General features: G+C 42.3%; 5 protein-coding genes across 10 annotated transcripts; 4 read left to right on the top strand and 1 right to left on the bottom strand.

Annotated features, from left to right (window-relative positions):
- The first annotated feature begins 30,652 nt into the window (after positions 1–30,652).
- On the top strand, positions 30,653–33,397 carry pop4 (POP4 homolog, ribonuclease P/MRP subunit). The gene is made up of 7 exons (XM_035786776.2): positions 30,653–30,946; positions 31,134–31,186; positions 31,903–32,126; positions 32,257–32,334; positions 32,426–32,487; positions 32,640–32,741; positions 32,864–33,397. Exons 1-7 carry the CDS (start codon positions 30,940–30,942, stop codon positions 32,998–33,000), a joined length of 663 nt encoding a protein of 220 aa, XP_035642669.1. The 5' UTR covers positions 30,653–30,939; the 3' UTR covers positions 33,001–33,397.
- A 1,589-nt stretch (positions 33,398–34,986) lies between these two features.
- LOC118393736 (pleckstrin homology domain-containing family F member 1-like) lies at positions 34,987–37,931 on the top strand. Its single transcript, XM_035786770.2, has 2 exons — positions 34,987–36,422; positions 36,568–37,931. The coding sequence occupies exon 2, from the start codon at positions 36,587–36,589 to the stop codon at positions 37,469–37,471; it is 885 nt and encodes a 294-aa protein (XP_035642663.1). The 5' UTR covers positions 34,987–36,422; positions 36,568–36,586; the 3' UTR covers positions 37,472–37,931.
- Positions 37,932–38,683: 752 nt separating this feature from the next.
- On the bottom strand, positions 38,684–55,971 carry LOC118393737 (protein C19orf12 homolog). Of its 4 annotated transcripts, XM_035786774.2 has the most exons (4): positions 55,822–55,971; positions 55,023–55,224; positions 54,689–54,818; positions 38,684–40,527 (listed from the first exon to the last, which is right to left on the bottom strand). In XM_035786774.2, the coding sequence occupies exon 4, from the start codon at positions 40,493–40,495 to the stop codon at positions 40,262–40,264; it is 234 nt and encodes a 77-aa protein (XP_035642667.1). In that variant the 5' UTR covers positions 40,496–40,527; positions 54,689–54,818; positions 55,023–55,224; positions 55,822–55,971; the 3' UTR covers positions 38,684–40,261. The 4 variants fall into 4 exon arrangements, with proteins under 4 accessions (XP_035642667.1, XP_035642665.1, XP_035642664.1 ...); XM_035786772.2 differs by lacking the exons at positions 54,689–54,818; positions 55,023–55,224; positions 55,822–55,971 and adding exons at positions 48,736–48,932; positions 49,567–49,831; XM_035786771.2 differs by lacking the exons at positions 54,689–54,818; positions 55,023–55,224; positions 55,822–55,971 and adding exons at positions 48,736–48,909; positions 49,567–49,831.
- Positions 49,956–53,338, top strand: si:ch211-260e23.9 (uncharacterized protein LOC555795 homolog). Its single transcript, XM_035786775.2, has 4 exons — positions 49,956–50,346; positions 51,660–51,826; positions 52,031–52,166; positions 52,263–53,338. The coding sequence occupies exons 2-4, from the start codon at positions 51,700–51,702 to the stop codon at positions 52,489–52,491; spliced, it is 492 nt and encodes a 163-aa protein (XP_035642668.1). The 5' UTR covers positions 49,956–50,346; positions 51,660–51,699; the 3' UTR covers positions 52,492–53,338.
- A 244-nt stretch (positions 55,972–56,215) lies between the features above and the next one.
- LOC118393735 (G1/S-specific cyclin-E1-like) lies at positions 56,216–61,001 on the top strand. 3 transcript variants are annotated; one of them, XM_035786769.2, is made up of 12 exons: positions 56,216–56,424; positions 56,931–56,978; positions 57,180–57,267; positions 57,361–57,420; positions 57,636–57,805; positions 58,233–58,368; positions 58,814–58,960; positions 59,053–59,148; positions 59,433–59,567; positions 59,791–59,902; positions 60,036–60,193; positions 60,337–61,001. In XM_035786769.2, the coding sequence occupies exons 2-12, from the start codon at positions 56,965–56,967 to the stop codon at positions 60,451–60,453; spliced, it is 1,233 nt and encodes a 410-aa protein (XP_035642662.1). In that variant the 5' UTR covers positions 56,216–56,424; positions 56,931–56,964; the 3' UTR covers positions 60,454–61,001. The 3 variants fall into 3 exon arrangements, with proteins under 3 accessions (XP_035642662.1, XP_035642661.1, XP_035642660.1); XM_035786768.2 differs by having other exon boundaries at positions 56,216–56,513; XM_035786767.2 differs by having other exon boundaries at positions 56,217–56,420.
- Positions 61,002–70,926: the final 9,925 nt, after the last annotated feature.

The following is a 70,926-nucleotide window of genomic DNA, read 5'->3' as shown; positions in this document are numbered from 1 at the left end:
TCAACATGTATTACTTTGCTGCTGCCTGTCGCAATAAAACTGGGTGTATTCATATTTACTCTGTTATTTAGTTTACTCTGAAAGAGAAGTTGCTTTTAGCTAAATTAGGTGCTGGTATATGGATTAACCTCAGAGGTAGTTATCTTCAGTGTGCCCTACCCTGTGGATAACCCGGCACTTTAACCCAGGCATGTGGAGGGGAACATGACGTCCCAAACATGAGGAGCTGTCAGTGCCAAGCACATAGAAATAAATACCCACCGTGGCACACCACATCTCTGTGACCTTAGGAGCTTCCATAACACACACTCTCTCGCCCTCTCTTGTTAAAACACGCCCCAAAAAACATGAGACAGATAGCTAGATACATTCTACTCAAGTGTTTGGGAATAGACACTTCTCAAGTGGCTCCTCATGTATCTCTGTTACATGAGCTGGTATCTGGTCACATTGCATATTACTCACAAGGTCCTACTGACCTTCATCACACAAGTGATCCACAAGTGTACTGACATACGAGCAGCATGTTTTCCTACAGTCAAATTTCCAAAACATTCCTTTTCATGGCTGCAGTGCCTGGGGCTCTCAGACTGCACTGTTGACATTAGTGAGTCAGTCTGGCCATAGGTCATAGACTGTGGTCAATGTCATTCTTTACTAAGTTCATAGTTACAGATAGCCTTTGTCAGGTTCTACAATACATAGTTGCATGGATTTCTGAAATCAAGTGGAAAGCTGCTTTCAATTGCTTTCAAAGTTAATGTGTGCTGGTGTAAGGTGTTGTTATCTTGAGTGTGGTGCTGTGTATAAGTGCGTGGCTCGTCAGGCTAATGTGTGTTGATATATTGGCTGTTTGTGTTTGCATGTGGGTTGGATATGCATGTGCTCTTTTAAAAGTAGGCGGAGGGCATATTCCTGTATGTGTTTACTGCCCTACTGAGTCTAAATTTGTTTCCACTAAGCAGAGGCTGTCGGGCTGTCGGCTACAAGCACAAGAGTCATTATCAGCCAGCCCCCTGTGTGTGTGTGTGTGTGTGTGTGTGTGTGTGTGTGTGTGTGTGTGTGTGTGTGTGTGTGTGTGTGTGTGTGTGTGTGTGTGTGTGTGTGTGTGTGTGTGTGTGTGTGTGTGTGTGTGTGTGTGTGTGTGTGTGTGTGTGTGTGTGTGTGTGTGTGCGTGCGTGCGTGCGTGTGTGTGTGTGTGTGTGTGTGTGTGTGTGTGTCATCTGGCTAAGGCTCAGAAGCAGTGTCAGAGACATAATGTAGAATAGGAGGTAAGTACATGAGGCTACATTTAAAAATGAAAGCAAAATAAAAACCAATGATTTGTTGCCAAAAAATCGCATGAAGTGTTTACAGTTACAAATTCATATAATCAAAAAGAATATTGCAAACAATGTGGGTTCTATCTATAAATCAATCACTACGATTTTGTGTGTAATCCTTTAACAATGAAGCGATAAAGATGTTGTTTATTTTCTGGCCTCTGTTTGCCTATCAAAATAAATCAGGCAGTACTATGCGTATTTCAGACATTATGGCATTCCTACAAGGCTAGACAGTCTATCAAATGTGATGTCAGACTGCCCCCTGGAGGACAATCAAGAATAAATACAAACTAGGTGGTTTCTTTCACACACAGAGAGAGAGAGAAAGAGAGAGCAACAAGCAAGAGGGAAGAAAAGGCAAGCATCTAAACATATTAGATTGTTATCTGGGGCATGTCAGAGCAGAGACTATAACCATGAAGTCCAAGGAACTGTCCGTAGATCTCCGAGATAGAATTGTGATGAGGTATACATCTGGGGACGGGTATAAAACAATTTCTAGAATGTTGAAAGTTTCCAAGAGCGCAGTGGTCTCCATCATTGGGAAATTGAAAAAATATGGAACTACTCAGCCTAGAGCTGTCCGTCTGACAAAACCGAGCAACTGGGTAAGAAGGACATTGGTCAGGGAGGGGACCAAGAACCCAATGACCACTCTGACAGAACTACACCGTTCCTTGGCTGAGATGGCAGAACTTGCCAGAAGGACAACAGTAATACGCTCCTGTCATTCAACGCTGTTTTTTTGCTAACTGGAAATTGAGACCCGATGTATCATTCCTTGCGAAGACTGAGTGAGTTTTGCAATGGAAGTCCCGCCCCTGTGTCTACATCACATCTTTTCTGGTATCCCTTCTGGGAAAAACACAGAAGAGATGGACATTCTGCTACTTCGCTTCTACTGCTTGCGCAATTATGTCTCTATCAAGTTTGGAGGAGTGTCTGTGCGAGCTGGTGAGACAATACAAGAACCTTTGCAACCCTTTGATGGAGTTGTATTCGGACAAGCAAGCAAAAGATAACAGCTGTAGGGAGAAATCACGGGAATTTGAAAACCAATACTGATATTAAAAGGAACATGGAGAAAGATTTGGGACCGGTTTGTTCACATTCTGAAAAGGGTGAAGGAGATTGTCAGACAACTGGATTGACTTTGTGTTCACGTGAAACATCGTCAGACAGACACCAATATGTGACTCGCTTCAGAAAACTAGGCATATGTCACACGTCACTACTTCACGGGAGCGGCATTGGAAAGTAAACAAAATGCGTTATTTGGCAGAAATGCCTTCCGCAACATGTGAACTTTCATGTGCCTTAATAACAAGCTTGTATTCCAGCCTAGCTGGTTTAGCTACAGAAAAAGACAGGAACCTTCCCGCTAGCAATGATTGGCTGAGATAATGGATGGGCTGGCCATGCCGGGTTTATGAGTTTGGATTGGTCTGCCATGTAGCATGCTTATGTCGATAACGTGAGCTGTACGTATTGATAGTCCTTTCTACCGTGCCGTTTTTGAAAGATATAAACTTAGCCATGGAGAACTACAAAAGTTTTGCTAATTTTCTCAACAACATTGATGCCCCGCTATCAACAGATCAGTTGGAAAAAGTGATGGGCTACTTTCTGCACATGCCAAGGTCAGTGTGAACTGGAGTGATATTACACAACGCTGGCCAAACAAGATGTAGCTACAAACAAAATTGAGTTAAATGGTTCCAGTCTTTGTGAAGCGTTGATCCATGTATACAGGTATGAGTCTAGCTAAATGGCATATATTATTATTATTATTATTATAACTTTGTAATTTTGTCAGAAGGTCGTTTTTTTTGCAAGTTTATTTTCTTTTTTAAAAATTCACCTTTATTTAACCAGGTAGGTTAGTTGAGAACAAGTTCTCATTTGCAACTGCGACCTGGCCAAGATAAAGCATAGAAATTTGACACATACAACAACACAGAGTTACACATGGAATAAACAAAACATACAGTCAATAATACAGTAGAACATAAGAAAACAAAAAGTGCAAATGAGGTAAGTTAAGGAAATATATAGGCCATGGTGGCGAAGTAATTACAATATAGCAATTAAACACTGGAATGGTAGATTGGCAGAAGATGAATGTGCAGGTAGAGATACTGGGGTGAAAAGGAGCCAAATAAATAAATAAATACCAGTATGGGGATGAGGTAGGTAGATAGATGGGCTGTTTACAGATAGGCTAAGTACAGGTGCAGTGATCTGTAAAATGCTCTGACAGCTGGTGCTTAAAGCTAGTGAGGGAGATGTGAGTCTCCAGCTTCAGAGATTTTTGCAATTCGTTCCAGTCATGGGCAGCAGAGAACTGGAAGGAAAGACGACCAAAGGAGGAATTGGCTTTGGGGGTGACCAGTGAGATATACCTGCTGGAGCGCGTGCTACGAGTGGGTGCTGCTATGGTGACCAGTGAGCTGAGATAAGGCGGGGCTTTACCTAGCAGACTTGTAGATAACCTGTAGCCAGTGGGTTTGGCGATGAGTATGAAGCGAGGGCCAACCAACGAGAGCGTACAGGTCGCAATGGTGGGTAGTGTATGGGGCTTTGGTGACAAAACGGATGGCGCTGTGATAGACTGCATCCAGTTTGTTGAGTAGAGTGTTGGAGGCTATTTTATAGATGACATCACCGAAGTCGAGGATCGGTAGGATGGTCCGTTTTACGAGGGTATGTTTGGCAGCATGAGTGAAGGATGCTTTGTTGCGATATAGGAAGCCGATTCTAGATTTCATTTTGGATTGGAGATGCTTAATGTGAGTCTGGAAGGAGAGTTTACAGTCTAACCAGACACCCAGGTATTTGTAGTTGTCCACGTATTCTAAGTCAGAGCCTTCCAGAGTAGTGATGCTGGACAAGCGAGCAGGTGTGGGCTGCGATCGATTAAAAAGCATGCATTTAGTTTTACTTGCATTTAAGAGCAGTTGGAGGCCATGGAAGGAGAGTTGTATGGCATTGAAGCTCGTCTGGAGGTTAGTTAACACCTCCAAGGAGGGGCCAGAAGTATACAGAATGGTGTCGTCTGCGTAGAGGTGGATCAGAGAATCACCAGCAGCAAGAGCAACATCATTGATGTACAGTGCCTTGCGAAAGTATTTCGGCCCCCTTGAACTTTGCGACCCTTTGCCACATTTCAGGCTTCAAACATAAAGATATAAAACTGTATTTTTTTGTGAAGAATTAACAACAAGTGGGACACAATCATGAAGTGGAACGACATTTATTGGATATTTCAAACTTTTTTAACAAATCAAAAACTGAAAAATTGGCCGTGCAAAATTATTCAGCCCCTTTACTTTCAGTGCAGCAATCTCTCTCCAGAAGTTCAGTGAGGATCTCTGAATGATCCAATGTTGACCTAAATGACTAATGATGATAAATACAATCCAGCTGTGTGTAATCAAGTCTCCGTATAAATGCACCTGCACTGTGATAGTCTCAGAGGTCCGTTAAAAGCGCAGAGAGCATCATGAAGAACAAGGAACACACCAGGCAGGTCCGAGATACTTTTGTGAAGAAGTTTAAAGCCGGATTTGGATACAAAAAGATTTCCCAAGCTTTAAACATCCCAAGGAGCACTGTGCAAGCGATAATATTGAAATGGAAGGAGTATCAGACCACTGCAAATCTACCAAGACCTGGCCGTCCCTCGAAACTTTCAGCTCATACAAGGAGAAGACTGATCAGAGATGCAGCCAAAAGGCCCATGATCACTCTGGATGAACTGCAGAGATCTACAGCTGAGGTGGGAGACTCTGTCCATAGGACAACAATCAGTCGTATATTGCACAAATCTGGCCTTTATGGAAGAGTGGCAAGACGAAAGCCATTTCTTAAAGATATCCATAAAAAGTGTTGTTTAAAGTTTGCCACAAGCCACCTGGGAGACACACACCAAACATGTGGAAGAAGGTGCTCTGGTCAGATGAAACCAAGATTGAACTTTTTGGCAACAATGCAAAACGTTATGTTTGGCGTAAAAGCAACACAGCTCATCACCCTGAACACACCATCTCCACTGTCAAACATGGTGGTGGCAGCATCTTTGTTTGGGCCTGCTTTTCTTCAGCAGGGACAGGGAAGATGGTTAAAATTGATGAGAAGATGGATGGAGCCAAATACAGGACCATTCTGGAAGAAAACCTGATGGAGTCTGCAAAAGACCTGAGACTGGGACAGAGATTTGTCTTCTAACAAGACAATGATCCAAAACATAAAGCAAAATCTACAATGGAATGGTTCAAAAATAAACATATCCAGGTGTTAGAATGGCCAAGTCAAAGTCCAGACCTGAATCCAATCGAGAATCTGTGGAAAGAACTGAAAACTGCTGTTCACAAATGCTCTCCATCCAACCTCACTGAGCTCGAGCTGTTTTGCAAGGAGGAATGGGGAAAAAATTTCAGTCTCTCGATGTGCAAAACTGATAGAGACATACCCCAAGCGACTTACAGCTGTAATCGCAGCAAAAGGTGGCGCTACAAAGTATTAACTTAAGGGGGCTAAATAATTTTGCACGCCCAATTTTTCAGTTTTTGATTTGTTAAAAAAGTTTGAAATATCCAATAAATGTCGTTCCACTTCATGATTGTGTCCCACTTGTTGTTGATTCTTCACAAAAAAATACAGTTTTATATCTTTGTTTGAAGCCTGAAATGTGGCAAAAGGTCGCAAAGTTCAAGGGGGCCGAATACTTTCGCAAGGCACTGTATACAGAAAAGAGAGTCGGCCCGAGAAGTGAACCCTGTGGCACACCCATGGAGACTGTCAGAGGTCCAGACAACAGGCCCTCCGATTTGACACACTGAAATCTATCAGAGACGTAGTTGGTAAACCAGGCGAGGCAATCATTTGAGAAACCAAGGCTGTCGAGTCTGCCAATAAGAATGTTGTTATTGACAGAGTCGAAAGCCTTGGCCAGGTCGATGAATACGGCTGCACAGTAATGTCTCTTATCGATGGCGGTTATGATGTCGTTTAGAACCTTGAGCATAGCTGAGGTGCACCCATGACCAGCTCTGAAACCAGATTGCATAGCGGAGAAGGTATGGTGGGATTCGAAATGGTCAGTAATGTGTTTGTTAACTTGGCTTTTGAAGACCTTAGAAAGACAAGGTAGGATAGATATAGGTCTGTAGCAGTTTGGGTCAAGAGTGCCCCCCCCCCTTTGAAGAGGGGGATGACCGCGGCAGCTTTCCAATCTTTGGGAATCTCAGACGATACGAAAGAGAGGTTGAACAGGCTGGTAATAGGGGTTGCAACAATTTCGGCAGATAATTTTAGAAAGAGAGGGTCCAGATTGTCTAGTCCGGCTGATTTGTAGGGGTCCAGATTTTGCAGCTCTTTCAGAACATCGGCTATCTGGATTTGGGTAAAAGAGAATTGGTGGGGGCATTGGCGGGTTGCTGTGGAGGGTGCCGGCAGTTGACCGGGGTAGCGATGTGGAAAGCATGGCCAGCCGTAGAGAAATGCTTATTGAAATTCTCAATTATAGCGGATTTATCGGTGGTGACAATGTTTCCTAGCCTCAGAGCAGTGGGCAGCTGGGAGGAGGTGCTCTTATTCTCCATGGACTTTACAGTGTCCCAGAACTTTTTTGAGTTAGTACTACAGGATGCAAATTTCTGTTTGAAAAAGCTTGCCTTAGCTTTTCTAACTGGCTGTGTATATTTGTTCCTAACTTCCCTGAAAAGTTGCATATCACGGGGGATATTCAATGCTAATGCAGAATGCCACAGGATGTTTTTGTGCTGGTCAAGGGTAGACAGGTCTGGCGTGAACCAAGGACTATATCTATTCCTAGATCTACATTTTTTGAGAGGGGTATGCTTCTTTAAGATGGTGAGGAAGGCACTTTTAAAGAATAGCCAGGCATCATCTACTGACGGGATGAGGTCAATGTCATTCCAGGATACCCCGGCCAGGTCGATTAGAAAGGCCTGCTCGCATAAGTGTTTCAGGGAGCGTTTGACAGTGATGAGGGGTGGTCGTTTGGTCGCAGACCCATTACAGATGCAGGCAATGAGGCAGTAATCGCTGAGATCTTGATTGAAAACAGCAGAGGTGTATTTGGAGGGTTAATTAGTTAGGATGACATACATGAGGGTGCCCGTGTTTACTGATTTGGGGTTGTACCTGGTAGGTTCATTGATAATTTGTGTGAGATTGAGGGTATCAAGCTTTGTTTGTAGGATGGCCGGGGTGTTAAGCATGTCCCAGTTTAGGTCACCTAGTAGCACGAGCTCAGAAGATAGATGGGGGGAAATCAGTTCACACATAGTATCGAGGGCACAGCTGGGGGCAGAGGGAGGTCTATAGCAAGCGGCAACAGTGAGAGACTTGTTTCTGGAAAGGTGAATTTTTAGAAGTAGAAGCTCAAATTGTTTGGGTACAGACTTAGAAAGTAATACAGCACTCTGGAGGCTATCTTTGCAGTAGATTGCAACACTGCCCCCTTTGGCAGTTCTATCTTGGCGGAAAATGTTATAGTTAGCAATGGAGATTTCAGGGTTTTTGGTGGTTTTCCTAAGCCAGGATTCAGAAACGGCAAAGACATCTGGGTTGGCAGAGTGTGCTAAAGCATTGAGTAAAACAAACTTGGGGAGTAGGCTTCTAATGTTAACATGCATGAAACCAAGGCTTTTACATTTACAGAAGTCAACAAATGAGAGCACCTGGGGGGTGGGAGTGGAGCTAGGCACTGCAGGACCTGGATTAACCTCCACATCACTAGAGGAACAGAGGAGAAGTAGGATAAGGGTGCGGCTAAAGACTATACGAACTGGCCGTCTAGCACGTTCAGAACAGAGAGTAAAAGGAGCAGGCTTCTGGGCACAATAGCATAGATTCAAGGCATAGTGTACAGACAAAGGTAAGGTAGGATGTGAGTACATTGGAGGTAAACCAAGGCATTGCGTAATGAAGAGAGAGATATAGTCTCTAGAGATGTTTAAACCGGGTGATTTCAACGCATATGTAGGAGGTGGAACAACATGGTTGGTTAAGGCATATTGAGCAGGGCTAGAGGCTCAACAGTGAAATAAGACTGTAATCACTAACCAGGACAGTAATGGACAAGGCATATTGATATTAGAGAGAGGCATGCGTAGCCAAGTGAACATATGGGTCCAGTGAGTGGTTGGACTGGCTGGGTACACGGCGATTCAGACAGTTAGCAGGCTAACAAGCTAACAGTTAGTAGGCTGGAGCTAAACAAGTTAGCACCTAGTAGACCAGGGCAAGCTAGCAGTTAGCAGGCCGGGTTAGCAAGCAAGCAGAGAGCATGGGCTAGCAGTTAGTAGACCAGGGCAAGCTAGCAGTTAGCAGGCCGGGTTAGCAAGCAAGCAGAGAGCATGGGCTAGCAGTTAGCAGACCAGGGCCCGGCAGTTTATCAGTTAGCAGACCGGGTTAGCAAGCAAGCAGATAGCAGGGACTAGAAAGTTAGCCTTTGGGGGGCGTCGCGATGGGGGTAAGTCTGTTTTTGCCTCTTCATGCGGTGACGTTGATAGACCAGTCATGGAATTAGTAGGGTTCCAAGTAGCTCTAGGTAGCTAACAGGCCGATATTGTAGCCCAGGAGTATGCTTCGGTGGTAGGACAGGAACCCTGGCCGGGCTAGCTTCAAGCTAAATTGGTGCTTGCTCTGGGATGGAAACGCTAGCCAGGAGTAGTCATCCGGGATTGCTTTTAGCTAGTTGGAAAGATCCAGATGAAAATGTTCAGTTTGCGGTAGGAATCCGGGGGTAAAAATAACAGGTCCGTTATGCTCTGGTTGGAGTCACGTTGTTCGAACTGACGAGAGCTTTCCGAACTGAAGGTTAGCTGATGACCGCTGGCAATGGTTTTCTGACTAATATCTGGTAGTTAAAAGTTAAAACATACTGTTAGCTAGCTAGCAAGTGTTATCTTGCTGGCCCGTTAGCTAACGTTCAGTGGTGTAAAGTAATTAAGTAAAAATACTTTAAAGTTCTACTTAAGTATTTTAGGGGTATCTGTACTTTAATTTACTATTTACATTTTTGACAGGGAAATGGTCTAATTCATCCACTCAAAGAGAAAATCCTCTGTCATCCTGTAACGTCGTTCTTCGTTTGTGGAAAGAGAGTCGGACCGAAATGCAGCATAGTGGTTACTCATGACTTTAATAGTGACACATGAAATAACGATACAAAATAACAAAACAACAAACGGAATGTGAAACCTATTACAGCCTATCTGGTGAAACGACACAGAGACAGGAACAATCACCCACGAAATACAAAGCGAAACCAGGCTACCTAAATACGGTTCCCAATCAGAGACAACGAGAATCACCTGACTCTGATTGAGAGCCGCCTCAGGCAGCCAAGCCTATACAACACCCCTAATCAGCCGCAATCCCAATAATACAAAAACCCCAATACGAAATACAACAACATAAACCCATGTCACACCCTGGCTTGACCAAATAATAAAGAAAACACAAAATACTAAGACCAAGGCGTGACAGAACCCCCCCTAAGGTGCAGACTCCCGGACGCACCTCAACACCATAGGGAGGGTCTGGGTGGGCGTCTGTCCATGGTGGCGGTTCCGGCTCGGGACGTGGACCCCACTCCATTAATGTCCTAGTTCCTCCCCTTCGTGTCCTGGGATAATCCACCCTCGCCGCCGACCTTGGCCTAATAGTCCTCACCCAGAACCCCACTGAACTGAGGAGCAGCTCGTGACTGAGGGGCATCTCGGGACTGAGGGCAGCTCGGGACTGAGGGGCAGCTCGGGATTGAGGGCAGCTCGGGACTGAGGGGCAGCCGGGACTGAGGGGCAGCCCGGAACTGAGGGGCAGCCCGGAACTGAGGGGCAGCCCAGAACAGTACTGAGAGAAAGCCCAGTACTGAGAGGAAGCCCAGTACTGAGAGGAAGCCCAGTACTGAGATGAAGCTCAGGCAGGTCCAGTAGGCTCCGGTAGATCCTGGCTGGCTGGCGGATCTGGAAGATTTTGGTTGACTAGCAGATCTGGAAGAGACTGGTTGACTGGCAGATCTGGAAGAGACTGGTTGACTGGCAGATCTGGAAGATACTGGTTGACTGGCAGATCTGGAAGATCATGGCTGACTGGCGGATCTACTGGTGACAGCTCCTTGCAGACTGAGCTCCTTGCAGACTGACAGCTCCTTGCAGACTGACCCTTCTGGCTGCTTCATGCAGGACAGCTCTGGCTGCGAACAGACTGACAGCTTTGACTGCTCCATGCAGGCTGACAGCTCTGGCTGCTTTATGCAGACTGACAGCTCTGACTGCTCCATGCAGGCTGGCAGCACCTTGCAGACTGGCAGCTCCTTGTGTAACGGATGTGAAACGGCTAGCTTAGTTAGCGGTGCGCGCTAAATAGCGTTTCAAACGGTTACGTCACTTGCTCTGAGACCTTGGAGTAGTAGTTCCCCTTGCTCTGCAAGAGCCGCGGCTTTGTGGAGCGATGGGTAACGATGCTTCGAGGGTGACTGTTGTCGATGTGTGCAGAGGGTCCCTGGTTCGCGCCGGGTATGGGCAGACAGCTCTTGCAGACTGGCGTAAAGTTATTCTGTTACACTTGCAGACTGGCAGCTCTTGCAGACTGGCAGCTCCTTGAAGACTGGCAGCTCCTTGCAGACTAGCAGCTCCTTGCAGACTGGCAGCTCTGGCTGTTTCATGCAGACTGACAGCTCAGGCTGCTCTGAACAGGCAGGAGGCTCCGGCAGCGCTGTAGAGGAGGAAGGCTCTGATAGCGCTGAACAGGCGGGGAGACTCCGACAGCGCCGGAGGAAGGAAGGCTCTGATAGCGCTGAACAGACAGGAAACTCCAGAAGCGCAGGAGGGAATGAAGGCTCTGGCTGTGCTGAACAGGCTAGGCGCACAGAAGGCCTGGTGCGTGGTGCTGGAACTGGTGCTACAGGATCGAGGACACGCACAGGAAGCCTGGTGCGGGGAGCTGCTACCGGAGGACTGGTATGTGAAGGTGGCACAGGATGGACTGGACAGTGAAGGTGTACTGGAGAGCCTGAGAGCAGGACTGGCACAGGACGTGCAAGGCTTGGTAGGTACACAGGAGGCTTAGTGCGTGAGGCTGGCACATTTTTCACCAGCCGACTTACACGCACCTCAGGACGAGTATGGAGCGCTGACCCAGGTGCCATCAAATCCCGACACGCTCCGTCGGACGAATCTTGTACCTAAAGCACCAAGCTAGCAACTCCCTCATTACTCTCCACTCCACCTTCCCCATTAACTCCTTCACAGTCTCTGCTTCGCTCACCTCTAACACCGGCTCTGGTTCAGGTCTCCTCCTTGGCTCCTCACGATAAACAAGGAGAGTTGGCTCTGGATAGAACGGACCGTGCAGGCGCACTGGAGCTCTTGAGCACCGAGCCTGCCAACCTTACCTGGCTCGATGCCCACTCTAGCCCGGCCAATACGAAGGGCTGGTATGTGCCGCACCGGGCTATGCACCCGCACTGGAAACACCGTGCACTCCATAGCATAACATGGTGCCTGCCCGGTCTCTCTAGCCCCCCTGTAAGCACAGGGAGTTTGCGCAGGTCTCCTACCTGGCATAGCCATACTCTCTTTAAGCCCCCCCCCCCAATAATTTTTTTGGGCTGCTTTTCGGGCTTCCTTGCCAACCGTGTTCCCTCGTATCGTCAGCTCCTATCTCCGGCTGCCTCTGCTCTCCTTAGTGCCTCCACCTGTTCCCATGGGAGGCGATCTCTTCCGGCCAGTATCTCCTACCAAGTGTAACAACCTTTACCATCCAACACGTCTTCCCATGTCCATTCTCCGAATAATTCATCTTCCTTTTGCTGCTCCAGCTGTCGCTGCCTGTTTCCACGCCACTCGGTCCGTGTGTGGTGGGTGATTCTGTAACGTCGTTCTTCGTTTGTGGAAAGAGAGTCGGACCGAAATGCAGCGTAATGGTTACTCATGACTTTAATAGAAAAAAGTGACACAGAAATAACGATACAAAATAACAAAACAACAAACGGAACGTGAAACCTAATTACAGCCTATCTGGTAAAACTACACAGAGACAGGAACAATCACCCACGAAATACAAAGCAAAACCAGGCTACCTAAATAGGGTTCCCAATCAGAGACAACGAGAATCACCTGACTCTGATTGAGAGCCGCCACAGGCAGCCAAGCCTATACAACACCCCTAATCAGCCGCAATCCCAATAATACAAAAACCCCAATACGAAATACAACAACATAAACCCATGTCACACCCTGGCTTGACCAAATAATAAAGAAAACACAAAATACTAAGACCAAGGCGTGACACATCCGTGCTGTATCTAATCTGGCGGACACACAAAACACAAATACTTTGTTTGTAAATTTTGTCTGAGTGTGGGAGTGTACCTCTGGCTATCTGTAAATTTAAAAAACAAGAAAATTATGCCACCTGGTTTGCTTAATATAAAGAGTTTGAAATTATTTATACTTTTGCTTTTACTTTTAATGCTTAAGTATATTTTAGCAATTACATTTACTTTTGATACTGAACTATATTTAAAACCAAATACCTTTTTACTTTTACTCAAGTAGATTTTTACTGGGGCACTTTCACTTTTACTAGAGTCATTTTCTATTAAGGTATCTTTACTTTTACTCAAGTATGACAGTTGGGAACTTTTTCCACCACTGCTAACGTTACATGTACGATCTGTGTAGTAATATTATTTGTATCAGAAATCCATTGCCTTCAATGTTAGCTAGCTAACATTGAACCTAGTTTTAGCTTTAGCTACCTGCAGATTCATACTACAGCTATGACATTGTTTGTACTGGTAGTAGTATGAGTTGGGATTATGCCGGTTCATTGTTTAGCTAGCTAGCTACCTAGCTAACTAGGGGGAGAAAGGTGACACTGCACCGGGATAGGTTAGCCCCATAAAGAGGGGCCTCTTCTCCCCAAACCCCAGGAACCCCCACAATTCCCCTCTCTGGCAATGATATTCTCCAGGCACCCACCCCCAGGTGCCGCAGACAAGTCTCCAGACAGCCCACTCCCCCTGTCTCCCCCCCTGTGTCACCACGTGGTTCCCCAGAGCCAGGGACTGTATTACCCGTTCCCGCTTCCTTGTCCTCCATATCCCTGCCTTCATCCCCTGGTTCCCAGAGGGGCACCATCACGACCATCACGGCCACGCAGGCAAAGGAGACCTCCGGGTCGCTTCAAAGACTTTGTTTGTTCCCGCGGAGACGAGGGACTTTGTGGTGGGGGGGCTGTGTAAGCGACCCGCACAGACAGCTGTGTGTTATGTGTTAGGCTAGTAGGTGGTTGTGTTGTACTTACCAGTACCCAGTGTTCGCGGGGTCCGACATGCCAATCAACCTGCTATCTGCTAATCACGGGAATGCCTGGAATGTTCTGATGCCGGGCATCCTGGCGGTTGGCGGAGTGGCGTGGAGGGGGGTTGGGCAGGGGGAAGAAGCATTGGAAGTTAAGACCAGGTTTAGCCTTTGTTCTCTCTCTTACGTCTGGGCTTCACAAGAGAAGGTCATGATTGGCTTGTGGGTTATCTTGTGTTTATTTGGCGTAGGCTACGGCCAAACAGTAGCCTGTGTAAAGTTGGTTTAATAAACCGTCAATTCGTAAACTCAATCCTCTGTCTGGACCATTGTTCCTTTATGATCTAGTCAGGTCATTACAGTATGCATTTTGAAGGGGTGTGTCATCTACCATCGTTCACATCCCCCCATTCATTTCCTGAAGTTCATTTCCTGAATTTGTGAACCCTTACTCACCTCATTTTGTTATAGCATCTTTGGTCCGACAGACGATTACGTGAAACCCACAATTCATTGTATGTCAACAAACATGGCTCCACACACATAGCTGGAATAAGCTTAGCTCATCAGAATCAGTACAACCCTCAAAAAAGTATTTTACACACATAACATGTGCCCATTACAATCTATGCAAGAATCGGAATGCATGATTTATCACCGTTACTTGAAAACATGTGAATAAACAGTAAATATATCAATAATTACCACACAAAACATTTTCTGAAAGTGATTTATTGATACAAATGGCGCGTGCCGGCAGTCAATCACATTTCCTCTCACTCCCACTCTGAGCCATTCAGTGTTATTGTTTATGTATGTAGCTATTGAGATAAGCTGTAGCATTAGCGATATCTTTCAAAAGGAGACAACTCACAAACACGACAATTCTGGATATTTTTAAAAACATTGAGTATGAAAGTACGGAAGTCAGAAAGTCAGGAATTAGATTCTGACAGTGACAGTGACGAGCTGCCCCCCAGCCATTGAGAACCCTGAATCTAAGGACCCCTTGTACACTGACAAAGTCCCAGAAGACGCTGGTGGTGATGGAGGCAGACCGACAGTGGACGAAGTACAAGTGTTCTGTGGTAGCTGGAAGGCCGTCAGACATAGTAGAGACCAATCGCTATGCCTTGGAGCTACAGGAGAAGAGAGAGCCAGGAGTGGGGGGACATGTAGCTAGCAACATAAGCAGGATTGAATATAACACCATAAAGGTTATGAAATGAGTAACGTTACCTCGTGTGTCCGCGGTTAGAAGGAATATACACAAAAATATTATGTTACAGTAGAAACCACATAACACGACATGCAGAAACTAATACAACGTAATAAGGCACAACTTTGATAGAAACGCACACATTTCCAAAGTTATTATTGGTAACGAAAACAGCTATGACTGCGATGCAGGCAACAGACGGAGAATGTGAACACGTGTGTGCGGGACGGGAGATGAGCAAATGACTGCAGACTTGAACTACACAGACAATTGGGAAGTGTTTGGGTAAATTTGTCTGGGTTAGAAATGTCAAAGAAATGTATTGGTCCGCAAAAGTAAAAATTAATACTTTTATGTGAATGAATGAGGCGGAACACACCTCAATTCAAACTGTTCTTAGAAATGAATTTGAAAGTGACAAGTTGAAAACAGCCTATAAATAAAAACAGGCTGCGTGCCTTGGTTTGAGGGCAGCGCAGATTAAATGTACTGTTGCGTAACAATCACATTCTGGAATGGAGAGAACGTTCTAACATCACATGCATAAAAAAACTCACACTTGGGTGACCGTTAGAGATATTTGGCTTTTTCCACATTTTGTTACGTTACATCTTTATTCTAAAATTGATTCAATATTTTTTTTATCATCAATCTACACACAATACCCCTTAATGACAAAGCAAAAACAGTTTCTTATTAAAAAAGTTTTATGCAGAATAAAAACAGAAATACCTTAATTACGTAAATATTCAGACCATTTTTTATGAGACTCGAAATTGAGCTCAGGCGCATCCTGTTTCCATTGATCATCCTTGAGAGGTTTCTACAACTTGAATGGAGTGCACCTGTGGTAAAATAAAATGATTGGACATTATTTGGAAAGGCACACACCTGTCTATATAAGGTCCCACAGTTAACGGTGCATGTCAGAGCAAAAATCAATCCACAAGGTCGAAGGAATTAGCCGTAGAGCTCCGAGACAGGATTGTGTTGAGGCACAGATCTGGAGAAGGGTACCAACACATTTCTGCAGCATTGAAGATCCCCAAGAACAGTGGCCACCATCATTCTTAAATTGAAGAAGTTTGGAACCACCAAACTGAGCAATTGGGCAAGAAGGGTCTTGGTCAGGGAGGCGACCAAGAACCCAATTGCCACTCTGAAAGAGCTCCAGAGCTCCTTTGTGGAGGTAGGAAAACCTTCCAGAAGAACAATCATCTCTGCACTAATCAGGCTTTTATGGTAGAGTGGCTAGACTGAATCCACTCCTCAGTAAAAGGTACATAACAGCACACTAGGAGTTTGCCAAAAGGCTCTCAGACCATGAGAAACAAGATTCTCTGGTCTGTTGAAACCAAGATTGAACTCTTTTGCCTGAATGGCAAGTGTCACGTCTGGACGAAACCTGGCACCATCCCTACGGCGAAAGATGGTGGTGGTAGCATCATGCTGTGGAGATGTTTTTCAGCAGCAGGGACTGAGCGACTAGTCAGGGATTGAGGGAAAGATGAACAGAGCAAAGTACAGAGAGATCCTTGATGAAAACCTGCTCCAGAGCACTGAGGACCTCAGACTGGGATGAAGGTTCATCTTGCAACAGGACAACGACCCTAAGTACACAGCCAAGACAACACAAGAGTGGCTTCTGGACAAGTCTCTGAATGTCCTTGAGTAGCCCAGCCAGAGCCCGGACTTGAACCCAGTCAAACATCTCTGGAGAGACCTGAAAATACCTGTGCAGAGACGCTGCCCATCCAACCTGACAGAGCTTGAGAGGATCTGCAGAGAAGAATGGGAGAAACTCCCCAATTACAGGTGTGCCAAGCTTGTAGCATCATACCCAAGAAAACTCAAGGCTGATATCGCTGCCAAATGTGCTTCAACAAAGTACTGAGTAAAGGGTCTGATTACTTACATAAATGTGATATTTTATTTATTTTATTTTATTAATTATTATTATTATACATTTTATTTTTGTAAATTTGCTAACATTTCTAAAAAACGGTTTTTGCTTTGTCATTGTGGGGTATTGTGTGGAGATTAATTAAATTAATGAGGGGGGAAAAAAACTACTTAATCCATTTTAGAATAAGGCTGTAACGTAATCAAATGTGGAAAAAGTCAAGGGGTTTGAATACATTGAATGCACTGTATGCATGATATGGTATGTACTGGTCATGCAGCCGAGCCCTTTTGTACAGTCAGTTTGTTATCTTATGTTTAGCAGACCTAGATAGACCATGTGAACTCTTTCGTGGATGGTAGAGATTGAGTGGGAAATAGTCAGTGCCTGTGTTATCATAACGATTAGCAGGGCTAGTTTAAACATCAAAAAACAGTGTGTTGTGTCAATAAGATTGAGATAATTATGAAATCTTTTCCTTGGGAAAAACATTTTAACTCAAAGGAGCCCATGGATATGTTTTAAGATTGCATTCCACTCTAATGTATTTTTTAAATATTTAACCTTTGTTTAACTAGACAAGTCAGTTAATAATGACGGCCTATACCAGCCAAACCTAGACAACGCTGGGCCAATTTTGATACAGCCTGAATTGAACTTGGGTGTCTGTAATGATGGCCCTAGCACTGAGATGCAGTGCCTTAGACCGCTGCGCCACTCAGGAGCCATCTGCTTGTAAGTGTTGGAGGGGGTGGTGTTTTGGACAGTCCAAAGAGGGCCCATCTACAGGTGGTTCTTCACCCCTTGATTCATCATCTCCCCAGCCTGGTTCATCACCTCTCCGGCCCCTCTCCCCAACACCTTCTCACCAACACCCAACCCCTTCTCACCAACACCCAACCCACCGTCTCACCAACACCCAAGATTGCTGTTCACCGCCCCTCCCCATTTGATTTGATTTGGAATACATTTATTAGGATCCCCATTTGCCGACGCCAATGGCAACAGCTAGTCTCACTGGGGTCTGACACATAACGAAAAAGACATTACAGACAACATACTTTACGATTTACATATATTTAAAAACATTAACATGTAGTATGCATCTGTCACGGCTTTTGAAAGATGAGGAGCAAGAAGCAGCGTGGTGAGCGTACATTTTCTTTATTTAAATCAAAAATGATGCAGAACAAAACAATAAACACTACACCAATAAAAACCGTGAAGCTCGAAGGCTATGTGCCCTAAACAAAGTCAACTTCCAACAAACACAGGTGGAAAAAAGAGCTACCTAAGTATTGTTCTCAATCAGAGACAACGATAGACAGCTGCCTCTGATTGAGAAGCACACCCGCCATAAAACATAGAAGTAAAGAAACTAGAATGCCCACACAAGTCACACCCTGGCCTAACCAAAATAGAGAATAAAAACCTCTCTATGGCCAGGGCGTGACAGCATCTGTCAGTTACACATGCATGTCAGTACATACACACAACAAGTAGGTCACATGGGGGAGAGGCGTTGTCCCATGAAGGTGTTGCGCTATATAAGATGGAAGGGAGTTCCATGAACTCATGGCTCTGTATAATACTGTACGTTTCCTTGAATTTGTTCTGGACCTGGGGACTGTGAAAATACCCCTGGTGGCAAGTCTGGTGGGGTAGTGTGTGTGTCAGTGTTGTGTATGAGTTGACTATGCAAACCATTTGGAATTTCCAACACATGAATGAATGTTTCTTACAAAAACAACTCTTAGCCAAGGGAGACTGGCATGCAAAGTATTAATATTTGACTATATTATCAAGACTGTTTCAATGACAGCTTTTTTCCGTTCGACCTAACATTGTAAAAATCAGAAACTTTATGTCCAAAAATGATGCAGAAAAAATGTATCCATGCTTTTATTACCGTTAGACAACTGCAATGCTTTAATTTCCGGCTACCCGGATAAAGCACTAAAATAAACTTCAGTTAGTGCTAAACACAGCTGCTAGAATCTTGACTATAACCAAAAAATGTGATCATATTACCCCAGTACTAGCCTCTCTACAATGGCTTCCTGTTAAGGCTCGGGCTGATTTCAAGGTTTTACTGCTAACCTACAAAGCATTACATGGGCTTGCTCCTATCTATCTTTCCAATTTGGTCTTGCCGTACATACCTACACGTACTCTACGGTCACAAGGCCTCCTTACTGTCCCTAGAATTTCTAAACAAACAGCTGGAGGCAGGGCTTTCTCCTATAGAGCTCAATTTTTCTGGAATGGTCTGCCTATCCATATGAGAGACGCAGATCCAGCCTCGACCTTTAAGTCTTTATTGAAGACTCATCTCTTCAGTAGTTCCTTATGATTGAGTGTAGTCTGGCCCAGGAGTGTGAAGGTGAACGGAAAGGCACTGGAGCAACGAACCGCCCTTGCTGTCTCTGCCTGGCGGGTCCCCCTCTCTCCACTGGGATTCTCTGCCTCAAACCCTATTAAAGGGGCTGAGTCACTGGCTTACTGGTGCTCTTCCATGCCGTCCCTAGGAGGGGTGCATCACTTGAGTCGCCCCATGGACCTCCCAGTCGCGGCCAGCTGCGACAGAGCCTGGGCTCGAACCAAGAGTCTCTGGTGGCACAGCTAGCACTGTGATGCAGTGCCCTAGACCACTGCGCCACCCGGGAGGCCAAGAAGGGCTTTATAAATAAAGTTGACTGATATTATCCCTGATTAAAAAGAAGAGGAAGATATGCTGCTCTGTTCTGGGCCAGTTGCAGCTTAAAAAGTTATTTATTTGCAGCACTTTACCATATGTGCGTCATGACAGGAATTTAGGTCACTACTTCACAGGAGAGCCTTATGAATGTAAACTTTTTTTTAAATCAAAATGTGTTTTTTGGCAGAAATGCCATCTCGATCATGTGAACTTTCATGTGCCTTAAAAACAAACTCGTATGCCATCTGTAAATAGGAATTAAATGGTTAAATTACGAGCCTAGTTGGTTTAGCCACAGAAAAAGCCAGCAACCTTCCCGCTAGCCATAATTGACTGAGATAATGAGTGTGCTGGACATGTCGAAGAGATGAGTTTGGATTCGTCTGCCATATACCACGCTTCTGTTTAATTAAGCTGGTCAGTATGTGTCGGTAATCTTGTTTAACACGGCTTTTAAAAATATATATTGCCTAGTAAAACTGCATAAGTGTCACGCTCCACTTTCTGGAGGACCGAGTTTTGAAAACAGTGGAATTCGAGTATGATAGCTAAGGAGATGGAGAAAACACATGTCTCCAGATTACGTCTTCAAACTAAGTGCAACCATGGCACCCGTGACAGGGAGACACATCCATCCATGATGTATATGGGTAAGAAAGTCTAGCTAGCTACATTTTGGTTAGCTACCTGCAGATTCATGCAGTGTAGTAACATCAGGAGTTGGGATTATGGTTCATTGTTTACCGAGCTAGCTATGTCTTGTCTTAACCTCTTGAGTGTAGGGGGCAATATTTTGATGTTTGGATGAAAAACGTACCCAAATGAAACTGCCTATTTCTCAGGCCCAGAATCTAGAATATGCATATAATTGTCAGATTAGGATAGAAAACACTCTAAAGTTTCCAAAACTGTGAACATATTGAACTGATATTGCAGGCGAAAACCTGAAGAAGGGCCTTCTATTTTGAAAGCTCCCTGTTCCATTGCATGCCTTCCCTCCATTTAAAGGATATCAACCAGATTCCTTTCCCTATGGCTTCCACATGGTCTGAACAGTCTTTAGACATAGATTCAGGCTTTTATTCTGAAAAATGAGCGAGAAAGATCGCATCAGTGGATGGCTGGGTGCCAGCAGCGTTTTGCATGAGCGAGCAGCTTAGAGCAGACATTTTCTCTCTCTCTCCTATTGAAAATGCTACGGTACGGTTTAAATATTATCGATTATTTATTGTAAAAACAACCTGAGGATTGATTATAAAAAACGTTTGACATGTTTCTACGAACTTTACGGATACTATTTTGAATTTTCGTCGTGACCGCTCGAGCCTGTGGATTTCTGAACATAACGCGCCAACCAAATGGAGGTATTTTGGATATAAAAATAATCTTTATGGAACAAAAGGAACATTTTATTGTGTAACTGGGAGTGCATACATCCAAAGATCATCAAGGGTAAGTGATTAATTTTATTGTTTTTCTGACTTTCGTGACCAATCTACTTTGCTGCTAGCTGTTTGTAATGTTTTGTCTGCTGAGAGAGATGTCCTTACGTAAACGCTTGGATAGCTTTCGCCTGAAAAGCTTTTTTGAAATCTGACACGCCAGGTGGATTAACAAGCTAAGCTGTGTTTTGCTATATTGCACTTGTGATTTAATGAAAATTAAATATTTTTAGTAATTTAATTAGAATTTGGCGCTCTGCAATTCAACAGATGTTGACGAAAAGGATCCCGCTAAAGGGATTGGTGCGCCAAGAAGTTAACAAAAGACTCCACTATGCAAGTAACCATTTCGGGTGCGTTCATAAATTCAGTCTGGCCATCTACTCAGATTTCAGAGTACTCTCGTCTGAGTGTGCCAGAGCGCAGAATAACTGATGAATATAAAAACGCTCAACACCCGTTGAATATGGCCGGTATGTCTGTAAATGTTGGCAAAAAAAGCGTAATTAAATTGTTGCCAGTAGCACAGTTACAGTCACCAACACTTTGGATAACATGAAAACAGCCTAACCAGCTCTGCAAGGGAGAGTAAAATGGTCCGAGTTTGGGTAGGGGCTAAAGCTTAAGAGGGTGTGAACCATGCTGAATGGGTGTAGACAAAGAAGAGCTCTCCAGTATGTACCAAAACATTCAAAGGCCATTTTCTTAAAAGTTTATCAACTTTCAAAGCATAATTACATAAAAAACACAATTTCAAATTTTGTAACATAAAACCGAATCAAGGCAGTCGGTCACATATGACTGGACAGTAATCAAGATAAGATAAAACTGAAGGCTGCAGGACTTGCTTTGTTAAGTGTGGTGTCAAAAAAGCAGAGCATCTATTGCATTTATTACAGACCTCTCCCAATCTTTTGGGAAACTATTGACTCTACATGGTTTGACCATGACAGTTTACAATCTAAGGTAACACCAATTGAATCTCCTGAACTGTTCAACAGCCACACCATTCAGCTGAGGTCTAGAATTTAGGAAATGATTTGTACCAAGTACAACGCTCTAAGTTTTAGAGATGTTCAGGACCACCCATTCCAAAACTGACTGCAAGGATTTCAGTGACTTCCTTTCCTGTGCTTGCTGATGCGTATATGGTTGAATCATCAGCATACATGAACAGACATGCTTTGTTTAATGCCAGTGGCACATCATTGGTAAAAGTAGAAGGCCTAGAGAGCTGCCCTGTTGTATACCACACTTTACATGTTTGACATTAGAAAAGTTTCCACTAAAGAAAACCCTTTAAGTTATATTAGACAGTTAGCACTGAATCAACGATATGACAGAGGATGAAAAGCCATAATACATACTTTTTCTCAACAACAGGTAATGGTCAATAATATCAAAGGCTGCACTGAAATCTAACTGTACAGCTCACACAATCTTCTTATTATCAATTTCTTTCAACCAATCATCAGTCATTTGTGTCAGTGCAGAACATGTTGAGTGCCCTTGTCACGAACGTCGCCCGTGTCACGACCAATGCGCAGTGTGATAAGTGTCCATATTTTATAATAAAATAACTGAACACTGAACAAAACAACAAAACTACAAATGAACAGTCCTGAACGGTGATGAAAAAACACTAAACAGAAAATAATCACCCACAAAACACAGGTGGGAAAAGGCTACCTAAGTATGATTCTCAATCAGAGACAGCGAACGACACCTGCCTCTGATTGAGAACCATACCAGGCCAAACACATAAACACAACATAGAAAAAAGAACATAGACTACCCACCCCAACTCACGCCCTGACCAAACTAAAACAAAGACATAACAAAGGAACTAAGGTCAGAACGTGACATTACCCCCCTCCCAAAGGTGCGGACTCCGGACGCAAAACCTGAACCTATAGGGGAGGTTCTGGGTGGGCGTCTGTCCGCGGTGGCGGCTCTGGCGCGGGATGTGGACCCCACTCCACCATAGCCTTGGCCCACTTAATTGGCGCCTTGGGAGGGGCGACCCTCGCCGCCGACCTCGGACTGGTGACCCTTGCCATGGGTCCCGAATGGACGGGAGATTCCGGCAGCATCGGACAGGCGGGAGACTCCGGCAGCGCCGGAGTGACGGGCGGCTCTGGCAGCTCCTGACTGATGGGCAACTCTGGCAGCTCCTGACTGACGGGTGACTCTGGCAGCTCCTGACTGACGGGCGGCTCTGGCAGCTCCTGACTGACGGGCGGCTCTGGCAGCTCCTGACAGACGGGTGACTCTGGCAGCTCCTGACGGGCGGCTCTGGCAGCTCCTGACTGACGGGTGACTCTGGCAGCTCCTGACTGACGGGTGACTCTGGCAGCTCCTGACTGACGGGTGACTCTGGCAGCTCCTGACTGACGGGCGACTCTGGCAGCTCCTGACTGACGGGTGACTCTGGCAGCTCCTGACTGACGGGCGGCTCTGGCAGCTCCTGACTGACGGGTGACTCTGGCAGCTCCTGACTGAAGGGCGATTCCGGCAGCTCCTGACTGACGGGCGGCTCTGGCAGCTCTTGACTGACGGGTGACTCTGGCAGCTGCTGACTGACGGGCGGCTCTGGCAGCTCCTGACTGACGGGCGGCTCTGGCAGCTCCTGACTGACGGGCGGCTTTGGCAGCTCCTGACTGACGGGCGGCTCTGGCAGCTCCTGACAGACGGGCGGCTCTGGCAGCTCAGGACAGACAGGCGGCTCTGGCAGCTCAGGACAGACAGGCAGACCTGAAGGGAGGAGACGGAGAGACAGCCTGGTGTGTGGGGCTGCCACAGGACCCACCAGGTTAGGGAGACCTACAGGAGGCCTGGTGCTTGGAGGAGGCACCGGATGGACCGGGCTGTGGAGGAGCACTGGAGCTCTGGTGCGCAGCCTTGGCACTACTCCTCCAGGCTGGATGACCATTTTCACCCGGACCATCCAGAGTGCAGGCACAGGTTGAACCGGGCTGTGGGTGAGCACTGGAGATCTGGTGCATACCACTTGCACCTCTCCCTTAGGCTCAATACCTACATTCACCCGGCATGGGCGGAGCGCAGGCATAAGACGCACTGCACCCTCCCAGCGCCCTGGAGACACAGCACGCAGCGCCGGCGAACGAACGACACCTGCCTTGGATTGAGAACCATACCAGGCCAAACACATAAACACAACATAGAAAAAATAACATAGACTACCCACCCCAACTCACACCCTGACCAAACTAAAACAAAGACATAACAAAGGAACTAATGTCAGATCGTGACAGCCCTTCTCTATAAGCATGCTGAAAGTCTGCTGTTCATTTGTTTACAGAGGAATAGCATTATATTTGGTCAACAAATACAACAAAAAACAAAAAATTAACAGTTTGCTAAAAGTTGGCAGCAAGCTGATAGGTCTGCTGTTAGAAACAGCAAAGGCCGCTAAACCACTCTTGGGTAGTGGAATGACTTTGGCTTCCGTCCAGGCCTGAGGACAAAGAATTTCCTCTAGGCTCAGATTAAAGATTTGACAGATAGGAGTGGCTATAGAGTCATCTACCATCCTCAGTACCTTTCCCTCTAAGTTGTCAATCCCAGGAGGATTGTCATTAGTGATCGATAACAATCATTTTTCCACTTCTCCCACACTACCTTTACAAAAGTCAAATGTACAATGCCTCTATTATTAGTTTTTTAATGCATTAGTACAATGGCTCACTGTTCGTTGTTGGCAATTCCTTTCTAAGTTTGCCCACTTTGCCAATGAAGTAATCATTCAAATATTTGGCAACATCAAATGGTTTTGTGATGAATAAGCCATCTGATTCAATGAAAGATAGTTGAATTTGGCTTTTTGCCCATCATTTCATTTAAAATTCAATAATTCTTTATATCATTGATCTTTGCTTCATAACTTAACAGAGCTTGAGAAAATCTGCAAGGAATAATGGGAAAAAACAAAACAAATCCCGATCTGCAAAGCTGATACAGACATACCCTAGACGACTCAAATCTGTCATCGCCGCCAAAGGTTCTTCTACAAAGCATTGGCTCAAGACTTGTGTAATGAGACGTTTCTGTATTTCATTTTCATTTTCTATAAAAGTTTAATATATTTCTACAACCATGTTTTCACTTTGTCATTATGGGGTATTGTGTGTAAATGGGTCGGATAAATTATGTTTTTTATCCATTTTGAATTCTGTAACACAAGAAAATGTGGAATAAGTCAAGGGGTATGAAAACTTTTTGAAGGCCCTGCATCTTCCATCACTTCTTCATCAGTATTGCTGTCACAGAAATGCAGGGCTCTAAAATGAACCAATGGGAATTCTTATGTGAGCAGGTAGTTAACAAAACACCCTCTACTTGGTGCTACATTTGAAGAATTCCTCAAAGACAAAACCACTGACTTTTATAGCCAGACACATGGTTATACATTTTTATTTTGCTTGTCAGGGAGATTTGTTCGGCTCATTCATTGTGACAGACATTTGAGTCCTCCTAAATCATTGAGGACCTTGGATATCAAGCTTTAAATGATTTAGACATTTTTACATGTGATTAATAGTGTCAATTACGGCCCTATTCAATATGCCGAGATTTTAGTTTTTTTTTAGCTTCCAATTACATTCTGCTCTTAGTTCTACCATAGTTCTTGGGATACTGTCTGGAAGCCTATGGCTATGTGCTTTTCTTTTGTAGGGGAACATACAGTATACTCTTAGAAAAAAAGGGTTCCAAAATGGTTCTTCAGCTGTCCCAATTGGAGAACCCTTTTTGGTTCCAGGTAGAAAGAACCCTTTTAGGTTCTAAATAGAAGAAAAAAAATGTAAAGAGTGTATGTGGGCACACATTCCTTTTTTATTTAGTAGACACAATTACTCCGATAGATTTGCAGTCCCTACAGCTATGTATTTCCCATTCAATGACCAAACCCCAACAGTGGTATTATTAGCCGTCTGTTCTACGCAACTGAGCTACCTCGCTTCTAAGCAAGTGTAAAAACCTGGAGGAGAGAACAACTAAGTGTAAAGAAGAGTAAAGGTCAGTGAAGCCCAGCAGAGCTGCAGAGGCTGAGGTGAATTAAAACTAACCTTCACAATAACACATCAGAGCACAACAGTGGAGGACAGCTCTAATCTCCCAGGTATCCGGCTAGTCAAAAAGGCCCATGTGAGAATCCCCTCCTACCAAGTGCCAATATGAATTTTAAGAACAGTCAAATCAATAGTCAAATCATGACTTAATTCTCACGTCCTAGGGCATAAGCCAGAGGCCAATCATTTAGTCTTTAAATTGAAAAGAAACAGACACAAGAATACAAAGTCAGTCAGCTAGATAAGCGCAACAGGGGTTGAGTAAAGATGCTGAACATCTTTTGACGGCCTCCTTCATAATATTTGCTGGAGTACATTGAGACTCCCGAAACTAGAAGAAACACACAAGTGCAGGAGAACAGGTATCAGGGGAGCAGAAAGCTGGTGGGCATAACATAGGCTTAGTGCACTTCATTGCCCAACAACAGCCTATTGATGCTTCACTGAAATTGAGTCTTTAAAATAAAAAGTAATCTAGCTTTTCTAAATTGTTCTGTCACTCTGAAACTAAAACAGCATGCTTGTTGAGGAGGGGGGATTATCACTGTTGGGGCATAAGACTACAAAGAGACTCTCTCGCCAGCAAAAAAAGATGACTATAATTGTAGAATATCTGTCTGGTATAATTTGTGTGGATGCCATTTTAATTTATTTGAAAATGCTATACATCTTTGCTATTTTAGGAGCAGGATGCATGTTCATGTCTTATGGAGAATAACTACCTAGCTAAACATTCAAAATATGACTCACTCAAGTATCAGCTTCCTAAATATTGTGACAACCCTTCATATTAAGCCTCTTCACGAATTAGTCTAGTTGTAGGGTAGCCAACTACACAACTCCTCGATTTACGATGAAGGTGAGCTGCTGCTAGTATGAGTGGACTGGAGCTCCGATGTCACATAAAATTAAATTTTTATAAAAAAAAAACTGATTTCAGCACCCAAATTACGCATAACAACGGCGTGTGTAATTGCAGGCTATTCTTTGAGTGCTGAAATCAGTAATTTTATTTCAAAAATCTAGAGGATTGAAATACTGCTCATTTTTAATAACTGCTAGTTTTTCGTCAGCATGGTAGGCTAGCTAATGTTTAAGTAGTCCATTGGATCAGAGATTTGGTAATAATGACAAGATACCTATGTCTCCACCCTAACAATGGGATTTGTTGTACACAGAGTGGAGCAGCGGGCTGTCAAGCTTGCCTATTCCTCTCTTTGGATTGGTGGATAAAACCTTTTTAATATTCAATGTGGGGTGTTGAAGTCAACAGCCTGTATTCAATGGAGAGAGATGCTATGCTACTAGCCTCATGTCATGAATATACATAGCCATCGAGACAACTCCGATATGAAGTTTTATGTCACGCGTCCTACTCATATCAGTACACTCGTAACAAACTAAGCATTACAAAACTTCTATTAGATAAAAAAAAAACTTTACGTAGCAAATAAGCAATTAAATTTTTTGTTGACCAAATTCAACACTCATTGACCTCCATACAAAAACTCCTCACTTGGTGAGCGAAAGAAACTAAACAACGCCACCTGCTGGAGAAGACAGATTTTTGGCCCAGTTATCAGGCTGACGGAACAACTAGCAATCATAAAACACTAGCAGTATTTCAATCTTCTCGATTTGTCAGTTGGGATAATGGGACAATTAGCCATATCTGGCGCCAGCTCTGCACTGTCCTGATCGTGGCACAGCCACGTTCTATGGAGCAAGATACTTGCCAAAAGGTTGACCATACATATCGTTAGGATCGCAAGAAAATCCATACGTAAATTGTTAGGATCGTAAGAAAAGCCATGCGTGAAACATGAACGTACAAGTGAAATATAATCTGTGAACATACAAACACCATGTTATGATTACGGACTAACATTTTAGGCTTGAACAAATCTTGTGTTGCAATTCTGACGTACAATAATACCTTTCAGAGTTTTGGCAGTTTCATCTCACCAGCAAAATAGATACAGTATCCTGCACGTTTTCAGGTTAAAAGTCTCCATTCTCAGGGTGCAGTGGTTAAGGGCGCTGTATTACAGCGCCATCTGTGCCACCAGAGACTCTGGGTTCGCGCCCAGGCTCTGTCGTAACCGGCCGCGACCGGGAGGTCCGTGGGGCGACGCACAATTGGCCTAGCGTCGTCCGGGTTAGGGAGGGGTTGGCCGGTATGGATATCCTTGTCTCATCGCGCACCAGCGACTCCTGTGGCGGGCCGGGTGCAGTGAGCGCTAACCAAGGTTGCCAGGTGCACGGTGTTTCCTCCGACACATTGGTGCGGCTGGCTTCCGGATTGGATGCGCGCTGTGTTAAGAAGCAGTGCGGCTTGGTTGGATTGTGTATCGGAGGACGCATGACTTTCAACCTTCGTCTCCCCCGAACCCGTACGGGAGTTGTAGCGATGAGACAAGATAGTAGCTACTAAACAATTGGATACCACGAAAATGGGGTAAAATTAAAACAAACAAAAAAACAAAACAAAAAAAAGTCTCCATTCTCTATTGCCTCTCAGTTGGTTTACTTTACATTTAGATAGCAAATGTAATGGATTTGTTTGCCAGCACAAGACTAGATAGCACTAGCCGTATTATGCCTACAACAGTGAAGTTTGAGTCCACTAGGTGTATATCTACAGCATGAGCATAGCTCTAGGAGACGTGGACATCCCCATGCAAGCATCTTGTCTTATCATTTTGGTTACTTTTGAAAATGTGATATATCAGCTTGCAAACAATGTAAAAATAAATATATATCATTGCATTAATAAAGCCACAAACAAACGTGGTCTCTTTTTTGGTTTCTTGAGTAAGGCATCTCCAAAATGCAGGTGTTCCACCCTAACTCAGTGTATTCTGTGGTGGTGGGGCAAGCCAGCAGAAAATATGGAGCGTTGCGCCGTGATTGGCTCAGTGTTGGGACCGAGAGACTGAAAAACAGCTTCTATCTCAAGGCCATCAGACTGTTAAACAGCCACCACTAACATTGAGTGGCTGCTGCCAACACACTGTCATTGACACTGACCCAACTCCAGCCACTTTAATAATGGGAATTGATGGGAAATGATGTAAATATATCACTAGCCACTTTAAACAGTGCTACCTTATATAATGTTACTTACCCTACATTATTCATCTCATATGCATACGTATATACTGTACATCATCGACTGCATCCTTATGTAATACATGTATCACTAGCCACTTTAACTATGCCACTTTGTCTACATACTCATCTCATATGTATATACTGTACTCGATACCATCTACTGTATGCTGCTCTGTACCATCACTCATTCATATATCCTTATGTACATATTCCTTATCCCCTTACACTGTGTATAAGACAGTAGTTTTGGAATTGTTAGTTAGATTACTTGTTGGTTATCACTGCATTGTCGGAACTAGAAGCACAAGCATTTCGCTACACTCGCATTAACATCTGCTAACCATGTGTATGTGACAAATACAATTTGATTTGATTTGATTTGTTCTGTCACTCATTGTGACACTACGTCACCGCCAAGTCTATGGGTAGAGCTAGAAAATTCTAGCCCCTTGGGTGCTGCCATAGAGTTACATTAGAAGTGCCATTGGCCACAGATAAAATGAAGTCAAATCAAGTTGTATGTACAGTAGCTTTGATTGGCGGCCTATGCATATTTGTAAACAACAGCTGGTGCACAAAATCTAAGGAAGTCTCAAGGTTTTGCTCACCTGAGGTAGAGTATATCATGATAAGCTGAAGACCACACTATGTGAAACCAGATGGAAAACAACTCTGGAGCACCTTTACACCACACACAGAAACCCATACAAGCTCTCCCTTCGCCCTCCATTTGGCAAATCTGACCATAATTCTATCCTCTTGATTTCCTGCCTAGAAGCTAAAACTAAAACAGGAAGCACCATTGACTCAGTCAATAAGAAAGTGGTCAGACAAAGCAGATGCTAAACTACAGGACTGTTTTGCTAGCACTAATGAAGCTGCCAGTTTGCTCTGTTCTGTGAAGGGAGTAGTACACAGCGTTGTACGAGATCTTCAGTTTCTTGGCAATTTCTCGCATGGAATAGCCTTCATTTCTCAGAACAAGAATAGAATGATGTGTTTCAGAAGAAAGTTATTTGTTTCTGGCCATTTTGAGCCTGTAATCGAACCCACAAATGCTGATGCTCCAGATACTCAACAAGTCTAAAGGCCAGTTTTAATGCTTATTTAATAAGTACAGCAGTTTTCAGCTGTGCTTACATAATTGCAAAGGGGTTTTCTAATGATCAATTAGCCTTTTAAAATGATAAACCTGGATTAGCTAACACAATGTGCCATTGGAACACAGGAGTGAGGGTAGCTGATAATGGGCCTCTGTACGCCTATGTAGATATTCCATAACAAAATTGTTGTTTCTAGCTACAATAGTCCTTTATGACATTAACAATGTCTACACTGTATTTCTGATCAATTTGATGTTATTTTAATTGACAAAAAAAACAAAAAAAGTTTTTCTTTCAAAAACAAGGACATTTCTAAGTGACCCCAAACGTTTGGGGGGGGGGGTGCTACCCTACTTCACGCGGCTATGACCGTAAGCGGTGCGTGTTAATGTTCAGACCAAGCATTAGGGTTCTTTAACAAAACACCCCCATACAGAAGACGCCTTCCTCCAATGACTCTTATGTGTAATGTAATGGAACAAATAGTCATGATCAAGGGCTAGGTTTACGGTAGGAGCGTCTCAAGGATCCCATATAGCAATAGCCATAGCCTCTCGCCGGCCGAAGTCAGTGTTGCAGCTGTGCGCCTGCGTACGGTAGTCCCATGTGTTGTGAATACATGCATTGTCAAAGTTGAGTGCAAGCTAGATATTTTACAACTGGAGCTGTGGCTTCTACAGACATACTTGCGTACCAGTTGGAATATGGAGAGTGAGTATCCTAACCTGTCTTTTTTTAAACGAACTATTACTCACATGAATCCATTCGTTGTTCATTATTTAAAGATTAGCTAGCTACACGTTTACGAACGTTAGCATATGTGTTGTTCCTAGCTACATCTCACAACATTAGCTAAAATGCTAACTGATAACGTAGCATGTGTTCTCTAATCTTCTAGGACTCGTGCAGGCCAGCCTACCTCCTGATCAGGGACACATTCTGGGTATAGTGGTGGGTATCCTACGGTGCTGTTGTGATACTGTCGTGTTCGCTATCATTATGTAGCCAGGAATTAGGTTGGACACAACCTGAGACAGTCATTTATATAAAGCCTTCCACTGCAACTAGGTAGTCTGCTGTTAGGATCTAATCACAGACACTCTTTAACATATTCACCATTATAAACTGGGTGGTTCGCAAACGAACCAACAGAATGAACGACCAGCCGGCTTGGGTAGCAGCCCTAGATTTGTGTTGGAACTATATCTTGTGGCAGGATGGAATAGTATGAGTAAATTCATACTATGTCAGTCATTATTTGAATATGTTGGTAACCCGTTGTATAAAAGTGATATTTCAAAGCCAGTGTTTGGAGGATATAATGGCATGGTTTGCCGGGCCTTCTACTAATATATCCTTCAAACACCAGCTTCTCAGGCATTATCACTTAAATATGTTGTCACATAGCCTAACTGTTTTCAGTTGTGCAGACAAGCTAGTTACATAGCCTAACTAGCCTGTTAGTTATAGCTGGTCCTTCTGTAGCTCAGTTGGTAGAGCATGGCGCCAGGGTAGTGGGTTCGATCCCCGGGACCACCCATACGTAGAATGTATGCACACATGACTGTAAGTTGCTTTGGATAAAAGCGTCTGCTAAATGGCATATATTATTATATATTATTATAGTTGTCTCGTGATGGGATATGTCTGTTCTGGTGCCCATACAGTCTCAGAGTGATAAGCAGGCGGAGATGTTCACAAATGGCTTTCTGAAGAACAGTTTACCGGGTATGAGCAAGAAGGAAATTGGCGACTTCATGCTTCACAAGGCTGTGGTTCTAAAGTATGCGAAAAAGGAGAAGAAAAAGAAAAACAAAAAGAGAGCCAAGGGTCTCAATGCTAAACAAAGGAGAGAGATGAAGGTCTTTCAGCTGAAACCAGAGCACCAAAAGTTTGTACATGCTTTTTCCTTGTAGTAGGACTAAATATGTTGTTTATACTTCTCTGACATGTTAGAGGTTTACATCCTAATACGGCGTATTTATTTTTTTACACGCTTATTATTATTTTTATCTCTGCAGATATGAGCTTTTCTTGCCCTTGCATGAGCTATGGGAACAGTACATCAGAGATCTGTGCAACGGATTGAAACCAGAGAGGTAAGAAAAGCATTTTGTTTGGTTCATGTAGGACAAAGCTTTTTGTATGGCTAGAATGTTAAATCCTAATAACGTGACATCTACGTTGAAGCAACCCACAGACAATTCAGCAGAGGCTGTTGAAGGCTGATTTTCACGGTGCCATTCTTACAGGTGAGAGTTGGTTTATTTGGTCCAAAAACGTTTGCTGTTACTGTCACTAATCGATGCCAGTCTTCAGGATCTTAATTAGCACATCTATGGCACATTGTATATATATTAATGTGTATGTAATGATCACCAATGTTTTTGCGTGTGTGAAACAGTGGCCAGGTCCAAATGCCCCTCGTATGTAGGCACCACAGGAATCCTAGTGCAGGAGATGAAACATGTCTTCAAAATCATCACAAAGGAGGATAAACTGAAAGGTTTGTACGCCACATTTCAGTACCTTTTTGTTTAGGTACTCGTTAAGTCTGCTGTTATTGAACTGTTTTTCAACTGCCAAACTGCCATTCTATTGTTTTCCTTATCTCTCCTTCTTCTGCAGTCATACCGAAGCGAAACAGTGTGTTTGCTGTGGAGATCGATGGCTTTGTCTCCCATATCTACGGTAGCAAGTTTGAACTCCGCTCAAGCGAGCGATCCGCAAAGAAATTTAAAGTCAAAGGAACCATAGACCTGTGATCCTGTTGGAGTGTAGTAATGAGACTGAGCTCAGAGGCTCAAAGGACAGAGAAGTAAACAACTCCTGTCAGGATCTATAATAAGGACTATCACCATCTTCAATTTTATTTTCAAGTCATACGCGAACCTCGGCTTCTGTTTTTGATGCAAGTCCTGTTCTATAGCATTTTATACTGTGGCAAAGACAGAAGACCTGACAAACTCAAAGCAATCAGAACATAGTTGTGATTAGAGAGCATTTGTGTTGGTATTTTTTTTTTGTAAACGTGTCCATTGATTGGTCAATGATTTAATTGTAAATACATTGATCTGTTTTGAGCAACACGACCTATGTCCACAAGGTGGCACTAAATCAATCTGCTTCAATGTATGTACAATAAACATATCTATCTCTATACACTGTTGTCAAATGACAGATTACATTTCCTTGATCACCTAGTTTGAAGTAACACAATGAGTTACAATACAATGATACTACTATGTGGAAACTGAAAATGTGCCTGTCTTTGGTATGCAAGATGCTTAATTTCCTGATAATTTGGGAATTTCCTAGTTGCTCAACTTTTTATGAGGTACCTGTTGTATATTGTTGGTTTGGATGTTGTTTTATCAATTGAAGTGGCGTAGATACTAAACATTGCTGACCTGAAATTTTCATTTGGTAGTTGAGTTGCATTGACAAGTAGGTATCTCTGTTGGCGTTTGGATTGCTCATATTTGTTTCTTAACCATGAGTGTGATTTTGTCAACTTTTTATGCTATTACAATAATACCAACTGAGTAATTGAATTTATATATATATTTTTAATCAATTTAATAGACAAAGCATTTGCTGTCTGTTTTGTAAAATATTGTAACATTTTATTTCCCTCATTTTCCAGTAAAAAGCCTATCCCTGTTCTAAGTAGTGTGCTGATGCATGAGATACTTTGTTTTTTGGGCAGATGGTGTGTATGAGACTGACTGGAAGGGAACCACTTATTGTCATCACTTCCTTCTTCACTGGGACTTCAAATATGCTTTCTACTTTCTTTTCACAGGGTGTAAGGTCTTGGTCAAGAGGGCTGGTGAATCAGTCCGTGCAATGCAACACATGCGTCTATGACCTCATTTGATGCTGCAAAAAGCATACATTTTTATTCAATCTTGTATATATTCAAGTCCACTGTTTCTAGCATGCATGTGCTATGTTTATTTGTTCAGCCCTGGTGACTTGTCATTCCATGCTAAATAGCCATACTGGGGCATATTGTGTTCCCTCATAACAAACACACAGGATGCACATTAACCAGATTTCACAATTCTTTTGTTCTACTTCTGTATTCTTGTAAAGCGTAGAGCTTGTTGGAAATCTGTCATATTTCTCATGGTATAATGGCTGGAAAGAGTATTCCTTGAAACAATGTCTTAATCTTTTTCTCCACCTGTACAGTCTTTGCTGTATTCTGCCCAACCAGACAGACAAAATTGGGGTTGTTTAAATGTTGGTTGTTGACAGTCAGTTGATGATGGTCTGTTTTAAAAATAGAATGCCTTTTTGATAAACATCAGGCACAGTTCAACTGTACTTTCATGTAGTGTTTTTTTCTACTGAAAAAAGGCCAAACTTGTTAGCTGTAACAACTCTTGCACCTAGTTCAATGATACACACGTTTGAGCTAACACAACACAATTACATTGTTTACTCATTCTTAGTTGTGATAGTTGTGTTTAAAGAAGATATGGCCTCTGAAAATGACACTTAGTGCATTTGCTTTTTTAATCTGCGTGTTCCATCATAAGGTGGCCTGAGAAGATCACTTGTGATTGTGAAGTCATTAAATGTTTTCAATGCTTCCCTATCAGAAGTTGGTCTTTGTGTAGGCCTATGTCCTAGTTTAAACAACATTCCATAAGAGTGATCCAACAACAGAACACTTTCTCATACTACCGAATATTTGTGGTTTTCCCCAGAGCGAGTGTCTGATCAACATGCAGCAAAATCATTTGTGATTTTCCATTCAATGCTGCTTTTCAATTATAGCAAGTTCATTGTTTTGTTTTTCAGCTGCAACCATTAGCTAGTATCACTAACCGTCATTATGTTACTATAATTTATAGCCATGTGATTTTTTTCCTATCATTATATTGTTATTCATATTTCTGCTTAAAGCTGGAATCCTTGGTTGCTACGTACATTTTTGGACCTATAAATGGATGATAAACTGAACGGGTTATGGTAGTAGGTGCCAGGTGCACCGGTTTAAGTGTATCAAGTACTGCACATTGCTGTGTTTTTCACTCCAGTTTCCTGTGTTTTATCAAGAATGGTCCATCAAAAGAAGGTGTAACTCAGTATTAGGAATGTGTTCCAAATGTTTTGTACGCCTCAATTCAGCAGGGCATGGACTCGACAAGGTTTCAAGTGTTCCACATGATGCTGGCCCATGTTGACTCCAATGCTTCCCACAGTTGTGTCAAGTTGACTGGATGTCCTTTGGGTGGTGGACCATTCTTGATACACACGGAAAACGGTTGATTCTGAAGAACCCAGCAGCATTGCAGTTCTATGCAAATAGTCTGGGTAGCCATTTGATTAGCTGTTCAGGAGTCATATGACTTGGAGGTAGAAGCTGTTAATACTTTTGGACCTAGACTGATTGAAGTGGATTGAACAAGTGACATCAATAAAGGATCCTAGCTTTCACCTAGATCTACCTGGTCAGTCTGTCATGGAAAGAACCGTTCTTAATGTTTTGTACACTCATATCCATTGATTCTTGAAGAATTATAAATGCCACATGAGCTTAGGTTAACTGTTTTTTACTCCAGTGTTTGTAAACATTGTACATGTAAACAAACACCGTATAGCCTCAAAACATGGTTCAAAAACATGTTGATATCATGGATGATCAGTCCTTGCATCCATAGCTCTCTCTATGAATGTGAGAGTGTTTACATTTCTCCAAGGCCCATCCCTCAGCTTTTTACCAAAACACTGGCGGGAAGACAGCTTTATTATTGTTTCAATTAAGGATGCTAGCTCTAATGCTGTCCAACAGGGGTTTTCCTGTATTCATAGTCCTAGTCATAGAATTTGCATTTACAATACTTGTATTTACTGTAATTTAACAGGATCTCTATGCCCCGAGTCACATCCCGTCATGTTTTGGAATCTGGTCTTGCCTGTTTTCCTTCTTTCTAATTGCTCTCTCTCTCTCCGTCAAGTTGTTTTGGAACTCCCCATGCTGTGCGACTCAACAGGAAATGTGAGTTTCACATATAAAGGACCTCTTGTGGCAACTCACTCTTCATTACAGAAACTACTACTTGACACTGACAAAACCTACTGTATGGTGGTGAAACGGGAACTAAGCGATTTACTACCGAGACACAAACTGCTGCAGCCTAAACAAGATATTAATCACAAAACAGAGTAAAAGGTACAATTTACTATTTTTCACTATACATTTATTCGATCATTAGTGACATAGGCCTACCATTTTGTCTCATGTGTAAACTTAATGTAATTTTATTGTTATTTACATTGTATTTACAATTTGTGAATGTTTTGTGAATTTCCTGTAGTGTTGTAATCCAGCTCATCATGGTGGACCAGCTGGCTTTCACGCAAGAGAACAGAGAGAGGATCCAGGCAGTGGAGAACTCCTTTGGCCCCTCTGGGAAGTCCCTGTTCAGACCTGGCCGGGTCTTGATAGGCGAGGGGCGGCTGATGAAGCTGTGTCGACGCCGCCCACAGCCCAAAGTATTTTACTTGTTTAATGACATTTTGGTCTACGGTAGCATCATCCTTCATGGACACTGGCACAAGAACCAGCAGATAATCTCCCTGGAGGATATCCAGCTAGAGGACCTGGAGGACGGGGTCAGCATGGAGAACCAGTGGCTGATCCGCACCCCACGGAAGTCATTTTACGTGTCAGCCGCCTCTGCTGAGGAGAAGCATGCCTGGATGAAGCACATCGAAGACTGCAAGTTCAAGCAGCTGCAGCATGCCGGCTGCCAGCCCGGATGCACCTTCGCCACCACCTGGATCCCTGACCGGGCGTCCGCCATCTGCATGCGCTGCTCTCAAACGTTTCGGGTCAACAAACGTCGCCACCACTGTCGTCGCTGCGGCTTCGTCGTCTGCAACACCTGCTCCAAGAACCGGGCCGTAATCTGCCACATCTCTACTAAGCCTGTGAGGGTATGTCGACTGTGTCACCTCAGTCTCCAGGACCATGGGGCGCTGACCCAGGACAAGGTGCGTTCACGGGGGGACAGTGATGGGAGGAACTGCTCTGATGAATACGAACTGGTCATGCCTGAGTACGAGGCGACTATCGACAATGAGGTAGATGAGCGGGTAGATGACCACGCACCACACAAGTGGGTTGAGTCTCAGATCAACTCTTGGTCCCCGTATAACTATTTAAAACCGCAACATCAAAGTCCCAATCTCACTGGCTTGTCAAGCCACTTGACTTGACTTGAATTGGACTTTTGGACAATGTGAGAGGACACTGACAAGTATTTACTGAATGAGTATGTGGTGAAGAAGTGTCAAATCAAGACGTTACATGATCACATGTAATCAGAAATATTGTGCAAATATGAACACTACTGGATCAATATATTCCTGTTAATATACCTTTGAGTGTATTGGGGGGCTTATTTGTGTGATCCGTTTGATAAATGTTAACCTGTATTATGCATGGTTGACTGTCCATTATACACACACGCAGTATCTTTGTTTACATGAAATATTTTGCACTGAATACTTTTATATTCATCCTATACTTATCTTCTCTAAAAAAAAAGGCATGTTGACTAAGATAACGTGCCCATATTATGTGTACCTGCAATTATAACTCTAAATGACAACGACCTATACTCGTTTATCACATTCACATCAACCATTTACCTATAAAATAAAACATATTTTGATAGCAACCTTTTGTCATCCTTGTCCCGAACACCTGGTAAGACTGCTTTGTTGACCTCCAAACAGCTGTAATCAAACTATTAAGTGCTTAGTGTTACAAAAGTCCAGCAGACACATGAAACAGTCCTGGGGTATCAGGTGCAGTAAATAAGCCTTCAGAGAAAGTTCTTCCGTCACTTGATTTTCCTAACTCTAGTGTTGTCATTGGCAATACTCAGGCCAACTGCCAATGACATTTTGGAAAGAACATTCAAATGCAACATATCATCCCCATATTGTTTTTATTTACTTTTTTTTGCACACCAGTGTTTACTTGTACATCATCATCATCCAGTGTTAATTTGCCAAAGTGTAATTACTCTGCTACTATGGCCTATTTATTGCCTTACCTCCTTATGCCATTTGCACACACTCTATATATATTTTTATATTGTGTTACTGACTGTACGTGTGTTTATCCCATGTGTAACTCTGTGTTGTTTTTTTGTCGCACTGCTTTGCTTTATCTTGGCCAGGTCACAGTTGGAAATGAGAACTTGTTCTCAACTGGCCTATTGGTAAAATAAAGGTGAAATAAAATAAAAAAAACACAAAATAACACTTCAAAGGCATTTCAAACAAAATCAGTTTAAATTGTCTACTGTCTAAAAGGTTTTTCAACGAAGATATAAGACTGCTCTCACATCCCAGACTACCAATAAAGCGGTGATGTAATATGATATCGTGAGACTTCAAACCATTGGAATTTGAAAAAGCTGCGACCTAAACTGTTTATTAGTAAGCCACTCCTACAAGACTAACAACCATCTCTCAGAAACGAATGACATAACTTCTTAGATTATTAATCTCGAGGAGAAATTTCATATCTTTCTCTGTATGATGTTATGACAACCTCCATGACTACATTTGCTTGCAAAGAAGGAACAAGGAAACGTCTAGGGAAAAAAATGAAAATAAAAAAATGCACAGAGGCATCATAACAAACAATTTTTGCACATACTTCAAAAAGTGATTTGATACCTTAAGATTCTAGTATTATTCAAAAGTCTACATTTGAAACATTGAAAAAGAGGAACTATGTCACATTGCGTACCATTTCAGAAAGCCAGAACAAAAATACTGCGTAATTGCGTCAGATGAGATACCATTCTGTTACGTGCATGCATCTGTCCAGGAGAGATTACATTGCGCAGCATTGTCTTCCTTTTCTTACAAATATCGTGTTAAGTGGTTGAATTTCCCTTTACGAAACTGTCAGTTGATTCACTGAAACAACATGATTTCTGGCTTAATGATGTCATACTAAAAGCTTGTGGTGATCATACAAGTCATCTTTGACCTTTACTTAATTTATCATGATTTTCATATAAACACTCCAGTACAGAGCATTACAAAAAGTGTCCAAGATTTTCCCAATGAGTTAATTCTTAGGACTAGGTGGGACTTATCACCATTATGCGCCAGATCAAGGCCGGTTTACTCATCTCTTACCATGTTCACAACGCATGAGTCGCTTGAGATCCCAGGCACACTTACAAGAGGAGTGATCAGGGTTATTTTGTCATTGTCTTTGTTGCAAATGAATGTCAATGATAAATGCACAGCAATATTCAACGTGTACATTTCAGTGCAGAATATTGGCAACAAATGATGCCCTACAGTACAAATAAAGTGCACCATATTGATTAACCGCTGGACTGTTCTTACAAGAGAAGTTTCAATCATACCGCTACATTCAGAGGTAAAACATTCTCATCTAAAACCAAACAAATGTGTACATTAAAGGGCAATTCCACCACTTTTCCACCTCACATTCATCATCTCCAGCGCCATACTAGTGTCTACATGCAGTATGTAAAAAGAGCGTGTCATAAAACAAATGCTTCTCTGTGACATAACAGGCTAGGAGTATTTTCTTGCTCCTCACGTCACTGCGAGTCTCAAAGTGTTTGAAAATCACTGTTTTTAAATATGTTCTAACTTTGGATGATGTCATTGGGTAGAACCTTTAACTTCATATTTGTTTCTGCAAAACGTAGAACTGTGCCATTTTCACATATGTACACTGGTATTGTTCTGGAGATAATGAAAATCATGTGAAAAAGTGGTGGAATTGTCCATTAAGTGCTTTAATCAAAGGATATGATCAGATATTGGGTGACATGACAGGTCTGACATGAGCCTCAATGTATTAACTCCATAAGGCCTCTTCCAGTGAAGGTTATTTCAGTCTCCAAAAATAAGCTGGAGTTGAATTTGAGTACAAAAAGTTGTTTCTTTCAAAAGGCAGCAAATGTGTGTTCTAAGTTCCTCCAGATATTCCGTCTGTGTAGATCAGTCCCCATATCTCACCTCTGCTCTCAGTTCCTTTGTGATATAACTGAGTAGGGCAGCAGTGACCTGCTGCTGGAGAGTAGCATTCCCTATGACCAGAGCGGTCAGCTGGGCCAGGTCTGTCCAGTCCAGTGAGCCCAAAACGGCCATGATATCAGCATAGAGCCTCTGCTGCTGGTGGGGAGGCAGCTCCATGATGATCTGAGGGAGAGGTCTGAACTGTCCACTGGTCATCCACCATCCCAACAGGCCACCTACTGCACCACCTAAAGAGCCACACAAACGAGATCTGTGTTAGAAGATCAAGAGGGGAGAAGAGCTGCAGCCCACAGATGGTTAAACACTCATGGTTTTAAGATCTACAGAGAAGACAGAAATACCAATGGTGGAGGTGTGGCTGTTTATATTCAGAACCACATTCCTGTAAAGCTTAGAGAGGATCTCATGTGAAATACTGTTGAAGTAATATGGCTACAGGTTCATCTGCCTCACATAAAGCCCATTCTGGTGGGAAGCTGCTAAAGACCATCAAGTGCTAACAGTCAGTATCTGGATAACGTGTGAAATGCTTGATTATGTATGTGATATCTATAGAGAGGTATACTTTCTGGGTGATTTAAATATTGACTGGATTTCATTGGGCTGCCCACTCAAGAGAAAGCTTCAAATTGTAACAAGTGCCTGCAACCTGGTTCAGGTTGTAAGTCAACCTAGCTACAAACAGTACAGAAATGAAATCATCAACATGTATTTATTAAATATTTACTAATGCTGCAGAAATTAGCTTGAAAGCAGTATCCAAATCCATCGGATGTAGTGATCACAATATAGCAGGCATATCTCAGAAAACCAAAGTTCCAAAGGCTGGGCCTAATAGTGTGTAAGAGGTCATACAATATGTTTTGTAGTGATTTCTAGGTTGTTGATGTGAAGAATATTTGTTGGTACGTGGTGTGTAATGACAAACAACCAGACGCTGCACTTGACACATTTATGAAATTGCTTATCCCAGTTAATAATAAGCATTCACCCATTAGGAAAATGACTGTAAAAATGTTAAATCCCCATGGATTGATGAGGAATTGAAAAAATGTTATAGTTGAGAGGGATGAGGCCAAAAAGTTGGCAACGATGTCTGGCTGTACAACCAATTGGCAAATGTACTGCAAATTGAGAAATCATGTGACTAAACTCAATAGAAAAGAAGAAGAAACTACACTATAAAACAAAGATAAATTACAAAAAAATGATAGTAAAAAGCTTTGGAGAAACTTAAATGAAATTTCAGACAAAAAGGCAAACCCCGCTCCATCATTCATTGAATCAGATTGAATCAGTCCATCATAAAACCATCTGATAATGCCAACTGCTTTAATGATTTTTTCTTTGGCAAGATTAGCAAACTTAGGTATGACATGCCAGCAACAAATGCTGACACTACACATTAGAGGTCGACCGATTAATAGGAATGGCCAATTAATTTGGGCCGATTTCAAGTTTTCATAACAATCGGAAATCAGTATTTTTGGACACTGATTATTATTATTTTTTTTTACACCTTTATTTAACTAGGCAAGTCAGTTAAGAAATCATTCTTATTTTAAATGGCGGCCTAGGAACGGTGGGTTAACTGCGTTGTTCAGGGGCAGAACGAACAGATTTTTACCTTGTCAGCTCGGGGATTCAATCTTGCAACCTTACGGTTAACTAGTCCAATGCTCTAACCACCTGCCTCACAAGGCAATATTAACCAGGTGAAATTGTGTCACTTCTCTTGCGTTCATTGCACGTAGAGTCAGTATATATGCAACAGTTTGGGCCGCCTAATTTGATAGAATTTTACGTAATTATGACATAACATTGAAGGTTGTGCAATGTAACAGGAATATTTAGACTTATGGATGCCACCCGTTAGATAAAATACGGAACGGTTCCGTATTTCACTGAAAGAATAAACGTCTTGTTTTCGAGATGATAGTTTCCGGATTCTACCATATTAATGACCTACGGATCGTATTTCGGTGTGGGACTATGTTATAATTAAGTCTATGATTTGATAGAGCAGTCTGACTGAGCGATGGTAGGCACCAGCAGGCTCGTAAGCATTCATTCAAACAGCACTTTTGTGCGTTTTACCAGCAGCTCGTTGCTGTGCTTCAAGCATTGAGCTGTTTCTGACTTCAAGCCTATCAACTCCAGAGATTACGCTGGTGTAACCGGTGTGAAACGGCTAACTAGTTAGCGGGGTGCGCTAATAGCGTTTCAAACGTCACTCACTCTGAGACATGGAGTGGTTGTTCCCCTTGCTCTGCAAGGACTGCGGCTTTTGTGGAGCGATGGGTAACGCTACTTCGAGGGTGCCTGTTGTCGATGTGTTCCTGGTTCGAGCCCAGGTAGGGGCGAGGAGAGGGACAGAAGCTATACTGTTACACTGGCAATACTAAAGTGCCTATGAGAACATCCAATTGTCAAAGGTATATGAAATACAAATCGTATAGAGAGAAATTGTCCTATATGTCCTATAATAACTACAACCTAAAACTTCTTACCTGGGAATATTGAAGACTCCTGTTAAAAGGAACCAACAGCTTTCATATGTTCTCATGTTCTGAGCAAGGAACTTAAACGTTAGCTTTTTTTTACATGGCACATATTGCACTTTTACTTTCTTCTCAAACACTTTGTTTTTGCATTATTTAAACCAAATTGAACATGTTTCATTTTATTTGAGGCTTTATTGATGTATTATATTAAGTTAAAATAAGTGTTAATTCCTTATTGCGCGACCCAAAATTACAACCAATTGATTGCAGCATTACCGCAAAAATGGAAGAGGCAAGTACAGCCCCCGTGATATGCATCGAACAGCCCCCGTGATATGCAGCTGTTCATGGAAGCTAGAAACCATTATACACAGGCAGTTAGAAAAGCCAAGGCTAGCTTGCAACACTAACTCAAAAAAGTTCTGGGACACTGTAAAGTCCATGTAGAATAAGAACACCTCCTCCCAGCTGCCCACTGCACTGAAGATAGGAAACACTGTCACCACTGATAAATCCACCATAATTGAGAATTTTAATAAGCATTTTTCTACAGCTGGCCATGCTTTCCACCTGGCTACTCCTACCCCGGTCAACAGCACTGCACCCCCAACAGCAACTCGCCCAAGCCTTCCCCATTTCTCCTTCTCCCAAATCCATTCAGCTGATGTTCTGAAAGAGCTGCAAAATCTGGACCCCTACAAATCAGCCGGGCTAGACAATCTGGACCCTTTCTTTCTAAAATTATCTGCCAAAATTGTTGCCACCCCTATTACTAGCCTGTTCAACCTCTCTGTCGTGTCGTCTGAGATTCCCAAAGATAGGAAAGCAGCTGCGGTCATCCCCCTCTTCAAAGGGGGGGGACACTCTTGACCCAAACTGCTACAGACCTATATCTATCCTACCATGCCTTTCTAAGGTCTTCGAAAGCCAAGTCAACAAACAGATTACCGACCATTTCGAATCTCACCATACCTTCTCTGCTATGCAATCTGGTTTCAGAGCTGGTCATGGGTGCACCTCGGCCACGCTCAAGGTCCTAAACGATATCTTAACCGCCATCGATAATAAACATTACTGTGCAGCCGTATTCATTGATCTGGCCAAGGCTTTCGACTCTGTCAATCACCACATCCTCATCGGCAGACTCGACAGCCTTGGTTTCTCAAATGATTGCCTCGCCTGGTTCACCAACTATTTCTCTGATAGAGTTCAGTGTGTCAAATCGGAGGGTCTGCTGTCCGGGCCTCTGGCAGTCTCTATGGGGGTGCCACAGGGTTCAATTCTTGGACCGACTCTCTTCTCTGTATACATCAATGAGGTCGCTCTTGCTGCTGGTGTGTCTCTGATCCACCTCTACGCAGACGACACCATTCTGTATACTTCCGGCCCTTCTTTAGACACTGTGTTAACAACCCTCCAGGCAAGCTTCAATGCCATACAACTCTCCTTCCGTGGCCTCCAATTGCTCATAAATACAAGTGAAACTAAATGCATGCTCTTCAACCGATCGCTACCTGCACCTACCCGCCTGTCCAACATCACTACTCTGGACGGCTCTGACTTAGAATACGTGGACAACTACAAATACTTAGGTGTCTGGTTAGACTGTAAACTCTCCTTCCAGACCCATATCAAACATCTCCAATCCAAAGTTAAATTTAGAATTGGCTTCCTATTCCGCAACAAAGCATCCTTCACTCATGCTGCCAAACTGACCATCCTACCAATCCTCGACTTTGGCGATGTCATTTACAAAATAGCCTCCAATACCCTACTCAACAAATTGGATGCAGTCTATATCACAGTGCAATCCGTTTTGTCACCAAAGCCCCATATACTACCCACCATTGCGACCTGTACGCTCTCGTTGGCTGGCCCTCGCTTCATACTCGTCGCCAAACCCACTGGCTCCAGACTGTCATCTACAAGACCCTGCTAGGTAAAGTCCCCCCTTATCTCAGCTCGCTGGTCACCATAGCATCTCCCACCTGTAGCACACGCTCCAGCAGGTATATCTCTCTAGTCACCCCCAAAACCAATTCTTTCTTTGGCCGCCTCTCCTTCCAGTTCTCTGCTGCCAATGACTGGAACGAACTACAAAAATCTCTGAAACTGGAAACACTTATCTCCCTCACTAGCTTTAAGCACCAACTGTCAGAGCAGCTCACAGATTACTGCACCTGTACATAGCCCACCTATAATTTAGCCCAAACAACTACCTCTTTCCCAACTGTATTTTATTTATTTATTTTGCTCCTTTGCACCCCATTATTTTGATTTCTACTTTGCACATTCTTCCATTGCAAAACTACCATTCCAGTGTTTTACTTGCTATATTGTATTTACTATGCCACCATGGCCTTTTTTGCCTTTACCTCCCTTCTCACCTCATTTGCTCACATTGTATATAGGCTTGTTTATACTGTATTATTGACTGTATGTTTTTTTACTCCATGTGTAACTCTGTGTCGTTGTATCTGTCGAACTGCTTTGCTTTATCTTGGCCAGGTCGCAATTGTAAATGAGAACATGTTCTCAACCTGTCTAACTGGTTAAATAAAGGTAAAATAAAAATAAATACATTTTTAAAAAGTAGAAGGGGAAAAAAGTAAGGAACTTGTATGTCGGCCATGTATTAAAGAACATAAATGGTTAAAGAAAACATATACCAATTTCATTTAAGGACCAAAAAACTGACAGTGGTCCCATATAAATGGCAAAATAGTTGGGAAGAGATTTTCGATGTACCCATTCCATGGCACATGGTTTCTGAATTAATATGCAAAACAAAGCCGGATTCAAAACTTCTAATTTTTCAATATATATTACTATACGAAATTCTTGCAACTAATAGAATGTTATATACAGTAGGTATGTGTATGTATATATGTGTATATGTATGCATGCGTGTATGGATATATATATTTACCCAAAAAATATGGGGGATTGGAAATGATGCAGACAATTACATTGGAAGCAACATTCTTTCCGCAATATTAAGCTGATCCACCCTCTAAATAAAACATAAAAAAGAGTTACCTGTCTAACAGAACAGAGGGTGTTCTTCAATAGAAGCCTCTCCAACAAAATACCGGTAGAATCAGGAATTCCCCAGGGCATTGAGTAAAGCCAGTGTGTCTATGAATGCGGATGCCTCAACACTATACACGTCAGCTACCACAGCGACTGAAATGACAGCAACACTTTAACAAAGAGCTGCCGTTAGTTTCAGAATGGGTGGCAAGGAATAGGTTAGTCCTAAATATTTAAAAAAAACTAAAAGTATTGTATTTCGGACAAATCATTCACTAAACCCTAAACCTACACTAAATCTTGTAATGAATAACGTGGAAATTGAGCAAGTTGCGGAGACTAAACTGCTTGGAATAACCCTGGATTGTAAATGGTCATGGTCAAAACATATTGATACTACAGTAGCTAGGATGGGGAGAAGTCTGTCTATAATAATGCGCTGCTCTGCATTCTTAACAGCACTATCAACACAGCAGGTCCTGCAGGCCCAAGTTGTCGCACCTGGACTACTGTTCAGTCATGCGGTCAGCTGCCACAAAGAGGGACTTTTTAAAAAGATGGAACATTTTAATTGGCTCAGAACAGGGCAGCACGGCTGTCCCTTGGATGGACAGAACATTTCTACCCGAATGCTATACTTTATAAGCAGACTGCATATACCCTGAAAATCTCATAGCTGCACACACACAGAGAGCTAACATAGTCAATCTCTCCTGGCTCAAAGTGGAGGAGAGATTGGCTTCATCACTACTTGTATTTGTGAGAGGTATTGACATGATTGTGGACTACAGGGAAAAAAAAGAGGACCGAGCACGCTCCAATTCTCATTGACGGGGCTGCAGTGAAGCAGGTTGAGAGCTTCAAGTTCCTTGGTGTCCACATCACCAACAAACTAACATGGTCCAAGCACACCAAGACAGTCGTGAAGAGGGCACGACAAAATCTATTCCCTCTTAGGAGACTGAAAAGACTTGGCATGGGTCCTCAGATCTTCAAAAGGTTCTACAGCTGCACCATGGAGAGCATCCTGACTGGTTGCATCACTGACTGGTATGGCAACTGCTTGCTAAATAACTCTACCTACATGTACATACTACCTCAACTGTGCGCACATTGATCTACTGGTACCCCCCTGTATATAGTCTCGATATTGTTATTTTACTGCTGCTCTTTAATTACTTGTTACTTTTATTTCTTATCCATATTTTTTTTAACTGCATTGTTGGCTAGGGACTCGTAAGTAAGCATTTCACTGTAAGGTGAATGTGACTAATAAAATTTGATTTGATGATTTACCAAGCTGTCTGTTTCAACTACTGGCACACAGCTCGGACACCCATGCAGTACAGAACAGACTATTGGAGGCACACAGTACTACATAGTGCCATGATTACATGGAACTCTATTCCACATCAAGTAACTCATGCCAGCAGTAAAATTAGATTTAAAAAACAGATAAAATACACCTTATGGAACAGCAAGGAAACATAGACACATGCATACAAACACACAATAATATACGCACTATTCACACATGTACACGTGCATTTTGTGTTATAGATATGTGGTAGTAGAGTAGAAGCCTGAGGGCACACACTTAATATGTTGTGAAATCGGTTATGAATGTATTGTAATGTATAACTGCCTTTTTTAAATTTAACCTTTATTTAACCAGGTAGGCTAGTTGAGAACAAGTTCTCATTTGCAACTGCGATCTGGTCAAGATAAAGCGTAGCAATTCGACACATACAACAACACAGAGTTACACATGGAATAAACAAAACATACAGTCAATAATACAGTAGAACAAAAGAAAACAAAAAGTCTATATACAGTGAGTGCAAATGAGGTAAGTTAAGGAAATAAATAGGCCATGGTGGCGAAGTAATTACAATATAGCAATTAAACACTGGAATGGTAGATCGGCAGAAGATGAATGTGCAGGTAGAGATACTGGGGTGCAAAGGAGCAAAATAAATAAATACCAGTATGGGGATGAGGTAGGTAGATAGATGGGCTGTTTACAGATGGGCTATGTACAGGTGCAGTGATCTGTAAGCTGCTCTGACAGCTGGTGCTTAAAGCTAGTGAGGGAGATGTGAGTCTCCAGCTTCATTCGTTCCAGTCATGGGCAGCAGAGAACTGGAAGGAAAGACAACCAAAGGAGGAATTGGCTTTGGGGGTGACCAGTGAGATATATCTGCTGGAGCGCGTGCTACGAGTGGGTGCTGCTATGGTGACCAGTGAGCTGAGATAAGGCGGGGCATTAACTAGCAGACTTGTAGATAACCTGTAGCCAGTGGATTTGGCGACGAGTATGAAGCGAGTACCAACCAACGAGAGCGTACAGGTCGCAATGGTGGGTAGTGTATGGGGCTTTGGTGACAAAACGGATGGCACTGTGATAGACTGCATCCAGTTTGTTGAGTAGAGTGTTGGAGGCTATTTTATAGATGACATCACCGAAGTCGAGGATCGGTAGGATGGTCAGTTTTACGAGGGTATGTTTGGCAGCATGAGTGAAGGATGCTTTGTTGCGATATAGGAAGCCGATTCTAGATTTAATTTTGGATTGGAGATGCTTAATGTAAGTCTGGAAGGAGAGTTGAATTTTGCTGGACCCTAGGAAGTGGCTGCTGCCTTAAATAAAAATAAACACCCATATTTATCCAAATCTACCTCACCAATCATAAGACAACATTGCTTTGGTGGGTGGTGGGTGGTTGAGAATTATTCTACCCTAATGCCATACTTTATAGGCCTACTGCATATACACTGAAAATCTCATAGCTGCACTCAATACAATTGGTTTGAGAAAGGATATGGCTCCACCTTGTGGTTGAAGTATGGAAATGCAGACAATTATAAATATGGCTACTTAATTGATAGGATCCTTACCAACAGCAATCCCTGGGGGACCACCTAGAAGACCTCCTAAAAATGCAGTCCCTCCTGCCACTGCTGATCCTTTCCCAGAATTCTTCACTGCTGCTTTTATCTGCTGATTTGCAGACAGGTCACAGCATAGTTGCATGACATCATCCATACGTGGAGCCATTGTAGCTTCTCTCCCTGATGTTATGGCAAGAGGGACACTGAAGATCAACATGCAACCAAGTTAACTCATTTGTCTCTTGTATACGAGTAAAAATAGCCACTACACTGGAAGAGATGTATGACTTGACTTCTGTGAAATGCCCTTAAGACTAGGAGTATACCATCTTCTGGTAATGAACTGCATTACACTGCTGAGAGTAGCCTATAACGAAAGTAAAATAAACTAATTGTTCATGAATGGTATAGGCCTTTTTCACTCCAAATGTTGACGAAACCAGGCAACTATATTATTGTAATCAATTCAGTAATCATATTTAGCATACAGAGACTGGGAAAATAACGGATGACTTAATGCAGACCATTGCCATGAGTCAAAAACTTCTCACACAAGATATTCGACATGCTTCCCTCGGATTGATGTTATAACCACAATAATAACGACCGCAGATAACAATAATTCTACTTCACTTCTGATATGTAGGCCTTTTATAATGGCGTTAAGACGACATATTGTTAGTGTGTGTCATCATGTGGCCATCAGCTTTCTCTCTCCGTTAAAAGTGCGGCAATAACCTTTACATAACGACATAGTTGTCCCCATCACACAGGACGGACTCTCACGTTGTCCTACATGAAAATAGCCTAAAGTAAACATTGGTGGTGAATCCCTACCGTCAGATCTCGCACTTCGATGATGTGTAACTGTTTGTGTAATAATGAGCGTTGGTAAAAAAAACAAATAGGACCGCGGTGAATGACGGGACATTCGTTTAGGACAAGCCCACATCTGTTAAAACGATTCGCTGTGGTTTGTTAGAAGCGCAAAACAACACACAGCCAAATGAATAGGTCTCAGTAGGGCAACCTGGCATAAATGTCGTTTACGCGACAAATATTTGCAACAAAGTTGCACGAAAAGTAATTGATACAATTCCCCCCTTTTCGTCATATTGTTGGGGTTCGTTTTGCAAGGCCCAGTGCTCAAGGTTGGTGGAGACTCCTCTTAAGAATCAATGGAATAATCTAAAATAACCAACTCCGCGCTTACGGGGCACCGGGCCATGCAAAACGAAGACGACCACTGTGGCGGACTGCAGACAGCTGTACAAAAAAAATAAATCTTCCACTCTTATGTATTTGGACTTGTTATTATAGACCACACGCCTAGACTATTTGAAAGATTGGACATAGGTTGAAACCATGTATCTATGTATGTTTCAAAGAAGGACACTTTTGTTAAGTTGACAGCGAGTTGCCAAAATATGATGGCAAAGGTTCGTAAGTGCGCAATCAACTGAAGCTCCGCCTTCGAGTTGGGATTTTTGTTTACCACCCACCAAAGCAAAGGGAAGCAGTTGGTGTTTATAAACAAGTCTGTATCAAAACAATTACAGATCAGTTATAGTTTCGAGCTGTCCGTCGGCCACCGCCCGTTAAATATACACTTGTCAGGTAAGAAACAAAATACATCGTAGCCTTCAACATTGTGCGAGAGGTTGTATCCGTGTAGCAGCCTTTGTTAATGTGTTGTCTCGACACTTTTCTTTAGCCTACTAATTTATCTATCCATTGCGTGTTTGCGTTGATTTCTACATTCCCAAAGTGTCCTATTAAACCAACTTTTTAGTTTGGTAGACTACCATGTAATTGTAATCATGTCATGTGTAATTTTGTTTGTAGGTTTATTTGTTTGATTGTCAGTGAATTACATATAGTAAATGCAGCTCTTAATTATTTACTTATTTATTGAATAAGTCTAAACGCAATTAATGCCATATCAAGTTCACCCAAACTACTCTCCTATGTTTGTTTTTTTCATGATGTAATAGTTTCTATCACACATGTATATATCTTGAATAGGGTCTAATGTAAGGATTGTCTTACATGTCTTTAAACTTCCGACTTACGGAATGGCACACCAGAAAAGATATGCAATACATTTAGCACCTTATGAGTTAATTATGTCTGGGCACCATTGGATCTTCCCTTGCTGGCAGGCTGGGGTGTAGCTGTTTATTGACAATATAGGTTGACAAGTACACCAAGGCATTCAAAGACCATGTTTGTCTGGACATCCCAAGGTCTAAAAGTGGACAGTTGTGGTATTCTGTCTAGTCTATGACACATCAAGCCTGAAAGACATACACATACTGTTTATACCTGATTATGTTTTTAATAGGCCTATTTGACTAGAAATGTAAGGCCTTTGAATCAAATGATATACACTAAAATGTATATATATATATATATATATATATATATATATATATATATTTTACAAACCAGCTGTTTTCACCATAGTTTGGCCAATTGGCTTCATATTCACTACATTAGTTTATTCAGAACATATCTTAAGATTCAGATTCTGTCTTGAAATTAGATTGCTGGTCGGAAAGGATACCATATCCTCCAGTCTGCAGATAGCTTCCAAGGGGAATGCTGTTCCTCATTCTGCTGTGCTGGCAGGGTCATTAACCCAGGACCCAATGTTAAAAACTAAAGGTCATAATGTAAGGTGTTGTTCAGAGTCTGCTTCCCGGGAATAGTGTCCGATCTATTTTCTGTCAATGTGGATATTAAACTACACATGCCATTAAACTACACATGCCATTTCAGGTTGTGCTGTATTCTTGCATTTGATGCAATGTTTTACCACGATCAGTTTAGCAATTTTACCAGTTTAGCAATAAGTGCATCCGTTATGCAATTGTTTACCTTATGGGGTTGACATACTGTAACACTATGTTAACTCATTTTCTTTGCAGACTGCAATAAGAGGGCCAAGGGAGGCAAAACATATACACAATGATTGGAAAGATATTTGCCCATTTCCTTGGTAGCACAGATGATGATTTTTCCACAGATGACAATGAAACCTATGAGGAGCTCATTGAGTTTGAGGAGGGAGGATGGGTCATTATCAACATTCAAGGTAAGCCGATAATTATGCTCCCTGAAAGTTGAAATCACAAGTTAGTTGTTAAACTGGTATGGGCATTGTTGTCTGCGGTTACTTTTTTTTGTAAATGGTAGCATTGTAGTTATTTGGATAGTAGATCTAATGGTCACTATTAGAGGTCTCACTAGTGTTTTTCCTCTTTGGTCTCGGTTTAGTACATTTGTGGTCTGTTTCCAGAGAACAACTCCTTGACCCCGCCTGAGGAAGACCCTTTGGAGAACCTGCTGATTGAGCATCCCAGTATGTCTGTATACCAGATCAGACACCAGACCAGTGATGAGGAAGACTCAGATGAAGAGGATGCTTCTCCCAGGTCAGTTTTCATCCAGGGGATCCACCTACTTAGTCAGTGAGCCATTATCCTAGAGAAAGGAGCGCCACATTTGACACGTATTCTGCCCCCCTGCAGGCCTGTGCCAGTGAAACAGCACGTGTCCTGGAGGTTAGCTGCCTGGGGCAGCCCGCTTCCATGCAACGTCCAACTGCTTGCCATGCAGCGAGCCAGGACTCACATGGAGTGCAAGCAGCTGACCAGGAGTGCTCTCCAGAGACAGAACCTTGCCAAGATGCGATTCTCCCCCTCTGACAGACGCTTTGGTCACTTCAAACAACCCTGCCAGCGCCTGTACAACTACTGAGTATCTACTGAGTAGCCGCACGGTACTCTACTGAGTAACTCTACGGTACTCTACTGAGTAACTCTACGGTACTCTACTGAGTAACGTCACTGTCTGAAGCCACTTAACATACAGACCGTAGACATATTACCGGTGTCAATTTCTTTACCCTGATCAAGGAAATCCCCCCTTTGCTGAGTATGTTATTAACATGCTGAGCCCAGCTTGAGAGTGAAATAGCCTTGATTAGATGTGTGTGCGCATGTGAAAAGTATTATAACTGGCTTGTTACTGTTAAGTCTTATGGCTCTGATAAACTTTTATTTAGTGTATGAAATGCAAAAGGTTTATAGCACTTGCAAATGTGAATTTTATTGGATATGGTATACTTTTTGCTATTATTTTTTGTGCCTTAGATTGAGATACATTGTGGGTATATTGCTTGAAGGAAAATTTGTTAAGTTTCATAGCTATGAAAAGCTATTTTGTATTATGATATGTTACGATAGAAAACATCACTCTTGAGTAATTGGACCTCGGAACAAATACAATATATGGAAGGATTAGCAAATAATGATGGACACTGTTTCTAATGTATGTTTTGTACTGAGTGATTCACTTTGTTCTCATACATTTATTCCCAGTGTGTTCTTATGTTTGCTGTACTGCTACAAGACCTGTTTGTAAATATATTCAGATTTTCTTTTGCTATTTTGGTGTATATTTAAATGTTAAAAATTGTTAAAGTCTGTTTTGTTTGGGTATTATTTGTGTTTTATTAAATAGCATGAGACAACTTCAGTAATTACATGTGTTATTACCACCAAATGTATTTCATTGGTCTGCATTAAATTATTTTAGTAGCACATTTAGTGGATTTCATTTTCGAAGAAAACGCACCTTCCCCATGAACTTCTTAACGCTTTCCGGACCAACAGCATTTGCCCAAACGCTTCCCCTCTTGAAATGAGAGCCAATTGTCATTGCAATAGAATCAAGGTATTGTTCCAAAGTTGTCATGGGTTACTCCTGAGCCAATAAGAACTAGGAGTCTTACAGACTCTGCAACATCTGCAAATAGAAAATAAAAGGTTGTTGAGTAAATATTTTGAGATGTTACATTAAGTTTACTGAGTTCATTATATTGGAAAGCTGTGCAAGAGCTTATATGAAACAAATACCTAAATGGTTAGATTGAGGAATGCATTGCAAGTGTCATGCATCATCTCTAATAAGTAAATGGTAAAAGTATGTTCAGAGATGATATGAGAAAAACACATGAGGAAAGAGATCAATCCAGACTCTGGCAGCTCCATATACCAATCTGACAACAGAGCCAGCCCAATGAAATCGTACTGGGAGACTGTAGGAGCACCTCCGAACTAGGCAGCAGGGTTGTGCGGCAGTCTGGCCAGAGCCTGCCTGTGTTTACAGCCCTCTGTCTAAGTCAGCCATCTGTAGGCTGTGCTTAAAAATAGCAGACGATGTTGGTGTCTATATTAGCCAAGCAGGGCTGTGGCAGGCAAGGGCAGGGCTGTGTGCCCATGGTCAGCATGATCCAGACTGGGGGGACTGTGAGGCCGCCATCCTCTCCCCAGACGAGTCTGCTCTTTATAAGGCCAGCAGCGAGGCTCAGAGGCTCCATGGGCTTTAGGGAAGCTTAACCTCTGGGCTACATGAAAAACTAACGCCCTTTCAAATGAAGGAAGTATGTAGGAAGTATGCCATAGACTTGTATGCAGTGGGAGTGGTATGGAATTGAGTGAGGTGACTGAACATACTTTTGTTAGGGTGTGTGTTATGGTTAGGGAGAATGCTTGACATTTAGAAAAAGGGCACTCCCTTATTAACCAAGACTACAGGCATGTTTGAGAGAAAATTAAAAAGGGAAAGTAAACTATCTAGAGATGTGAAAACTGTTTGTACTAAGGTGCACACTGAGCATTCCTAAAATGATACACCTAACATTATGCCCCAGATATATAATGTATGTGTGTATGTGAGTATCGGCTGCCCTTCGATCCAAGTGGTAAAATAGTGATTACACAGTAATAGCCTATGCCTTATTTGTTGTTTTGGTATTCATTATAACGAGTTGGGGGTCTTTTTATCTTACTGTATGTGTCAGTATGTTTGTGCGTCATACCATACATGTGTGTATGTGTCATACCGTACATACATGTCTGTATGTGTCAAAGCATTCAGAGACAGGACACACCTCTGAGTTCCACTGGATCTGCCTGAACCCCTGTGGCTGTTCCAGTGATAATGATCCCCGTCAGAGAGGGAAAAACTCAGTTGCTCTGGCCGTCTCCACTATGCTCACATCTGAAGTCAGGACATGGGAGCTTGGAACACAAACCCACAAATCATAAAACATCAAATTACACTTACTACAAAAAAAAGTCAGAAATGGTACCTTTCATCTCCTTGCAGTACGGATAATATTAGCTGCAATACTTGCATGTTGAAAACCTTCTGAAATACCATATCAGGACATTAGGCTAGCCAGTGGGGTTGTCTGACTGGAATGTTTTTGAACGATTGCTCACCTGTGTTTCTTTTTTATATCAGTGAAGATCTGTACATGTTCAGCCTTTATTTGCTTGCCGTATCGCAAAAGGACTCATGCATTCAAAAGGCCTTCATCAGCAACATGTGAGAAGACATATCCCTCTGCCCTGATTCCTGCATTGTGATAGATTCGTGGCGTGCTTCCTCAATCATTTGAGGCCATGCTTCCAAAAGGTGTGCCTGAAAAACGTCAAAATCAAAGTTAAAAACAAAAAGAGAGTAAAAAACGACATATGCGTCTCAATAATCTTTATCTGGTAAGGCTTGAACATGAATCATTCCAATAACCACAGATTTGGCACGTCCAACGAGTTTCAGAAACTTCATTTCTGTGATTGTTTCAAACCAGTTGCAATGTGGAGGCACAGTGGCTTTCCAATGAGACTCGTTCCCATATAGCTGCTAGCTTGATCACGTTCCTGGTCAAATTATACGTTTATGCAGGTTTCGAGATTTATGAGTGATTGTCAGCCAATCCAGTGTTTTCTTCGTGTGGCTCATGAAACATATTAAAATAATACTTATGACTGAGAAAAGGCACATGTGCAGATAGTCTCCTCTTCTGATAAGAAAACACACACGTATGAATTATATATGAAAGCATAAATGTAAGCTTAAAATGTATTTTACTAAACCTGCACTGTTCATTTCCAACAAATCATTACTGTAGACAAGAGGAAGCCACTAAACGTAGCTAATGCACTCGTGCAGGGCGCCATCACCATTCTCGTTCAAAAAATTGCGCGGCATTAATTTGATTTTAAAATAATGACATACCTCTTGGATTATGGACAGCGAAGGTCCATTATGTCGGCTTGACAGAGAAACATTTTGAAAAATGTCAGGAAGAATCAGCATAACGTCCGGATTTGCAGGTTTTTGAGAAGGACACAGTCTTTGTTTACATCCGTCTTCCCTAGCCACGCGGTACTTTGTGGTTCCGGATTCTAAGCACCGCCCCCGCACCAGCCACGCCTCCCTTTTGCCGGATAAATATGCAATATTTGGAACACCATTATAATGTACATTTCTCACACAACATACGATTTCAGATGATTTCACTCTTCACTTCTGAACAATTAATGACTAATAATAATGTTCATTGAAATGTAACGGCGAATGATTACTGAACAGCGCCAAGTATTTAAATCACCCGTTCGGACCGCCCCTTATGATTTGTAGACAGCAAGCAGTTTATAAGCCAAGGCGCAAAACTCACCGCACTAAGCGAAGAACAAGTAGCTAGCAAAGTTCACAGCTCCCTTTTGATGACAGGCCACGAATCGAACAATAATTGAAATAGCTAGCTAGTAACCGTAGCTATATTTTGTCTGATCCTTTCAGCCAAGTGTGGACTTCATCGCATGGGAATATTTGTAGGTAACGTTAAGCTGGCAAATAATTGAAACATCTCTTGTTAGCTAGTAGTCTTGCAACTTTTCAATCAAACTCTCTCAGCGTGATTCGAAGTAAGTGATAAGATTGTAAATATCCTGAATTTGTTAGGCGATGGACAACATTTGATGGATAGTTGTTGTTGTGAGCTTGTTAGAGCGGGTGAATGGAAAATGGCATACTTGATGGCTCGGCCATTTTCTGTCCAGCTTCTCTCTCTCATTTAGAATAAATGAACCAGTTTCCATCGACTGTATGTCAAACTGTTCGGTTTAGGCGATAGTGTGGAATCTGCTGTTGATGTATTCGTGGTTTTTGTGACAATTGTTGCAGTATTTCGTATGGTTTGTCGTCCTTTAACATTGTCCCACTTCAATTTGCCCGCGCCCAGAGCTTTTGACGACTTGGCTTTGTGGGTCTTACATGGGGGGTTGGGTTGTGGTGTTATTATCTGAAAAAATCTGAACAAATAAAATGTTTAATGTTTGCAGGTCCTCTATATTGGAGTGATACACGTGGGCTATAATGCTAAGAAAGGGGTAAGTTTCAGTTTTGCAGTTTGACCTAGTCTTGTCAGTCAATGTAGCTAGGTGACGAAAGAAAGTTGACGCTAGGTAACATTAGCTGGCTTGCTAACTAACTAGCCGCGGCTTAGGTAGTTAGCGAGCAATAACGAACACGTTTCTTAGCATTTCAGCAGGATACATATTAGAATTCAATGTTTACTGTGTCATTTGCAGGACAAATGTGGAATCCAGTTCTATTGATCATGAGATGCCCAAGGAAACTACAGTGAGGTCCAGGAAAAGAAAAGCAGACGTTGCCATTGTAAGTTATTGCTACTGTAGCGAGATGGTTACCTGGCTATGTCTTTTTAATATGCTTTATCAGAATGAACATTTTTCCTTATTCAATCCTCAGTATTTGCAAGACCCAGATGAAGTGGCACAGATGATCAAAAAGAAACAGTGTGGAACTCCGGTAACTACATGCGTTCCCTTGCAGACCATTCACTTGTTGGCTTTAGCTAGCAACACACACCAGTCAGTGACCTACACAGGTTTAATCAGGACTGTTCAATAAATGAGACAATTGTGTTTAATCGGTTGCTATCGGTGTCGGTCTCCGAATCCTCTTCGTGCTGTTTTGTTTTTATCGGTCGGTGGACTTTCTTTTCTTATCCCTCTCCTGTGCAGGTATGCTGGAATCCTGAGTCGGTTTTCACAAGCCCGTGCAGGCGGATCCCCGCGCCTGACAATGAAGTCGATCAACCAGTTGCCTTGAATACCACTGGCTTTTCTGCTCGGTACACCTTCAAAAACATATTTGTCACCCCCACCAGGTCTTCCCCTCTTCCTGTACTATGGTGAGTCACTTCTGGTACCTGGGACAACATGGGCAAGATGCAGTGACGCTGCTAAAGAGCAGGCGTGGTTACTTGACATGTTTGAGTAACGTATGATTTTTTTTTTCACTAGGAGATTGCACGGCCTCGTTACCTTAAGCTCTGCACTTACACTGTCCAAGGCCAAGCATTATGATAACCAATGTGTTCACCTGTTTCATTTGAATGTAACAGCCCATGTAGTCTCACTGCTATCGTCTCTCTAAGAGTACTAACTCTAACAGTACTCTGCTGTTATAAGAACAGCTCCCTCCTTGACACTCATTATGTGTACCTGTATACTAAACCTCACAGCTCTGTTTGCACTCTGAATCGAGTTGAGGGGTTCTTTGTTGATCCCCTTTTTTAGATTGATAATTACACATTTGAAATGTGTTTCTCTTTGTAGCTGGGCAAGCAGGGACGATGTATGGAACAACCTGTTGCGGAAAGAGGAGACGTATTCTCGAGACATCCACATCATGGCCAAACACCCACACCTCCAACCCAAGATGAGGGCTATTCTTCTGGACTGGCTAATAGAGGTTTGTTGCTCTCTCTGTAGCAACCGCCTAAATTTGTCTCTAGTGTATCTACTACTTTGATCAAAACCCTCATGTTACTTGATCAGTGTCATCCATGTTTATCTTAAGGTGGTGAGTGTATTTTAGTTTTACCAATAGATGTATCGCCCCAGTTTATCTAAGTCAACTGTGGCTAGACAGAAGATATGGCTGTCAGGTGATGCGTATTGGCTAAGCTCTAACATATTCTAAGGGGAAGCCTCGTCGGCGGCACAACTGAATGCATTAAACCGAAATGTTGTCCGCCTTTAACCCAATTCTTCTGAATCACCATTGATCTTTAAAGTTGGGTCGTTAGACCTATGGTGTAGAGAACCATGATCAATGCTTTTGTGGGGGATCTCTTCCTTAGCTACTCTGTGACATTGCCTACAACTTGGGTTCTCTACCTTGTTTTCTCTCTCAGGTGTGCGAGGTGTACAAGCTACACAGAGAAACCTTCTACCTGGCTCAGGATTACTTTGATAGGTTCATGGCCACGCAGACCAATGTTTTCAAGTCAACACTACAGCTCATCGGCATCTCTTCTCTGTTTATAGCTGCCAAAATGGAGGTAGGAAGAAGCCTCTTCTACAAACCTGTTAAGTTGTTTTCTCCATTTTGTATATCGGTGAGATTTTTAACATGTTCACTACCCCTTTTCAGGAAATCTACCCTCCAAAGGTGCATCAATTTGCCTACGTTACTGATGGTGCCTGCACTGAGGATGATATCTTATGTATGGAGCTAATCATTATGAAGGTATGCCTCAAACGCTTTACGTCCCAGTGTTTCTCAGTACGGATGGGTCACACATCCTTATTGTTGCCTGAAGCTCATTGAGACATGATCAACGTTTAGACATTTACTGTTAAAACATGACCACGTGTGTTCGTAATGATGCGCTGTCACTAATGGTAGCTCCTGTTTAACTTGATAGAAGAAACATGTGTACTGAGTCTCCTACTATCTGAGCTGGGGGACTCTTTTCTGTGGAATGAAATCATCATGTGGCTCTTCTTCCTACTGTGTCCCCTTTCGCTCAGGAGCTGAAGTGGCGTTTGAGTCCCCTGACATCTGTGTCCTGGCTAAACATCTACATGCAGATTGCCTACCTGAAAGAGTCCGAGGAGGTTCTCATCCCACAGTACCCACAAACTACGTTTGTACAGATTGCTGAGGTAAGGTTACAACTGATTTCCCGACACTGCATGAGATTCATAGGTATATTTTGTTGTAACATACTAAAGCTCAACAAGGCAAAATATGTCCTCACAGACGACACCGCTTTTGCTTATACACGATGGTGTTGTAAGGAAATGTTTTCACATTTCCTCAGAATGGCTCGTTGCCTCAAGTCTGTTGTGCTAGTGTTATCTCCTTCTCATTTCGTTTTCTCTATAGCTCCTGGACCTGTGTGTGTTGGATGTGAAATCTCTGGAGTTCTGCTATGGAGTGCTGGCTGCCTCTGCCCTGTTCCATTTCTCCTCGCTGGAGCTGGTGGAGAAAGTCTCAGGTAGGGAGTTTCATTCTGGAGCTGTTCAGGTCAATCAACGTCTTCAATCCAACCACTGAGTTGTATTGGTTCGGTGGACTTGCCATGGGTGTTTTTAGCCCTAACCAGACCCCTTTTGTCTTGATCTGTGCAGCTCTGAAGTGGTTAGACGTTGAGGCGTGTGTGAGGTGGATGGTCCCCTTTGCCATGTCCATCAGAGAAGTTGGCAGCTCAGCTCTGAGGCCCTTCAAAGGAATCCCAGCAGATGACATGCATAACATCCAGACCCATGCTGCCTATCTGGACTGGATGGTGAGGGCATCGTTTGTATGGTTTTCTATGCCAATGTTTGACATTGAGGTTGGACATAGTATCAATCCCCCGGCTTGTTTCTTGTGTTCAGTGGTACACAGCTGAGTTGCAGCCTGTATTGAGAGTTCTGTTGGTTTCTTTAGGCGAAGGCATGCTCCTACCCACAAGTGGATGTAGATCGCAGCCAGAGTTCCCCAATACCGTCCGGAGTGCTCACTCCGCCCCCTAGCAGCGAGAAACCAGAGGGCACCGTCTCTTGATTTCCATTGGGTTAGTATGGGGACCAAGATATTGTAGGACTGGGAGAAATCCGTGGCATTACACCAACATGTGCTCAAATGCTTTTTCTACATGCGTGAAGGTGTTTATTGTGCTAAGGTGAATGGATATTTTTGGATGGCTCTGCCTTTTTTTGAGGGATTGACAATTTTCAATTGGAGTGTTGCCAAGCTGGACCACCTGCCAAAAACCCAGAGCTGTCACTGGCTCTGAGTGCTGCTAAAGAAGGTGGACTTGGATTGATGGAACAGTGGATGAATGAATGTGTGTGTGTGTAGCTCACGCTTGCCATTTTGAGAAAGATAATACTGCCAGGTTTGGGGACCAGTAGCTCTGCTGCCAAAATGGACAAGTGGAACAGCCTGCTTCAGAAGCATAAATATGGATTGTATTTTAAGATATTAGCTCTGCAACTTTCTCTCTTGCATTTGAGTTTTTACCAAAATGTATGATATTTGTTTTGAAATGAGATGCTGCTACTTATTTTTTAAATAAAGTCACTGTCGCAGACAGCTTTTATGTTTTACAATGTTGTGGGTCTTTGCCTTGTCCATGGATTGTAGCCTGGTTGAAACACCCTGACTGCTGTGTTCACTATTCTGTTTTACTGCGTGTGAAATAACTTGGCGAACTCAATGATCAGGCTGGTTCTACCAGGCCGGTACAGAGTGCGGGGGCACCAGTTAGTCCGGGTAATATGTACGTACTAGATTTAAAATGACTGCATAGATGATAAATGGTAGCAGGAGTGTAAAGGGGGAGGGCAATGTAACTAGTCTGGGTAGCCATTTGCTTAGCTGTTCAGGGATCTTACTTCTTGGGGGGTAGAAGTTGCGAAGCCTTTTGAACCTCGACTTGGTGCTCCGGTACAGCTTGTCGTGTGGTAGCAGAGAACCGTTTATTACTAGGGTGGCTGGAATCTTTGACAATTTTTAGGTCCTTCCTCTGACACCGCCTGGTATAGAGGTCAGGCAGAGCTGAAGTGATGTACTGGGCTGGACGCACTAGCCTCTAGTGCCTTGCGGTCGGAGGACGAGCAGTTGCCATACCAGTCGGGACTCTCGACGGTGTAGCTGTAGAACTTTTTGATTTATCTCAGGACCCATGTCAAATATTTTCAAGCTCCTGGGTTTGGGGGGGGAATAGGCTTTGTGCCCACTTCATGACTGTCTTGGTGTGTTTGTACTATGGTAGTTTGATGTGGACAAAGGAACTTGAGTCTCTTAACCTGCGCCACTATAGCCCCGTCAACGAGAATGTGGGCGTGCTCTTTCCTCTTCCTGTGGTAGACGATCCTCGGTCTTGATCATGGCGAGGAAGAGGTTGTTATAGGCTGTCTTGTCGGTGATCAGGCCAACACTGTTGTCGTCGGCAAACTTAATGATTGTGTTGGAGTCGTGCCTGGCCATGCCAGGGATGGGTCTTAAGGACAAGACGGACCAACATGCATGCCGGCTGTGCACAGATCATTGGCTGGTTGGTTTGCCTTGTACTTTAGGGTGTTGCCACATTTGAGATTTGTCTGGATATTCTGGATGGAGCCAATGATTCATCATCCTGGAGAGGCCAATGATAACAGCTTTTTAGCCAACAGCATCACCATCTGGCACCACCATCTAATTCAGTTTAGGAGCCTGAGTTTGCTAATCTACTGATTGAAATCCTGCTGTAGTTTACGATGCCGTCCTATAATTTGTGTTACGCTGTATGTGTAGGCCTAAGCTACAGTAGACCTAGCCTTTTTTTTTTTTCCATTTTAATAGGCCCGCAATGGAAATCAACTTGTCATCAGTTTTAAATGCGTTATGCATGTGGTTGTATTTTGAAATTGTCAAAACATCTTTGTTGGATTAATGGAAAATGTACTATATATATTTTTTTATACGTTACATAACTACAAAATCCATATTGTACATATATATTGATTTGTTTAACACTTTGTTACATGATTCCATGTGTCATTTCATAGTTTTGTTTTGACAAATTTCATGGAAACAGTAAAAAAAATATTAAGAAAAAAAAGCCTGGAATGAGTTGGTGTACAAACTTAACTGGTACGGCACATCATTGCCAGTGACACATTAAACTTTGCTCTCTCTATATATATATCTCATGTAACTAAGTGTTAAACAAATTGATATATTTGTGATTCTTCAAAATAGCAACTCTTTGCCTTGACAGATTTGTAAGTTCTCAACCAGCATGATGAGGTAGTCACCTGGAATGCATTTCAATTAACAGGTGTGCCTTAATTTGTGGAATTTCTTTCCTCTTCGTTTGAGCTAATCAGTTATTGTGATAAGGTAGGGGATATACAGAGGATAGCCCTATTTGGTGAAAGACAAGTCCATATGGCAAGTACGGCTCAAATAAGCAAAGAGAAATGACAGTCCATTACTTTGAGACTGGAAGGTCAGTCAATCTGGAAATCATAAAGAACTTTGAAAGTTTCTTCAAGTACAGTCGCAAAAACTATCAAGCGCTATGATACGTCTCTCGTGAGGACCGCCACAGGAGAGGAAGACCCAGAGTTACATCTGCTGCAGTGGATAAGTTCCTTAGTTACCAGCCTCAGAAATGAAAGGCCAAATGAATGCTTCAAAGTTCAACTAACAGACACATCTCAACATCAACTGTTCAGTGGAGACTGCGAGAATCAGGCCTTCGTGGTCAAATTGCTACCAAAAAAACACTGAAGGACACCAAGACTTGCTTGGGCCAAGAAACACAAGCGGTGAACATTAGACAGGTGGAAATTGGTCCTTTGTTCTGAGTCCAAATATGAGATTTGTTTTAGTTCCAACCACTGTGTCTTTGTGAGACGCAGAGTAGGTGAACAGATCTCTGTATGTGTGGTTCCCACCGTGAAGCATGGAGGTGTGATAGTGTGGGTGTGCTTTGCTGGTGATACTGTCAGTGATTTATTTAGAAGACAAGGCACTCTTAACCATCATGGCTACCACAGCATTCTGCAGCAATACGACATCCCGCCTGGTTTGCGCTTAGTGTGACTCATTTGTTTTTCAACAGGACAATGACCCAACACAACTCCAGGTTGTGTAAGTCCCGTTTGACCAAAATGGAGAGTGATGGAGTGCTGCATCAGATCATCTGGCCTCCACAATCACCCAACCTCAACCCAATTGAGATGGTTTGGGATGAGTTGGACCGCAGAGTGAAGGAAAAGCAGCCAACAAGTGCTCAGCATATGTGGGAACTCATTCAAGACTTTTGGGAAAGCATTCCAGGTGAAGCTGGTTGAAAGAATGCCAAGCATGTGCAAAACTGCCATCAAGGAAAAGGGTGGCTACGTTGAAGAATCTAAAATATACATGGATTTTAACTTTTTATTTTTTACATGTGTTATTTCATAGTTTTGATGTCTTCACTATTATTCTACAATGTAGACAATAGTAAGAAGAAAGAAAAAGCCCTGAATGAGGTGTCCAAACTTTTGACTGGTACTATACCATTTCATTAGTGTTCATGCTTCTCAATGTGGCTGCTTAGATGCTCCTTTTAAAGCCGTACCATTTTTATACGTGCCTCTCGCTAAACTAAAGTTTATGCTGAAGGTTATTGAAGTTCATAAGATTTAAACTGTTTAAGGGAAGAGTGCGGTAAATGCATGTTTCTGTAAAATATAAATCACTAGAAACATCTGCTTTTCTTTAAACTCACAGAATATTGTAGAAAGTTTAATGGATTGGTCACAAAGATGACATCTGAGGTGGTGCACTGGGCTAATGTAAAGTACAGAAAACAGAGGTGTGTGTGAAAGGTGTAGATGTAGACATCTTCCGTGTCGTTTTGTTTGTATTCTTATTCACTGTAACTTGCCACAATTTGGAATCAAAGGGGACAAAAAGGAAAGTGATCTGAATGAAAACAAAATGGAGCATATGGATGGCCTCTATAATGGCTGTCTCTTTCATACGTTCACTGACAGACAGTGCCCTCTGCTTGCAGTCAAGGAGTGTGTGCTTAAAGATGCACAGGACTAATCCACTAGATGTCAGTATGACGCTTTCACTGTCAAAGCTGCTCTCTTGTGAGACTTGCCGGGGAGGACTCGACAGATGCTGCTGGGAGTAATTCTTGTACTTGTCTAATTCTCCAGATTTAGACAAGATTGGATCACCAAAGGGTTTGTTTTTCTTTGGCCAGCTGAATTTATCAGATACATTTATCAAATGGATTGATAGCATTGTCTTACTAAATCATTTGGATATTCAGTCTACATCACTCTTTTTATTTTACTAATGGCAAGAATGTGAATGAACCATGCCATCTGAAGTTATCCCCTATATTATTTTTCAACCATTTCCAACGATTGTTGAAAAAATATGGACTGTTCCTTTTCTGCTCTGGTGCTCTTCACAAACATCGACTGTTCTGCATCAATGTTCAGTGATTAACGCTGCATTAAAGCAGCAGGGGCCCTTGCTGTCTCTTTAAAGAGGGGGGACTTCACCCATCAGACAGGCTCTTGGGGCATGGGACCCTCAGGCAGCCAGGCAGGAAACAGCACAACAGCTGTTATGCGCTCAATGGCCCCTTTGTTCTCGCAGCTCAGACGCTTGTGGCAGCAGCAGGTGCCCATTGGCTAAGCCACCAGCCGCACAAGAGTTCACACCTAGATAGGGGGTACAGTAGACACCAATCACTGAAAATGCTGAAGGGATTCCACCTACATATGGTAACAGTCTTCGGCCAGCGTTTTGTGTTTTATATAATTCAAACATTGCAATTAAAATGGCACCATGTGTCAACATTGGAATGACTAAATTTATGTAATAATCCTGCTTTGATCAAGAAAAAGGTGCATGTACTCTTAATTAAAATTCGGTCACATTTTTCAATTGAGAGGCTGACTGTGACACTTTAGGGTCAATAGAAATGTGTTTTGTCATGTCAAATAAGCCACTTGATGACACATTTTCATCCCTGAGGCAAGGCAGGGGGGTAGCAGTAAAACAGCACTGATATTCATCACGTATTCAGGTTTGCCATAGTCCCACATGCAGTATTGCATTTTTGAAATTATTAATATCAATCAACATATTCAATGAGTCTATTAGTTGAGCACTATTGGTTTGCAATGCATGCCTATACCAATAACCTATATCTACCGAGGTTGTTTAGTCAGTGTTTGTTCCCGAACCAGACCCTCTTGATCTGTGCAGCTCTGACGTGGTCCAACGTTGAGGAGTGTGTGAAGTGGATGGTTCCCCTTGCTATGTCCATTAGAGAAGTGGGCAGTTCAGCCATGAAGACCTTCAAAAGCACTCACACAGACTACCACAGACTACAAACATCCATACCAATGTTGCCTATCTGGACTGCATGGTGAGTTTCCGTTCTTCAAGGAGCCGGAGGGAATAAACAAAAATAGGCCAAAATATATATATATATATATATATATATTTCCACTAAGCGCGAACCAGATGGGATGGCGTATTGCTGTTGAATGCTGTGGTAGCCATGCTGGTTAAGTGTGCCTTGAATTCTAAATAATCACTGACAGTGTCACCAGCAAAACACCATCACACCTCCTCCATGCTTCACGGTGGGAACCACACATGCTGTATCTAAAAAATCAAATCTCAAATTTGGACTCATCAGACCAAAGGACAGATTTCCACCAGTCTAATGTCCATTGTTTGTTTTTCTTGGCCCAAGCAAGTCTCTTCTTATTATTGATGTCCTTTAGTGGTGTTTTTTTGCAGCAATTCAACCATGAAGGCCTGATTCACTCAGTCTCCACTGAACATTTGATGTTGAGATGTGTCTGTTACTTGAACTCTGAATAATTTATTTGGTCTGCAATTTCTGAGGGTGGTAACTCTAATGAACTTATCCACTGCAAAAGAGGTAACTCTAAATCTTCCTCTCCTGTGGCGGTCCTCACGAGAGACAGTTATCATAGCGCTTGATGGTTTTTGCGACTGCACTTGAAGAAACTTTCAAAGTTCTTGAAGTTTTCCAGATTGACTGACCTTCATGTCTTAAAGTAAGGATGGACTGTCATTTTTCTTTGCTTATTTGAGCTGTTCTTGCCATAATATGGACTTGGTCTTTTACCAAATAGGGCTATCTTTCTTATACCAATCCTACCTTGTCACAACACAACTGATTGGCTCAAACACATTTAGAAGGAAAGAAATTCCACAAATGAACTTTGAACAAGGCACACCTGTTAATTGAAATGCATTCCAGGTGACTACCTCATGATGCTGGTTGAGAGAATGCCAAGAGTGTGCAGAGCTGACATCAAGGCAAAGGGTGGCTACTTTGAAGAATCTCAAATATAACATATATTTAGATTTCCTTAACACTTTTGTGGTTACTACATGATTCCATGTGTTATTTCATTGTTTTTATGTTTTCACTATTATTCTACAATGTAGAAAATAGTACAAATAAAGAAAAAACCCTGGAATGAGTAGATGTGACCAAACTGTTGACTGGTACTTTAAGTCAACATAGGTGCACTGTGCGGTTGAGAGAGGGAAACGTGAAGAGAAAGATATGGACGTATTCTATCTATGTGCACTCAATTCATTTTGCGATAGATTTTAGAAAGTTAACAGCACAGAAGGGTGAGGGGAAGATTGATTTATACAGTAGCTCCACTTCATTGTACCCTTATAGGACATGCCCTAAGATCAGGCTGTTGTTTGCAGGCCAACCTCACCAAAGCCCCCTTGCTGTCTTTTTAGGAGGGGATGCTAATGAACCACATTCCACAAGAACGTTCATTCAGTCAGAGCACTGGGGAATTTCAGGCTCCCTTCCATGACCCTTTAGTGAACACTGAAATAAAGTGCCGTGAGCGGTCTCTGGGGCTGACCTGTCAAGCTGTTCAAATAGGCCTATACACTATGTGTTGTCCTACTCTCATGCACATGAAACAAAAATGATATTGTTATTACGGTAATGTTGTGCAATGTTATACTAATTTGGGACAAAATGTAATAGGCTATAGAAGGGCTTCGATGCAAATGTTCATGATGTATTCAAATCCAGGCGTCAAGGTTTGCAGCACTGCTGATTTTCCTCCTTCCCCTCTAGGACTGATTGGGTCCTGGGACCCCATTGGCCAATCAGTAATATTAGTCAATCAATTAACTACAAAGACGAGAGCTGCAGTTCTGACCTTAAGGCCAGTATTTACATTTCAGCCTATAATAGTATATTCATTCACTAGATACGCTTATTCTAAGATACCACAGTTTAAAGCAAGAGTCCTTAGTTGCTACGTAAATGTTTTGCCTTATGAATTAATCATATATACCCATTGATTCTTGAAGAATATAACTTAGAAATAGCTGAAGAGTTTAGCTCAACTCTCATACCCCATCAGAACCCAAAATATAAGCTCCAATGTTTGTAAACAACATAAATGGAAACAAACACTGTATAGCCTCAAAACATACATTTTATGTCATGATTGGTCAGTCCTTGCATCCATAGCTCTGTCTATGCATTTGAGAGTGGTTACTTTTCAGGTATAAAGCTTTATTGTTTCAATAAAGGATTGTAGCTTTAAATAATCAACTCCTACAAAAATATGAAAAGAGAAGAAAGTATGGAAAAAGACAATGGCAAAAAGAGGGGGGGAGGCTGATAATCAAGCAAAATAAATAGATGAGAGAGAGCTGCAGTATCTGTCACTGTCAAAGGAGCTGTCAATGAGGGACCACGTGGCTTTGAGACGGCATGCCGGTGTTTACGTATGCGACTACACGAAACACTCCCCCTATTTCTCCTCACGCCCACAAAGGGAGGTGCGTGGAGACTGTATTTGTATAAACCACGCCCCAACTTTGAATGAGCAACATGTACCTGAGGACTGAGCAGAACGAAAGCTTGGGTTGACGCTGTCCTTTTCCATGTAATTTAGAAACGGTGTTGTGTCCAGTAGTCGATTACAATTTCAGATAGAGTTGTGTCACGCGTTAAATGTAAAGTCAATGCATTTGCCACCTTTTATTATACGTACTGAACGGCAAAAGTGTCATTTCCAGAACGGCAGAAGTTGAGAGAGGAAAGTGGAGTCATTTTTGAGACAGCATAGCGAGAAGGAAGTTATTTGCCAAGGTAGTGCCTCAGCATGAACTTTAACATTTTTTAAAAGTATTCATCAAGTCCTTTGTACCCTGTATGTATGTATGTATGTATGTATGTATGTATGTATGTATGTATGTATGTATGTATGTATGTATGTATGTATGTATGTATCAAGACGGTACATACAGTCGGTTTATAAATTGTTGGCTGCACTGCAAGTGACAAATAAACACAGTCAGAGCCTATGTAGGCCCACAAACAGTATACCGGTAGACTGCTGACCAACACACAATTTCAATCTTGTTCAAACTAGATATAGTATGTAGATCTATAGATATACATACATACACACTCTCCTACATATTTATTTGGACAGTGAAGCTAAAACGTTTCATTTGTCTCTACTTAAGCATCATGGATTTGAGATCAAATGTGTCTATGAGGCAACAGTACAGAATGTCACCTTTTATTTGAGGGTGTTTTCATACATTTCCGTTTTACCGTTTACTAATTAAAACACTTTATGTATCTAGTATGCTCATTTGAAGGTGTCAAGTATTTGGACAAATTCACTTAATACTGTGTGTGTATTAAAGTAGTCAACAGTTTAATTGGGGGACTAGATACATAAAGTGCTTTAATTTCTAAAAGGTAAAACAGAAATGTATGAAAATACCCTAAAATAAAATGTGGCATTCTGTACTGTCCCGTTTACATTTGACATGTTAGTCATTCAGCAGACGCTCTTATCCACAGCGACATACAGTTTGTGCACTCATCTTAACATAGCTAGGTGAGACAACCACACATCACAGTCATGGGAAGTCATTTTTTCCCAAATAAAGAAGTTATCAGCAAAGTTAGTGCTATAAGTAAGAAACAAGTGCTGTTTATTGTTGTGGGGGTTGGGGGGGGGACTGACTGAGGCTTCTTATATAACATTCTCTTTGAAGAGGTGGCGTTTATATGAAACATTTGAAACATCCAAAATGCTGAAGTTTGCAGCCAAATTAAAAGTTTCAGCTTCACTGTCCAATTAAGTACGCAGGGAAGTGTATTTTTTTTTTATCTACACATAGATGTGCAAACTATCTATTTATAAACCACTTTATAATTCAAATTAGCCTATATTCCTACGGACCGGTTTTTCTTAACTTACAATATGTTGTGGATGATTAAAAATCTATAATTGAAATGGTCTAATTGTAGGCCCATAGGCCTATCACGTGGAAGTACTGTCAACAAAAGTTGTTGTTGTATTTTCCACCTCATGCAAAGACAGTGAACTAAACGTGTGTTTGGTGTGTGAATACAGGTGACCTTGAAGCATTCATCAAAGACACCTGATGAAGCACTACCCATCGGATAGGAGGTTAGTAGTGATAAGACTCCACTGTGAAAATATTACCATTTGAAGATATTCTACTATACATCTACATGCTATGTTAGGATGGGAATATAGGTCAAACTGATCATGGAAAACCAACCGATTTTAGGTACAGTATTATTGTGACTGTGCCAATGATATCCCCTCAAAATATTCTGAGCATAATCTTTTGACACTTATTTACATAAACTGGCTTCAGTATCCCTCATAACTCAATGCATTGTTTTTACCATATAGTCTTTATCCGTCTTCCACCATTCTGAATGGCAACTACAAGTGTCTACAACCTTCTTTTTTTTTTTTTTTTTACTGCTATATTACATGTTGCCCGGAACTGTCAGAAGTAGGTTGAGGGTGGAGGTGGGTATGATACGCCCTAGAAAACACTGCCGTTTTCTCTGCTGGTATTTCATACTTCCCACAGCACTTGTTTTTGTTTGCTAATAACCAGGCTATTCCCTTCAGGGACACATTAGCTCTTGTAAACAAGTTGCTACAGTGTGTATATACGCTTTGATGTCACTGACTTAGTATCTTCTCTTACACTTCAATATTTTATTAACTATATTCATAATTATGATATAAAGCAATGCTCATGAAGATATTTTCAATGAATGTAACGCCTCAGCTAGCCAACTGTTCAGCTTATATTTGGGCTATGGAAGTGGAATGCTCTGAGCCATGCATGGTTACTACTACTCGAACACAAGCTTTTTCTACAAGTTCCCTGTGTGCTATTTGAATCAAAGCCATGGCAGCTTATTGCAACTAAATTACAGTATAATACACTTCATTGTTGCTCATTTGTTAATTTGGTTCATTATAATCAGTTTACTTCACTTCTCCCTCAAATAATGTAGTCAGACCTACGATAACATTTGAACATCAACATAATACAGAATGGCGTCGAAAATAATGTTTGTCAGGACACACGTCTTGATTTGATTAGGATGTTGCTGTACGTCTTGTGAAGGCTTATCTCACTGTAATATTG

This window comes from Oncorhynchus keta, chromosome 14, assembly GCF_023373465.1.
Source record: "Oncorhynchus keta strain PuntledgeMale-10-30-2019 chromosome 14, Oket_V2, whole genome shotgun sequence".
NCBI lineage: Eukaryota > Metazoa > Chordata > Actinopteri > Salmoniformes > Salmonidae > Oncorhynchus > Oncorhynchus keta.
The sequence above is the reverse complement of the archived record's forward strand: the minus strand, read 5'-3'. Positions and strand labels throughout refer to the sequence as shown.

Excerpts from the sequence above, each read along its gene's own strand:
- pop4 (XM_035786776.2), top strand. Across the intron at positions 32,335-32,425 it reads AACGGATTGAAACCAGAGAG|CAACCCACAGACAATTCAGC; the intron begins GTAAGAAAAGCA and ends TCTACGTTGAAG. Across the intron at positions 32,488-32,639 it reads TCACGGTGCCATTCTTACAG|TGGCCAGGTCCAAATGCCCC; the intron begins GTGAGAGTTGGT and ends TGTGTGAAACAG.
- LOC118393736 (XM_035786770.2), top strand. The coding sequence starts at position 36,587 with ATGGTGGACCAGCTGGCTTTCACGCAAGAGAACAGAGAGAGGATCCAG.
- LOC118393737 (XM_035786771.2), bottom strand. The coding sequence starts at position 49,681 with ATGTGGGCTTGTCCTAAACGAATGTCCCGTCATTCACCGCGGTCCTAT. Across the intron at positions 48,910-49,566 it reads TCGAAGTGCGAGATCTGACG|GGAGAGAAGCTACAATGGCT; the intron begins GTAGGGATTCAC and ends CCATAACATCAG. Across the intron at positions 40,528-48,735 it reads TCCCCCAGGGATTGCTGTTG|GTGGTGCAGTAGGTGGCCTG; the intron begins GTAAGGATCCTA and ends GTGGCTCTTTAG.
- si:ch211-260e23.9 (XM_035786775.2), top strand. The coding sequence starts at position 51,700 with ATGATTGGAAAGATATTTGCCCATTTCCTTGGTAGCACAGATGATGAT. Across the intron at positions 51,827-52,030 it reads GGTCATTATCAACATTCAAG|AGAACAACTCCTTGACCCCG; the intron begins GTAAGCCGATAA and ends GTCTGTTTCCAG. Across the intron at positions 52,167-52,262 it reads GAAGAGGATGCTTCTCCCAG|GCCTGTGCCAGTGAAACAGC; the intron begins GTCAGTTTTCAT and ends GCCCCCCTGCAG.
- LOC118393735 (XM_035786769.2), top strand. Across the intron at positions 57,421-57,635 it reads AGAAACAGTGTGGAACTCCG|GTATGCTGGAATCCTGAGTC; the intron begins GTAACTACATGC and ends TCTCCTGTGCAG. Across the intron at positions 59,903-60,035 it reads GCTGGTGGAGAAAGTCTCAG|CTCTGAAGTGGTTAGACGTT; the intron begins GTAGGGAGTTTC and ends TGATCTGTGCAG.